The following is a 72,089-nucleotide window of genomic DNA, read 5'->3' on the forward strand; positions in this document are numbered from 1 at the left end:
TCCTGGAGGACAGTCCCAGCACGTAGAGGTTGCTTCCAGTAGTGCGGGATCTTCGAGGTAGCCTGATCAGCCAAGTCAGGGGCGAGGTGTGCAGGGGCGAAGTAATCAAGCTAGCAGAGGTCGTGGAAGTCGACAACAAGCCCAGGGACGTATTCACCACATGATACTGCAGGATGCTTAAAATAATCCTGATTTGATCATGGGTATGTTGAATATTCTTGGTCATTTTGCTAGAGTATTAATTGATTGTGGTGCTACGCATTCTGTTATTTCTCATACGTTGCTCAGTTGACACAACCTCATCCTACACCTCTTGGGAATGATTTAGAGTTTGCGATGCCTAGAGGGGAGATATGTTATGTTAGTTGTGTATATCCAGGATATCTCATGTTAGTGGAGGATGTAGTTATGCCAGCTAATCTCATCCTGTTAGATATTGTGAATTTTAATGTGATTTTGGGCACATATTGGTTGCATTACAATCATGCCAATATAGATTGCTACGGGAAAACAGTTACTTTTCATCATCCTGGATTACCTGAGGTTGCTTTTGCGGGCGAGCGTAGTAGGGTGAGGCATGGTGTTATTTTTGCCATAAGAGCTAAAAAGTTGTTAGAGAAAGGTTGTCAGGGATATTTGGCTTATGTAGTGCTAAATGATAATGTTCCTAGCAGTGTAGAGGATGTTCGAATGGGCAGGCATTTTCCTGATGTGTTCCCTGATGATTTACCTGGATTGCCGCCAGACCGATATGTGGAGTTCACTATTGATTTACTTCCAGGTACAGATCCTATATCTTTAACTCCTTATCGAATGGCTCCTGCTGAATTGAGGGAATTGAAGATTCAATTGCAGGAATTAGTTGATAAGGGTTTTATTCAGCCTAGTACTTCACCCTAGGGAGCTCCGGTGTTATTTGTGAGGAAGAAATACGGGACTTTGAGGCTATGTATTTATTATAGGCAATTGAATCGGGTAATTATTAAAAACCGTTATCCATTGTCGCGTATAGACGATTTATTTGATCAGCTTCAAGATGCCTGTGTGTTTTCTAAGATTGATTTGATGTCTGGTTACTATCAATTGAAGATTAAAAGTGAAGATGTTCCTAAGATAGCTTTTAGGACTCGATATGGTCATTATGAATTTCTTGTGATGCCATTCGGGTTAACTAATGCACCTGCAGCTTTTATGGATTTGATGAATCGAGTATTCCAGCAATATCTAGATAGGTTTGTTATTGTTTTCATTGAAGATATTCTGATATACTCTAAGTCTAAATCAAAGCATGTTCGACATCTTACTTTGGTGTTGAAGAAATTAAAGGAACATCAGTTGTACGCTAAATTTAGCAAATACCAAATTTGGTTGGATCAAGTGGCATTTCTGGGACACGTTATATTTGCTCAAGGTATTCAGGTGGAATTTCAGAAAGTGGCAATTGTTGAGAATTAGGAGCAACCACGAACCGTCACTGAGGTACGAAGTTTTCTTGGTTTAGCAGGTTATTATCGACGGTTTGTTAAAGATTTTTCAGTTATTGCATTACCATTAACGAGGTTAACCAGGAAAGATGTTAAGTTTGAGTGGGATGATAATTGTGAGCAGAGTTTTCAATAGTTGAAATATTATCTCACTCATGCACCTGTTTTGGCGTTTCCGGATGATAGCGATAATTTTGAGATCTACTGTGATGCTTCCTTGAATGGTCTGGGATGTGTGTTGATGCAACATGGTAGGGTGATTGCTTATGCGTTGCGACAGTTGAAACCTCATGAGATGAATTATCCTACAAATGATCTTGAGTTAGCAGCTATCGTCTTTGCTTTGAAGATTTGGAGACATTATCTTGATAGCAAAAAATGTAAGATCTTTACGGATCATAAAAGTCTTCAGTATCTTTTTACTCATAGGGATCTTAATATTCGACAACAAAGGTGGATTGAATTGCCCAGTGATTATGATTGCATGATTGAGTATCATCTTGGTCGTGCAAATGTAGTGGTGGATGCACTTAGTAGGAAGCCTCAAGGGAGAATTAATGCTTTGTACTCTTGTTATGTTCCTCTTCTTGTGGATTTGAGGTCCACTAGAGTGAAGTTAGGAGTGGAAGATCGAGAGAAAGCCTTACTTGCTAATTTTCAAGTTAGGCCAATATTAATTGATCGAGTGCTCGAAGTTCAGATGAATGATGAGGAAACCCAGGAATTAATTTAGGCAAGAAATGATGGGAAAAAGAAAGATCTCAGAATTCGGGAGACTGACGACATGCTTATGCAGGAGAACAGAATGTACGTGCCGAATAATGTGGAATTAAAGAAAGAAATTTTGGATGAAGCGCACTGTTCGGCTTATGCAATGCATCCTGGGGGTACTAAAATGTATCATACCATTCGACCATTTTATATTGGCCAGGTATGAAAAGAGAAATTGATGAGTATGTGAATAGGTGTGCTATTTGTTAATAGGTCAAAGTTGAAAGGAAAAAGCCATTTGGGTTGATGCAACCACTTCCTGTTCCACAGTGGAAATGGGAAAACATTACCATGGACTTTGTGTACAAACTTCCTCATACAAGAAATGGTTATGATGGAATTTGGGTAATAGTTGATCGGCTTACTAAGTCAGCGCATTTTATTCTAGTAAGGGAGAAATTTTCTTTAAGCCGATTAGTTGAATTGTTCATGTCGAAGATTGTGAAGTACCATGGGATTCCAGTTAGTATTATCTCGGACCGGGATCCTAGATTCACTTCTAAGTTCTGGGTAGCATTTCAGGAGACTCTTGGTTCGAAACTACTTTATAGTATGACATATCATCCCTAGACAAACGGACAATCTAAGAGGACTATTCAAACACTGGAGGATATGCTAAGATCTTATGTCTTACAGTTTGGTGATGCCTGGCATCAGCAGTTAGATTTGATGAAGTTTGCATATAATAATAGCTACCATTCGAGCATTGGTATGTCGCCATTTGAGGCACTTTATGGAAAATCTTGTCGTACACCTTTATGTTGGTCAAAGGTTGGTGAAAGAGTTTTGGTGGGCCCTGAGATTGTGGATGAGACTACTCAGAATGTTCAGGTAATTAACTCGAACCTAAAAATGGCCCAGGATCGACAGAAAAGTTTAACAGATAAGCATGCCATTGATCGGGTGTATAAAATTGGTGATTGGGTGTTTTTGAAGCTGTCACCATGAAGAGGTGTTGTACGGTTCGGGAAAAAAGGTAAGTTAAGTCCTAGGTACATCAGACTGTATCAAATCACCGAGAAAGTCGATGAAGTTGCTTGCAAGCTTGAGTTGCCTCCAGAGTTGTCTAAAGTGCACAATATTTTTCATGTTTCCATGCTTCGTCATTATGTTTCTGATTCATCGCATGTGATACCTCCTCAACCATTGAAAATTAATTCAGATTTGACTTATGATGAGGAACCAGTGACGATTTTGGATTGGAAAGATATGGCTTTGAGGAATAAGACCGTGCGATTGGTGAAAGTTTTGTGGAGGAATCACTCGGTGGAGGAGGCTACCTAGGAGACAGATGAGCGTATGAAATAGATGTATCCGCGCTTATTTTATGGTTATTAGTGGCTTGTACATTATTGTATGGAATTTCAAGGATGAAATTTTCTTAAGGGGGTAGGTTGTGACAGCCCGTCCTAAAATATTTTGTCGATGGTGTGAAATGTCCATTTTACCCTTTAGCGTTGTGTGGTGTTGTGTGGTTTAAGTTTTGGACGTGGACAAATATGTTAAGTTCTAATTGTTTGGACCCAATTAGAACTAAGCTTTTCTTTGGTTTTTGGTTGGTAGCACAAGCTGGACCACACACACACACACACACACAAAAAAACCTGTTGACTCTCTCTCTCATCTCTCTCGGTTTTTCTTCACTTTTCGTACAATTGTACGGTCAATTGGTGAACCAACTTCATCTGCACGGATCGAGGCTGTGAAGGTGGTCTTTGTGTTCCCTGTGAGCCCAGGAGCTCATCCATGCCATTGGTTCGATGCGAGAACTCTTAGAACTCGAGAACCAAGAAACCCTCGAAGAGGTGCACTGTTCACTTGACATGATCGCGAGTGTTTCTTGAAGTTTTGAGCTTTTTGGAGGTCCTAAATTGTCTTCACGAAGCTTTTAGAAGAAATATGGAAGGTTTTGGACGTCGGGAAACTCGGGTTTAACGAGTTTCAGAGGTGGCCGAATTATCAAGATTTTGCCGGCGAGATTCCGTTGGTTTTAGGTCCTAAAAGTGGTAAGGTTTTGTTCCTCCAGTCCTAAGCTTCAATTTGGTATAAATTTCGTGAATTTTGGTTGAGAAATGAAGGAGATATTGAAGTTTAAAGTTTTTCCAAAATTCAGCGATCGCAGCGGCACCTGTGCCGGACTCTGGCAAACCAAGGAAGAAGGAGGATAATATTTTGTCAAAGTTGACGAAATATGCTAACGACGTCAGATATCTTTAACGGTATATGCTGATTTTTAATGGAATATTCCCTAACGCTGTTAGGGAATTCGTCAGTGTGCCAGGCACGTGCCTGCGCGTGAGCTGCGCGTCTTGCCGTGCTTGCGCGTGGGACGTTGGAAATTTTTTCTAAAAATATGGGGATGTTCCTGAGGTTGAGTAGGTCATGGTGGTATATTCAAATACCCCAATTGAGCAATGTATGAGAAGTTATTATCTAGTTTTGTTTATGTGCTTTAAAATAACGTTTATATAGTTTATTCGCATATAGGTGAGACCTATCCGGAGGACGAGCGTAATCAAGCAAGACTCGGGGGTTACGATCCTTCCACATATTAGTGAGTGGGCTTTTGGTTTTCAGTATATACTTATATACTTGGTGATTTTCCCAGAAAATATGCTTAAATGAAATTATGTTTTGAAATGCCATGCCTAATAATTAATGCTTAGATTATGAAATAGTATAGTAATTTCATATATCTATGTTCGATGTGGACGCTCAGGTAAGTACCAGGTGAGTTGTAGACTGTTTATATGAATTGATGATTATGTGAGATGTGTTAAGAGCTCATAAACTTGCACCCCCGTGTTAGTGCTCCCGCCAGTAGTTAGGGCACAATCCTTCACGTGATCTTCACCTTCCAAACCATATGCTTACCTTGGATCCAAGTTAGGTGCACAGTCCTGTCGTACAGACCACTTTAGGCGGTTTCGACTCGTAGGTGACCTGCGATTATACTCACAGTCTTCATATGATCGTAGCACTATAGCGTATTTATTTACACTCAGTCCTGTTGTACAGACCACTATAGGTGGTTCCGACTCATGTGCATACATGCTTATTTGAGCTATAGATTCCGCCCTACAGGCCACTTTAGGTGGATTCGGCTGATACATTATTTCACTTGAGTTACTTATTCAGTTATTTTGAGATATTTGGCATGGCATACTTATGAATATCATTCGCTGAGCATGGTTTTGAAATATGTTTATATATTCTATTTTCTGGGGAAATTATATAGGTTTTACGGCGAGGGGTTATAACTTTTGATAAATGAAATGGTTTTGAAAAACTTTATTTTTGCCCACTCACACTTTCTGTTTTGCGCCCCTTCAGGTTTTAGGCAAGAGTGCTCGTTGGTGGCTCACGAGGAACTCCTGGCAGTTCTGATAGATTATCACCAATGTATGATCATCTTTGGGGATTGTATAATTAATATTCGTCCTGTTGGACTGCACTTAGACTACTTATTCTCTAATTGTGATCTCACACTTAATATCGCACTTACATCTTATCTTATCTAGCGCTCTAGTTAGCTTGGTTTTTATTCATTCGCATTTCTCTATATCTATATTGCTTCCGCATTGTGCACATGACTACATCACCCTTACGTGACGGCCAGCAGGACTCGATGTTAGGTCGAGGTGTGTCATTGACAATGTATCAAAATACAGCCAAGAGAGAGCTAACTCTACCCACTACTTGTTGAACTTGCCCCACTTTTTTCCTCCTCTTGTTGAAATTGACAGCAAAATCATGAGCCAATTGCTTTGTAAGGATTCTTTGGAGAGATTCACATATGCTTAAAAAAAGGCTCTGAATCTTTATTGTTTTTACTAATGTAGTCAAGTGGTACCATCGTAGTATGAATAGGGAGGTGTTCACAATATTAAAGTATATATGTTTGTATTATCAAATTACGAGAAATGACCTTTTGCAAGTGAGAATAAGGGATTGAGACATTGTTCAAACAATTATCTCCCTCCCTTTTCGTAAAGGAAAATGAGATATTGGAACTTACATATTTCAATAATGGGAAAGACACCCAACTAGATTTGTGAATTGATCAAATTTGACCAGGATCGAATTGAAAATCCAATTGGCATTCAGTGTAATTAATAGTATTTGAATCGTGACTTCCAATTAGATTATCTGAATAGATCAGAATTTCATAATTCAATTATAAATGGATCCAAATATGGATCGAGGCTAATCCAATTTGATAATAATCCAATCCGACTAAATATAACATATTATTAATTATATATATATATATTTTATACTTTTGTGTAATGGTAGTTTAGGTTTTTATGCAATAAATAATACACTTATATCCTATTTTTTATTATTTAATGCGAAATTTTTAATTAAAAGGAACATATAGTAAAAGAACGAAGTTACTAATGATATTTTAATCTTTTTTAGGTTTTAAATTAAATTCGATAAGGTTCTGATTTGATCCGAATTTGGTGCTAATCAAATATGGATCAACAAGTCAGATCCGATAACCCAAATAAGTATCAAATTCGTTAATTTAATTATGGATGAAGGTTTATCCAATCTGAATCCGACCGTTTCCATGTTTACATCCAACGGGTCAAACTTTACACATTTTGACACACCCCGACCGAGTCAAGGCATGATGGCCGTCACGTGAGTGTGACGTAGCCATGTGCACAGTGCAGAAGCGATAAAGATAGCAACTATACGAATAATTAAAAACCAGATTACTAGAGTGCACTACTAAACGAAAGTGATAGAAGTTAGTTACAACAGTGAACACTCCTAATCAGAGCATAAAGTCTAGGTGCAGTCCAGTAGGACGAGTACTAGTTACACAGTACCAGGAATGTCCTACTATTATTCAAATAGGTCAGAACTGCCGACGATCCCGAGCCACTGACAACAGGCTTGCTTAAAACCTGGAAGGGCGCAAAACAGAAAACGTGAGTGGGCAAAAACAAATGTTTTACAAATTCATTTCATTTATCAATATACTAACCTCTCGCTGTAAAACATGTATAATTTTCCTAGAATCAAGATATAAGCATATATATATATAAAATCATATCAATTCAGTTCATGCTTCACATAATCATATTCATAGGTATATATGCCATGCCAAGATATAAGCATATATATATATATATATGAAATCATATCAATTCAGTTCATGCTTCACATAATCACATTCATAGGTATACATGCCATGCCAAGATATAATAAGTAAACAATTAATGTGAGAATAATTTCATAGAAATGTGATATGTTAGCCGGAACTCCTGTGGTAGTCTGTACGGCTGAATTCATAGCTCAAACTCAATCTAGCCGGAGTCACTACTATGACCTATATGACAATATACTGCACATAAGTCAGAACCACTGAAAAGGGTTTGTACGACAAGATTGGGTGAAATATAATTATGCTCAATTCTATTCTCTCATAATAGCCGGGCGATAAATCGCTAGTCACCTACGAGTCGGAACCATAATAAGGTCTGTACGACAAGATTGTGCACTTAAGTTGGATCCAATATGAGCATATAGTACGGGAGGTGACGTAAATAAACATGCATGTACTTCATATCTCTAACTAATTCACAATCACCCTAGGTGCAGCTTTATGAGCTCAACATTACTTAATCACATATCACATATCACATCATCGATGATTCACACAACCAAACATAACTTACCTGAACTCACCTGTGCCTCCATAGCACCACATATATATATATATATATATATATATATATATATATATATATATATATATATATATATACAACCATGCAATGCATATTCAAAATATAGAAGCATTTGGCATATTATTTCAAAGCACACTTTCCTTAGAAATGCATTTCTGGGAAATATATCAAGTATATAAATATATACTGAAAACAAAAGCCCACTCACTGATATGTCGAAGGGTCGTAGCCCCCGAGTCGCCCATGGATATGCTCGTCCTCGGGATAATTCTCACCTATATGCGAATTAACTATAAAAATGTTATTTTAAAGCACATAAACAAAACTAGCTAATAACTTCTCATACATTGCTCAAAATGGGTATATGAATGTACCACAGTGATCTACACAACCTCAAGATCATCCCCATATTTTTAGAATTATTTTTGGACCTCCCACGTGCCGCCACGCGCCGGTAAGGGCACGGTAAAACGCGCCCCCACGAGCGGCCCAAACCTGACGGATTCCCTAGCCACCGTTAGGGAATATTTCATTAAACCTAACAGATTCCGTTACATTTGACTGACGGCGTCAGCATATTCCGTCCAAACTGACGGAATATGCCGTCATTTTCTACGGCAAGTTGCCGGTCGCCGGAAAACTGGGTAAAACTTTAAAACTCTTGTTCTCACTCATTTCTTCACCAAAACTTATAAAATTTAAACCAAAATGAAGCTAAGGACAAGTAGAAACACAATATAACAATTTGGGTCGTTGAAATTCACAAGAACACGTCGGAAATTACCATAACTTTCCGGCCAAATTTAAACATGTCGATCTCCACTTTCCGACGACCAAAATCCTCAAACGAACTATCCCTAGCCTCCTAGGGACCTCACAAAGCTTCCTATAAGCTTCAAATTCCATAAAAACAAGCCATAAGTTTTTGCATGAATAGTACCTAATTCGGGGTTAGGGTTTTCACGTGAAAACGAAGCTATCCTTACTTGAAAATGGTATGGATGTGTGCGTCTGAGCTTCACAAACACAATGGTGCCATTTTCCACTTCGATCCGTCGCGTTTGCAAATGTTTTGGTGTTGTCCGTACACAATGCCGAGAGAGAGAGTGAGTGAAATTGAGAGAGAGAAGAGAGAGAGAGCACGGGGGAGTGAGAGAGAGAAAGGTATGGATGTGTGTGGTCCAAACATGCACACCAATCACAATTCTTTAATCTTTTAATTCTAATTGGGTCCAATTAGTTAGGAATAGAACCAAATGACCCAATTTCTTAATCCAAAATACCAACACACATCCAACGCTCAAGGGTAAATCCGTCTTTTGACAACCACGATAATTAATCCTCGGGACGGGCTGTGACACATTTTATACGTGTTTGATCTATTCCCATTAGGCTTTTTAGCCAAAATAGTTCATGAGATTTGTATAACTCATCACTTTGATCCCAAATATTTGAAATCAATAAAATTGGCCCCTGAGTTTGTCCATAAATTAAGGGTAAAATGACAAAAATATTCTCAATTTTTGTCAAATCATTTTGGCCTGTTGTTTATTAAATTAAGGGTAATTTTGTTATTTTGATTCTTATTTAACATAATTTTTCACCCAAGGACTAAAATGATTGATGGTAAATAATCTCAGGGGATCACTTATATTGATTTCAAATCTTAGGGACCAAAATGAAGAGTTATGCGAATATCAAAAACTATATTGGCTAAAAAGCCTTCCCATTATATTATAACTGAGGTTATAGCAAAGGTTTTGTTAGGGCAAGCCCTTTATGCAAAGGGATCCTATTTTAAAAAAAAATGGGGATTAGATGTGGGGTCCACTCCACATCGAACTTTAAAGATCCGAATCGTCTATTTTATAAGTCTCGATTTATAAATCATCCTTGCAAAAATTCAATTCAATCCGAAACCATTTGCCTATTTATCTATCAAGATAAAATTTTATTGTTTTTTATATAACAAACTATTCGTTAATTTCTTTGAACTCAATTAGATGTCTTAAACATTTCCGATTTGGCTAATATTTTGTACGGATGATCTATGAGGTGCAACTTGAAAAATAGATAATTCGGATTGTTAAAGTTCGATTTAATGTAGACCCTACATCTAATCTCTATTTTTATAAAAAAAAATGAAGATTCCTTTCCTTAAAGATTTCCTTGTTAGGAAGTCTGTTTCAGTTTGGAGAATCCGGTTCCACTCACGCCACATCCCAATTCAACCAATCCCACAAACGGACCAGATTCATTGCACCAATCCATACACAATCTCCATCTTTCCTTTTCTATTTCCGGCGCATTAAAGTCCACAAATTCTCTCAAACCATCCAAATTCCAAATGACCAATTTTGCTCACTATAATAAACTATAATGTATGTTTACAATTTCATTTATCATTGTTATATAGTTTGAATTTCAAAATTCGTATAATTAATAAGCATAAATTTCTAAATTTAAATTCAGTGATAAATAGAGTTGTAATGAACGAGAAATGTTTAGTTATGATAGAAGTACAAGTGGTATACCACGTGTTTTAATAAGAATGATGAGAAATTTTATTTTTATGTTGTTAACTTTTTAATATATATATATACTTTTTAACACACATATATATATATATATATCTCACCATTTATTTAACGTGCTGTACTATCCGTGTGCCAATTATATCGAAAAATCTCTCTGTGAACTTGCAAAAATGCACTCCAATTCCAACGTTATTCTTCAGACCGCTTTTCAAACCTCTTCACTCTCACTTTCTTATTAAACCCTACAAAAAAAAACTCTCCGCTCAGCTCCATCGCCGCTGCCGCTGCATCATGGCCTTCTCCGAGTTCCGGCCGCTGGACGAGAAGGTCCTCATAGAGTACATAAAGGCCACGCCTTCTCTCGCTTCTAAGCTCGGCAACAAGTTCGACAACTTAACCATCAAAGAAGTTGGCGATGGCAATCTCAACTTCGTCTTCATCGTCGTTGGTTCTTCTGGTTCTTTCGTCATCAAGCAGGTAAAGAAGTTTTGACCATTTGGGTAGTAATTGGTTCTTGGTGTTTGATCAAATTGTACTAATGGGTTTGTGGGATTTGATCAAATTTTGTTGGGTCCTACTCCAAAGTGTTTAATTTGTGTTCTAAGATTTTGACTTTGATAGGGGTAAAATAAAATCAGTGAGCTTTTGATGTCCTTGAAATATGTTAATGGGTTTGTGGTGTTAGATCAAATTTTGTTGGGTTCAACTCCAAAATGTTTTTCTTGGGTTCAGCTCCAATGGGGTCTATGTTTTGTATTTTTTGTTTTTGTTTTAACTTTGATTGGGTGAAAATGTAAAATTAGTGAGCTTTGGATGTCATCTGATGAAATACGTTGATTGGTTTTGCAGGCTCTTCCATATATCCGTTGTATTGGTGAGTCATGGCCAATGACAAAGGAAAGAGCATATTTTGAGGCATTGGCACTTAAAGAGCATGGAAGTTTGAGTCCTGATCATGTTCCCGAAGTGTATCATTTCGATCGGACCATGTCTTTGATCGGCATGCACTATTTGGAGCCTCCGCATATCATACTGAGAAAAGGGTTGATTGCTGGAGTTGAGTACCCCTTGCTGGCCGACCACATGTCCGACTATATTGCAAAGACTCTGTTCTTCACATCCCTCCTGTATCACAATACCACAGACCACAAAAAAGCTGGTATGTAATGTTTTCTTTTAGTTGATTTTGGTTTGCTTTCACATAGTTGTCATGTGCGTTTTTGTCATACACCTATGTCGCATGTGAAAGGATGTTTTTGTCCTGGATCTTGATTGGTTGAACATTTTGGTCCAATTCCAAAGTGGTATTGTTTTGAATCCCGCCAATAGTTTGATTTGGTTGCGAGAGAAGAGAATAATCATGCACCATGTTCTCCGGTTGTGGTTCATAATTGGTTCGCTTATACGTTAGCCAAAATGATTAGGAAAGTCATTGAGTTTATAGAATCATTGTCTTAGATTGATAATCTCTTGTTGAATTCTGTTCAGTTTAACACATGCCGTGAGTAAAGGAACTTGACTTGAACCTTAGTATTCTAAAATTGATTTCAAAGTGTACGGATTCAATTCCATTTCAGTTTTGCCTCATGAACAATCTGCTTTTGTATATCTATCATAACTCATCTTCATGCCCACTTTCTGCAGTTGCCGAATTTTGTGGCAATGTGGAGTTGTGCAGGCTCACTGAGCAGGTTGTTTTTTCTGATCCTTACAAAGTATCTCAATATAACCGATGGACTTCTCCTTATCTTGATTCGGATGCTGAGGCTGTGCAGGGGGATAATGCTTTGAAGCTTGAAGTTGCTGAGTTGAAATCCTTGTAATGAAACTATTGAATCTTTGTAGCAGTATTGCTCTCTATGTCATGTTTTCATTTTAATTGTCATTTGAAAGATCAAATTGCCTCTTCTGTAGGTTCTGTGAGAGAGCACAAGCCCTAGTACATGGAGATCTTCACACTGGTTCTGTAATGGTGACTCATGAGTCAACTCAAGTTATAGATCCAGAGTTTGCATTTTATGGACCAATGGGTTTTGATATTGGAGCTTTTCTGGGCAACTTGATTTTGGCTTTCTATGCACAAGATGGGCATGCTAATGACCAGAATGATCGAAAAGTATGTCCTGGTCCATTTCATCTTAAATCATTATCTTTAACTCGTTGCTTTCTACTATTCTTTTCTTCTTGATGAATTGTTTTCAAGTTTTTCAGTTCTTGTGATGTTATTTTGTTTTTCAGTGTTATTTGTCTTTTGCATATAATTTGTTATGTTGTATTTCAGTGTGATGATTCTAAATTGTTGTCAAGTCATTTAGTTCTGTAAATGTATATTGTTATTGTTCCCCTGTGTCTGTTTACTTTTATGCACAAACGGAAGCGAATTCTAACAAAGAATGTCGTAGGTGAAAGCTAAAACAAACAATCTCAAACTAACACAAGAGATTTATGTGGTTCGGCGTAAAGCCTATGTCCACAAGCGAAGCACGGCAAGGAATTTAACTAAACAAACGGAGATTACTAAAGAGTGTTTAAACTCTCACAACCCAAATCCCACAAATTACAAACCCTAAACCAAACGAGTAGAGAACCCAAACAAACGGATAAGATTCTCCCAAATTGCTCTCTAACTCACAAACTCACAAATTGACTCTCACCAAATTGCCACACGAATGAGCCACACGAAATACACTAACCCTAAGGTCCTATTTATAGTGCATAGGACTTAGGTTACAATAAGAATCCTAATAGGAAGTCAATCCAAATCCTAATCAAATAGGTAATTAACAAAATCTCTCTACCAAGGAAACCAACTAAGAAGTCAAAATCCAAACCCAAATAGGACACCAAAACCAAATAGGTAACACAAACCTAATTTTTTGCATCATCCTAATTTTGAGCCGTAAAACCCAACAGTGTCACCCATCAAGACCTTCCTAATCATCTTAGCTATCACATTAAATTGATCTTCAAGAGTTCTCAAATAATTTCATCACCTTCATGTTTGTGATTTGTTTTTTCGTTTTTGAAATATAACCTGGTGGAGACCGGAAATGTTGTATTCGATAACCATCCATTGGATAGTTGTGGACTGGAAATGTTTGCAACATCTGCTAGATGTTTCAGCGTAAGAAGCCATCTCAGTTTCTGTAGTGAAATCGGTTGTCACCTTGTGAGTGTTCAAGTTGAAGAACACATTAAAAATTAGAGAACGCTACCTCTTCAGTCAGTACTAGTAAAGTTAAAAGCGTGATTCTTCTTTAGAGTTTTTTTAGAAACTTCTTAGGAAAAGGTAAAAATCAGAGAAGAATGTGATCCCAATTCAGTTTTCAAAATCTAAGCTGGATTATAATTTATTTGTAAGATCGAGATTTGAATAGAACGAATAGATGTAGAGTTTGTCCTTCACATTCGACGGTGGATTTGAGATTTGCTTTAGTTTCAATAGTAGAAAGAGCATTGCTGTTTCTGGAATATAACGTGTGGTGTTTTTTTAAAATACATTTTGAGTATTTGGAATTCCGGATGCTGTTTTGGTTGCCAGATAGTTTAGATATAGTTATTGTTACTATTGGTATTTAAAAATGGTTTCCCACCAATGCCTGTGCCTGGCTTATGATGATCCAACAGCAGGGGTGTTTGTGCAACTAAAAGAAAACTTCATGTAGTTTCATTATAATTTCCGACTGTATAAGGTCTGTTCTATAACATGTTAAACCCGAGAGTTATTGAGTAATAGTTCCAAGGGCGGAGCTAGGAAAGTTTATATGGGTGGGCTATCTTTCCTTTTGTGTTCGAGGTAGGCTAATTTTATCATAGAAGGCTGTGCTAATTTCAAAATTAGACAACTTTGGCTTATAAAACTACATGCTGTTTTCTAAAATTCCAAAATTTAGGCTATAGCCCAGCCTAGCCATACTCTACCTCCGCCTAGTTCATAGTTCGACTTGCTATTATTAGTGTTTAGTTGTGGTGCGGTGTGATGGTCTTGTATGAAATTTGTTTTATGATGCAGGCATACAAGGCTTGGATTTTGAGGACAATTGAAAACACTTGGAACCTTTTCGACAGAAAATTCCTTGCACTATGGGATGCGAACAAAGATTCTGGCGACGCATATCTACCTGCAATTTATAACAACCCTGAGCTTGTACAGCTTGTACAAAAGAAATTTATTACAGATCTGCTTCATGACACTCTTGGATTTGGTGCTGCAAAAATGATTAGGTGAGAAGGCAGACCGCATATTTCTTTAGTTCTCGCATTTGATGTTTTTGCACAAAAGAAATTTATTGGAAACTAATAATGAGATCTATTCAGAATCAGGATCATGCATCGTTCATTTACGTTCATTCTTAACTGGAATCTTCTTCTGCGAATCGTTGGAATGGCCCATATGCAGAGACTGCTTTCTTGTTTGTAGTTTTGTGCCATTCTTACATGGTCTCTTAACTTCTTACCCGTTGCGTCTATGAGATTTTAGTTTTAGTAACTCGGTAGTCATTTTAAAACCAAGAGGAAGAGCTTCTAGACCAGAAAACCCCGTGCTTAAAATAAATATTCCACGGTGAAGGATGGCCTACTAGAACAAACACCACAAAAACACACACACAGAGTGCATCAAGAAACTGTTGAATTAATTTCGATAATAATGCTTTTATTTTTGTTTTTGACAGGCGAATTGTTGGAGTTGCACATGTTGAAGATTTTGAGTCAATAGCGGATGCCAGCAAGCGGGCGGGTTGTGAGCGTCGAGCTCTTGAGTTAGCAAAGCTACTTCTCAAGGAGAGGAAAAAATTTCAGGACATTAATGAAGTTATTTCAGCAATTCTTCAACACCAGTAACGTTACGACTTCTGAGACGGTTCTACTACAAATTGGCAGTATGTTTGATAATTTGAAACAGTGATTTCTGGGAAGAAATATACAAATTTGGTGTGGCTGCTTGTAATTCGATTTCGTAGGGCCATGAACATACCGAATAAAAAATGGCTTTTTTTGGCTTCTTTTATGTCATATATATCACTTCTATGCTTTGATTATGTCGCCTGTGAATTCTTAATGTCCTACTTGATCATCCCTCATCTGTTTTCCAAGCCTGTGAATACTTACACGAAGCCGATTACAACCGTGACATCACAATTTAACAAGGCCATAACACGTGAAGATAAACTTACCCATCACACGGTACAGTGGAATCGGAATGCTACAGTGATAATAAACTCGTTTTATGAAAGAAGTTTCGGAAAGTTTTTGGCCAAGTTCCGGAGTCTGTATTGCTGTCCTTGCGATAATCCATTACAGTTCTACAGTTTATTTTGCCTATATTTTCATAATTCTGACCCTTAATTCTCCTTTACTTAAATCAAACGACTTGAAAAAGTTATATCTAAAAAGTGAAAAGAAGTATGTAGAAATCGTTTATCATTTTTTTTTTCATTCTTTTCTTGTGAAAGAAAAGGAGGTACTAAAAATTCCACGTCATCTTAGTAATATCGTTCCATTACTCGAACTTTAATGGAAAAAGCCTATTCTCCAATGACTTTTTGGCCAAAATAGTTCCTGAGATTTGTCTAACTCTTCACTATAATCTATGAGATTTGAAATCAATAGAAGTTTAATGGAAAAAACCTATTCTCCAATGACTTTTTGGCCAAAATGGTTCCTGAGATTTGTCTAACTCTTCACTATAGTCCTTGAGATTGCCCATCATCTATCATTTTGGTCATTTGGTGAAAAATTATGTTAAATAAGGATCAAAATGACAAAATTTCCCTCAATATAATAAACAATAGGCTAAAATTATTTAACAAAAATTTAGGGTTTTTTTTTGTCATTTTATCCTTATTTTATGGAGATTTTTCACGGAATGACCAAAATGATTGATTGTGGACAAACTCAAGAACTAATTCTATCGATTTCAAATCTTAGGGACCAAACTGAGGAGTTATGCAAATCTCAGGGAGTATTTTGGTTAAAAAGCCTTCTCCAATGTTAAGTGTATATTGCAACTTGATTGGAATTTAACCATCAGTTTGTGGAAAGTTGGAAACCTATCCAATTGCAGTAGATTGATACTGTGCCCTCTTGCTTAAGTAACCATTTTGTTGCTCTTACTTTATATATATAGATAGATAGATTAGCATCACAAATTCCTCAAGCCTTGTGGTTAACTGGAGGATCAATTAAAGCTACTAGAAACCCCTAAATTAGCTAAAACCCAGATAAGTGTCAATATCCTACATATACAACACAAAACAACAATTGGTAAGTACCTGGGTATTCATAACATTGTGTTCTGGAAAGATCCAATTAATGAACAAGAATTATTAAGTAGAGTGAAACAAAAGTTAGCGGGGTGGAAGACGAATACTCTTTCTAAGCAGGTAGATTAACTCTTATTAAGTCTAATCTAACTGGTATGCCTAACCATATCATGTCTTACTTTAAGTGTCCTCGTGTAACAAAGAATTTAAACAAGGAATGTAGGGATTTCTTCTGGGGAAGAGATAGGAAATTTTATCCTTTAGCTTGAGATAAAGTTTGCATGGCTACTGACCAAGGGGGATTAGGAATTAGAAGAGTGGATCATTTTAATAATGTTTGTCTGGCTAAGCTAGGTTGGAAAGTTCTGAAAAATGAGAACAATTGGTGGACGTAAGTGGTTAGAAGGAAATACTTAAGGAATAATGATTTTTTAAGTTGTAAGGTTAGACAAAACTATTCTATAGCCTAGAAAGGAATTTTAAATAGTAGACATGTTATCCACATGGGAATGAGATGGGTTGTGGTTAATGGTAGGGACATCCTTTTTTGGATCCATCGTTGGGTTTTTCCTTATCCGCCTGCCCACCTCATTCTAGTTAATCAGTGTCAGAATATTAATTGGGAAGCTAAAGTTTGTGACTTTATTGATAATGGGAACTGGGACAAAGTTCGACTTTCTCAAGTATTAGATTCAGATGTTGTGAAAAAAATCTGTTTGGTAACTATTCCCTTGCAGAATAAGGAAGATTACTTCATTTGGGATCATTCATCAACTGGTGAGTTCTCAATTAAATTAGCTACTTGGATTCATAGTAATCAAAGCCATGAAGTGAAGAGACAAAATGTGACATCCCACATTGCTCAGGGGAATGATCCTTAAATGTATATTCTCATCCCTACCTATCACAAGGCCTTTTGGGAGCTCACTGTCTTCGGATTCCGTAGGAACTCCGAAGTTAAGTGAGAAGGAGGCCAGAGCACCCCCAGGATGGGTGACCCACTGGGAAGTTGCTCGTGAGTTCCCAAAAACAAAACCATGAGGGAATGGTAAGCCCAAAGCGGACAATATCGTGCTACGGTGGTAGAGCGGGCCCGGGATGTGGTGGACTCGGGCCAGGATGTGACATAAAAGCTCCTTAAGAGGATGTGGAGGTTAATCATTCCCCCTAAGGTAAATTTTTTTGCATGGTTGCTTATTCAAGGAAAATTGCATACTAAGGTAAGATTGAGTAAATTCATTCAAAATGCTAACAAAGATTGCCCGTTATGTGGCAAGGAGGAAGAAACACAAAATCATCATTTTCGGAATTGTAATTTTGCAAAAGAAGTCTGGAAACAATCTGCCTTAAATACACGATGGAGTAATGTTGGTCATACAAATGATTTTTTAGATTGGTTAGAATTAATTAACAATGATAAATGCAGTGGTCTGAGTGAACTTAATAAGGCTCTTCTGAAATGTTGGCAAATTTGGAATGATAGGAATAATAAAATTTTCAGAAGTATAAGTCCTCATCCTGCTATAAGTATTGCCATTGCTGCTAGAGTGGGTTTATATTATTTTGAGGCCAATTGTAAAAGGACAACAAAAGCAACCTATGTAATCAAACAAACATTCATTGGAAGTCTCCACCCCAAGGTTTTGTGAAGTTAAATTTTGATGGCTCGGTTTGTTTAAATAAAGCGGCTACTGAATTTGTTTTAAGGAACGAGGCTGGACAACTTGTTGGAGCTGGTACTTTCAATCTCGATAGGGCCACCATCTCGCTCACGGAAGCCACTGCTTTAAAGGAGGGCATTTCTTTTGCCAGGTACAAAGGTGTGAGAAAGCTTGTGGTGGAGAGGGATTCCAAGCTCATCTTATATCGATCATTGAGGACATCAAGTGGCTAGTGTTGGGATTTCTATGCATTAGATGGCATCATATTTTAGGGAGGCAAATTTTGTCGCGGACAAATTAGCTCACATGGGCCTATCAGTGACGAATCCATATTTTTGGGATTATTGCCTTCCTGCTTCGACCTTGGATGCTTTTAGATTTAATTGTTTGGGAATTGGTTGTACTAGAGGCTTTTTCTGTTTAATTAAATCTTTTTTCCTATAAAAAAAAGGCTTCAAATAAGTGTCATATCATAGAATATTATGTTTTCTTTATTAAAATTTTGGCTCGATGTGTTGTCCGACTATAAACTATTGATTATATCAAAATTTTTATTTAGTTTAATAGTAATGTAGAATACAAATTGACAGTCTGATAATATATACAAATAATACTATCGTACAAATGAATTGGAACCATTTATTTATGATCAATAGATTAATACAACATTTTATTTACTTAAATCAGTCCTTGCGCTGCATGACAGCTTTAAATTATGGGAAGAGATTCTTTCCGCATCTATATCTCCAGAGTTCAGGGACTAAATGATCATGACCTTTAAAATTTGATCGTACGGCCAAAAGCAGAGAAGTTAGTGAAAACTTTTGAAAGTTACAATAGTTTTGGCAGTAGGATAAAATTTTAAAAGCCAAGATCATTTGATCCATGGGCTGCCGATGTATAGATCTGGAGAGGATCTCTTTCTTTAAATTATTGGGAGCATTTTTACTCACTACTATTTAGTGTGGTGTATGCTCACTACCATATTTATCACAGTTAGATGATTTTTGAATTTCGAGATTCGTGTAATGGATAGACACAAATCTCAAAATTCAAACTCATCTAACGGTGATAAATAGGGCACTAAATGATGCTGAGCAAAAATGCACTCTAAATTATTGGCTACAGAAGCACTACAATTTAGTTTCCTGCATACTTGGCCTTGTACTCTCTCCAAAGCTGATCAACATTCTTCCCCAGCAAATCAACAAAATAATCAGCACTATAACCACTCCTCAATTTCTTATTCATTTCAGCAACAAACCCATTTTTCAAACTATTCAAATAGTCCAGAAACCTAGCAGTGACATCGTACCCCTGGTCCCATCTATCCCCCTGCCCGGGCTTAACCCAGTGACCTGGCGCGTACCCAGCCTTCAACCTCACGTAATCAGCTATACCCTCAATCAGCCCCCCCGGGGCTCTACCGTTCCCATTCCATTGCCAGACGTGCGTTGACTCATGGTAAAGCACACCGGTGATCTCACTCTTCACATTGCCGGAGTAACCAGCTATGTAGCTGGCGCTGACGTGGATCTCGTTGTTGATGGTGTACGCAACCCCGGTGATGTTTTCAACGATTAGGGTGACCTTGGAGACACTCTTTCTGTCATCGGTTGTTTTTTGCTGGAACAAGCTCCATATGAAGTCCGTCGCGGAGATTAGGGTTTGCCTGCCGTAGTCTGCACCGATTTCATTGTTGAAGCGGATTCCGCCGGGGGTTCCTCTGGCGGTATTTGTGACGCTGTAGTCGACTGCATGGGTGCCAGGAAGGAAGCCTGCTGCTAGTGTTATGAGCAAGGAGAGGAAACAAATATGGTGAAATTGAACCATGGTTTGTGACTAGTGAATTAAGTTAACCTAGTGCCTTTGGTTTTTTTACTTCTGGGTTCTGTGCAAATGTGCCATTCTTTGGATGGTTTATATAGAGAGCTATGTGTACCACCATATTCAACGTCAACGTTTTAAATTTATTTTAAAAGATATTAATTAACTTTTGAGTTTTTTTTTTTTTTTCATTCAACATTTCTTTGTAGATGCTAGAGAGATTATCTACTTAAACCATATTTTGTAGTCAACATGATGTGACAATTGATAATTGGATTACTTATTTAAATCATTAAAAGAGGTATTTAATCATCAATTGCCACATCATATAGTTTACAAAATATGATCTAAAAACATGATCTTACCTATCACCACCAAATTGCTTCCTAGTAAGGGTGGATCTGGAAAATTGAAAAAAACCAAACTAAAACGAAAAACAGAAAAAAAAAAAAAAAACCAAAACGAAATTGTAAAACCGAACTGAAATTGGTTAGTTCGGTTTTGATAGTTTAGAAACCGAAGCGAATCGAACCAAACCAAAGATTTAAATCGGCGTCCTTTTGCGATTTTACTCAACCCCTGGACCTTTGGCTTGTATGCACTTTGCTTCCACAGAAAGAAAGGAATTTCAAAACTTGGCTTGTAAGACTCAACCCCTGGACCTTTGGCTTATAAGACTTGGCTGCTGAAGGTTTCAATGAGCTCCTGTTGAAACCTTCAGCAGCGAAGCAGTGTCTTCAATTTAAATAGTTCAAATTTCTTGATCCTTGAATTCCGAACAATGAGATCTGGAAAAGATCTCAACTCATAATAAGGGAACTTGCTATGTACCATTGACCTTGACTTGGACTCGGGCTTTTTTGCCGTCTTGAAACCAGCTGGTTATAGATAGACCTGGTCGTAGAATCAACCACCCCTTTTCCTTGTTCCCGCCATATATTTTATATCTAGGTTGGAAAATTGCCCATTTTATTTTATATTTTACTATGATTGCTTTATATTTGAAGAAAACTATGAAAACAAGAAAACAAAAGCCTGATACAAAACAAACATAAAAACCAACAACAAAAAGACAAGAAAATGTGTAAGCACTACCAAAAAAACACCTTGCTAGACAGAAAACATTTGTCAGATAAAAGTGGATTCCCTCCTCCAAAACCTTAGACGATGGAAGTTTGTTGGAAAAGGTTGGTCGCACAAAACCTGTCTCTCGAAGCCTTATCCGACGAAAATAGAAATTTGTCGGGCAAAATTAAGTTTGCTCGATGACTTTTATGTCGAGTAAAAGTGTGTAGACCGTATTTATCCAACGAAAGTATCTTGACTGAGCGTGATTTTGTCGCTCCGTACCAAATTTAACACCATTAAAAACTTGACCTGACGGTATCTTCATTGGGCAACTGTTTAAATTTAAACAAAAAAAAAAATAAATAAATAAAACAAAAGTTTGCTTGACAAATATATTCGTCGAGCAAACCTTTTTAATTTTGTTTTTAAATTCGGTTTTAAAGCAACATTTATAGTAAATAATTTATTTAATTCTAAATATATTAATTTAAAAAGCTAAAATTTATTTAATTGCGTTCAAAATAAAATTGTTCGTACAATTTTGTAAAACAAACTAAACTAATTAACCTAAACTACTCGGGTGGGTGAATGGCGCCTGAAGTTCGCTGAAGGGCTTAGGAATGCGAATGCTAGAAGTTGACTTGCTTGGGATATCCCAGCAATGTACATGTGTATTGCTTCTTGGTCGTACGTAGCAGCTTCTCGCTTGCAAGCAACTTCTTCTCTTAGGAGCGCTGCTTCTTCTCTTTGGTGCTCAACTTCTTCTCTTTGGCGTGCTAGCTCCATCTCCACCTACTGAAGTTTGGAAGACATCTCGATCGAAGGATGCGAGCTCGCTAAAGAAGAAGACACCTCTGGGTCTTGAATCGACCTGCTCATAGGCCGCGGAGTTTCTTGCCTTTTAGTTGCCTAACCTCATCCATCAGCAACTGCAGAGACACCTTTAGATCAGGTGTCATCTCCTCCATAGGCACGTTCGGTTGCTGCTTAGAGAGGTTGGCGAGGTACTCATCCTTCTTTTGAGTTGTAGAAGTCTTAAAAAAAAAAAAGACAAGAGAAATCATTTAAGATTACTGATCATAATTTAAACCTTTTTTTTAATTGTAATGAAGTTTAAATTTAAAACGTAGAACATAATACTTACATAAATGTCGTCCCCAACTTGGTTGCCATAATTGACATGCATCTCACCCTAAACCTCCAATTCCGGGGAATATGAACCACTCACCCGCTGTTACTAGTGCTTTGCGCGACAATGACATTTTTTCAAGTTTTTAAATTTTCTTCCATTTTAAAATTTTCATCGCGCAACGGTGGTGCCAAAACCTAGTTTACTAGGAATTTTAATGGTTTTGCAAATAACAATTCATCACGCAAAGATATAATGTTGTGGCTCAATTTTGTTTTCAATTTTTTGTAAAGGTTTCTTAGCAACAAAATTAGTTTTTCGTCATGCAAAGCCGCCTTACACAACAAATATTTTTTGGCACTAAGTATATTGTCGTCGCACAAATGGTGGAGCCAAACCCTAGTTTACGGCAAAATATTTGGGGTTTTGCGCGATTGAAAGGACAATCACGCAAATAGTTCTTGAGCGACTAAGGGTTCCTCGCACAAAGATAAATGTCATCGTGCAAGAGTTTTATTTTTTAAAATTTGAGCATGACAAAGTTCATTTTCTCATCATGCAAAAACACCTCACGTGACAAAATACATTTCGATGCTCAAGGATTCTTCGCACAAGTAGGTTTTTTTACTAGTGAATGAAAAGAAAAATGGATCTTTTATAGTGATAATGTGAAAAGAATTACCTCTTCTATTACCTATAGAAGCATTTACTTGTGTGTATAGATTTTTCTTTTTCCAGCTTCGATAGCGTTCGACGGGTTTAGACATATATTTATAAAACAGTAATCTGACGTATGGTAAATTTGTGAGCCGAATTTGGTTTTACATGTATGTATGTTGTTCTACTAGTACTGACCTTCTTTTCTTCTTATTAATACAATCATCATTATCTTCCATCTAGATGATTAATGAATGTTATGTAGTTGTTCTACTAGCATTTACCTATGTATATGCGTGTTCTACAAGCCAACTCGTCATGATAAAAAAAGGTTACCTAACAGGAACAGAAAATAATTCTTGATTCATATTGTAATAAAGAAATGCAGGCTCCAATATAGATATTGGGCAGTAAGCTTGAGATAAACTATGAACAGAAAAGTCATTGGCATGAGGCAAAGCGGCTTTGACAAATTCTATCGATCTTTTACCCTTGAAAGTTCAAATCATATTCTGAAGACAGATCAAGAACCAAATCTGAATACTTACATGCTAGTTTAGTTGTTAGTCTTGTGGCATGTGTACAATTAATTTTCTATCTTGCACAATGATGGTAAAAAAAGACTGAAATGTCTCCGTAAGTCTTCTTGATTTCCAAAAGAACGGACTATCGTGGCAAGCCATGGGCTGGTCCGCTTTTAAATACAGAAAGAGATATATTAACATATTAACTCATTTTCTTCCCAAATATAAATAAGGGCAGCTTACTATATAATAGCATTGACCTTGACTTGGACTTGAGCTTTTCTGCCGACTTGAAAACCCAGCTGTTCTTAGATAATGTTTCAAATTTGCGTAGTCCATTTTATTTTATATTATGCCAAGAAAAAGTCATAATATATGTTGGTATAGGACGTCTGTCACTTTTTATATTTGAATCACGCAACGAAAACAATGAAACAGAACTAAGGCTTGCCTAACTGCCTAGATTAATTAGTAATCACAAACGACCGTAGCTCCTAATTAAGTTTCTCGATAGAACTGCACCATGTGGAGATAAATAAGCCAAGCTTTATCCTCAGTATAATATCTTTTGTGTAGTTACAACTTTATGAAAACAGTGGTTTTTACAAAACTTTTCTTTTCGGCCCACTCATTTTTGTTTTTTTGTTCCTCTAGGATTTAGTGGTAGAGTTCTTGTGACGACGATGATTTCTAGCAAAAGTTGACTTGTAAGAGGTTTCTCCTTATGGTATATACGTTCTCTACTTTTATTGCAATTTTATTATGCTCTAACATCACGTGTGAAATGAGTTTAATCCCGCTCACATATGTACTCTTATATTAGTCGCCCTATTAAAAACTTGACCCGACGACATTGTCGTCGGGCAACTGTTTAAAACCAAAACTAAAAAAAATAAAACAAAAGTTTGCTCGACGAATATATTTGTCAAGCAAACCATTTTAATTTTTTTCTTTAAATTCGGTTTTAAAGCAATATTTATAGTAAATAATTTATTTAATTTTAATTATATTAATTTAAAAAGCTAAAATGTATCTAATTGCGTTCAAAATAAAATTGTTCGTATACTTTTGTAAAACAAACTAAACTAATTAACCTAAATTACTCGGGTGGGTGTTGAGGTGGATGGGGGAATGGCACCTAAAGGTCGCTCGAGGGCTAGGGAATGCGAATGTTAGAAGCTGACATTGCTTGGGCTATCAAAGCAATGTACATGTGTACTGCTTCTTGATCGCACGTAGTAGCTTCTCTCTCACGAGCAACTTCTTCTCTCAGGTGCGCTTCTTCTCTTTGGTGTGCTAGCTCCATCTCCACCTACTAAAGTTTGGAAGACGTCTTGGTCGAAGGATGTGAGCTCGCTAAGGAAGAATACACCTCCAGGTCTTGAACTGACCTACTCATAGGCCGTGGGGTTTCTTGCCTTTCAGTTGCCTAAGCTCGTCCATCAACAATTGTAGAGACACCTTTAGATTAGGTGTCATCTCCTCTATTGGCACATACGGTTATTGCTAGGAAAGGTTGGCAAGATACTCGTTCTTCTTCTGCATCGTAGAAGTCTAAAAAAATAAAACTAGAGAAACCATTTAAGACTACCGATCATAGTTTAAACCTTATTTATTTATTGTAATGAAATTTAAATTTGAAACGTAGAATGGAATACTTACATAAATGCTGTCACTAACTTGGTTGCTGTAATTGGCATGCATCTCACCCTAAACCTTAGTTCCAGGGAATACGAACCACTCACTTGCTGTTGCTCAAGCTTTGGGCAACAAGGGAATTTTTTCAAGTTTTTCAGTTTTCTTCCATTTTAAAATTTTTGTTGCACAACGATGGCACCAAAACCTAGTTTACCGTGAATTTTAAGGGTTTTGCAAATAATTATGCCTACAACACGTTATCAGCATGCTCTTGACGCTGCGCTAAAGATAGTTTTGATCTTCAATCAGGGGAGTATTACGTTTTAATCATTCTTTTTATGATTAAATTATTATTTTATTAAATTGATGTACATGTTATTGATTCAATTTAATTTTTCTGTGTTGAACGTGATACAACGCATTGGAGATGCAATTTCGACATTCCGAAAGGATCCTTTACAAATTCAAAAGCTTTTGTTGTTTTCTGCCAATCAGGTATGCTTAAAATAAAGGAAGATATTTGAAACGACCATGAAGCATGAAAACATTCCCCATGATGCATGAACCCCCTACATTTATATTTACCTTCCGATATATATATTGTATATGTTTCATATATTTGTCAATATATATATATATATATATATATATATATATATACTTGTTCATGAAATACACAATTATACTATGTGGAATTTATGAGTCAAAGAATCGAAAAAAAATTAGAAGCAATTAAGGTTTTTCAAACCCTAGACATCGAAAAAAAAAATTAAAAATCTGAAAAAAGGGAAAACTCGGCTGGTTTGCGCTGCCAAGCCGAGCCGGTCACTTGAGCTGTGTTGGAGCCATGCGCTCGCGCTAAGCTCAATCCAAGCCTGAAGCTTGGGTCAGCAATTGGGCTGCCTTCTGGGTTCATTGCTTGAATTAGAACCAGGCATACCCCTTGGATCCCTAGTGCATAGGCTTCAGCCCTCAATCCATTCCTTAAGCCAGCAACCCTTGATGGGATTCTCGCGACTTGGTCTGCCCTCAGAAGCTAATGGGCTTCCTTCGCACCTCTGCTAGCAAGCCTAGCGCTGCTGGGCTCTGCCTCCTTTCCCTGGCTTGCTGACCTGCAGCTAAATTGGGCTACTGTGCAGCCATTTCATGTAACATAAGGCCTGCTGCAGAGTTGTACCTCACCAGCCAGCCCAAACGTGCTGCACTGTGGTTATTTTTTTTTAATTTTTTCGACCCGATGACATATTTTGGCATCCCTTGCTTCTTAACCATACCCAAATATTTTTGGGACGTTTTTGGTTAATGCTAATGAAGCTATAATTCACTTGTCACTTGTCCCATTGCCATTTGAAGCTAATAAGGCCAGCATGTCATTATTTTGCTTCTGAGATCAACCTCGTATGGTCTCGATCTATTGAATTAATTAATCTGACAAGAAATCCAAAATTATCGACCTGAAGATCACTTTTGGACATTAACGATTCAATAATTTAATTTTCTTCTTTGAACCGTTGACATCCTTTAGTAGTCCCGAAGCGCTCACACTTGAGTTCCTGAAGCAACTCAAATCCATTTCACTTAAATCAACATATTGCATTCTGTGTTCTTCCAAGAAACTCTCTTTTATGAACTAACTGTTCATGAACTAAATTGAACTTGTAGTTTCAAATTTAATGTCTTTGATGTGATGACCTGTCCTTAATTTTCCATGTAATTTTCTCCCTGAGTGTGTAAAATGACGTTTATGCCCTTTTTTGGCAAAAGTGGAACCTGATGTGGACGTAGTTATTCAGATTTTAAATTATTTTTCTCGATATCGTAATTAATTAGTACTTGTTGTTACGAATGCGTGAGCGCGAGTTAGACCTGAATTGGAGTTGTAACGAAAACGTTATGTTTAGTTAAAGTGCATTAACAATGGGTAGATTTGTACACGTGCGTGCTAATTATTCAGTATTGGAAACTACTGTTTTCGATAAGGTGTGTTAGATTTCTTATGATTTCAAATTTGTACAAATCTTATCCCCTTCTCTCTTTAAATCTGTCATGTGCCCTATTCTCCCTCACTAACCAATCAATCACTTTCCCACATTTCTCACCCAATCAAACAGCTCATCTTTTTTTTTTTTTGACAATTGGAAGACTCTCTCTCTCTCTCTCTCTCTCTCTCTCTTTCTCCTCTTCTTCTTCCCTCTCTTCTTTGCAACAACCAAGACTCACCATCAAACTACACAGATTGAACCTAAAATCACCACCATCGTGCTCCTCTCATCCTCACGAGTCCATCCGTACGAACCGATCTTAAAGTAATCGAGTTTTGAGTGTCCAACTTGGAGCAACTCCGAGCTCCGACTCGGGTGTACGTTCCTCCATGACTTTTCCGTTTGAGTTGCAAGGTTTTAGAAGGTTTGGAGACATCTAGGCAACTCCTCGTGGCCACTAGCCTAGGTTTGAAGTTGAGCCAACATGAGAACATGCGGGTTTGAGATGACGAAAATAGGGCCTAGAGTTTTGAGGCTTTTTCAATCCATTTCTGTCCACTCTTTGGACTTTCGAAAGGTACAAACTTGTTCTCCTCTTCATGAGCTTCATTTCCATATAAAGTACGTTGAAAATGGTTGAGAAATGAAGAAGTTATGAAGTTTTAATTTTTTTTCCAGAAACCAGCGAACCAGATGGCGGTGCTGGCAGTGGAGGACAGCGAAGGACAATCGAAGAAGAAGGAGAATATTCCATTAAAGTTAAAATAATATTTTGACGCTGTTAGGTAACACCATTAAATTTAATAGAATATTCCGTCAGCTCTGACGGAATATTCCCTAGGGTTTCTGTCAGTTTGTCAGGTACGTGGCCTGCGCATGTGGCTGCAACTTGGCGGCGCATGAAGGCGTGTCCGGCCTCCGGACGGCGCGTGCTTGACATGCACGGGTCCGTGACATCGAGTAGAATGTTTTCGTATACTTAAACCCTCCGTTTGAGCAAACTATGAGGGATTTTCCTAGCCTTTTAGTGTATGTCCTAATTAATTAATTAGTAAAGTTATTTCACATATAGGTGAGACTTACCCTGAGGAGGTATGAGGACAAACAAGGCTAGGAGGCTACGATCCATCGACGTATCAGTGAGTGGGCATTTGTTTTTATATATAGAAAACTGCCTTGTACTTGAAGACGAAATTTGAGATGAAGGATCTTAGGAAAACTCGTTTTTGCCTTGCATTGAAGTTCAAGTGTTGTTCTGATAGTACTTTAGTCTACCAGTCGAACTACACCCTGAAGGTGTTACCTTTGAGTATACCTGTGATCATCCATACATTATATGCAAATGAGACCCTTGAAGAGGTTATGGAATCCGAAGTTCCATATCTAAGTTCAACTTTGCACTTCAACAAAATTTAGTTTTTCATTGCACAAAGCCACCTTACGTGACAAATATTCAGTGTTCTAAAAAAATCGGTCTAGTGGCGCCTGGCGCTGAACGGTCAGTAATCGTCGTGATTAAGACTTAATCAGTCACAAAATTGGAAAGCATAATAAGCCGAAGCCTGGGCGAGACTAGGCAGGCCTAGGCTAGTCTAGGCGAGGCTGGAGAGGAGCTAGGCGGGCGTATATGGAGAACACTGAAATCAAGAATTTTTTTTTGTTGCAGAGCCCCACGTCATGCGCGAGGGAGGAGATGAAGCCCTTTTGTCTGTTTAATTGCATGGTTTTACCTTTAAGATGGTCCCCACCATTTTCCCATTTACTTATTTTTAAATTCTTTTGTCGTGTTTCACTGTTGCTGTTAGGTGCAGGCCTAGGACTTTGTGGAGGACTTGCATGAAAAGAAAAATTAATGAAAAGGCTTCAAAACTTTGCATTTTAATAAAAAAAACCATCTAATAACTTTATTTAATGAAAAGGATAAAAAAAAAAACATAAAATATAAACGTGTGCCCAACACTCGTTAAGTTTCATAAACAGTGTAGTAAGTTATATAAACAGTGTGGTACCATTAAATTTCATAAACATTATAGTACCATTAAGTTTCATAAATAGTGTAATAAGTTTCATAAACAGTGTGGTACCATTAAATAAACAGTGTAGTAAATTTCATAAACAGTAATACTGTTAAATTTCATAAATAGTATAGTACCGTTAAGTTTCATAAGCAGTGTAGTAAGTTTCATAAACATTGTAATACCGTTAAGTTTCATATAGTATTTGTGACGACAAGTGGGACATGAGTGCCAATTTTTTTTTTAATATTAAAATTATGTCTTTTTCATTAAAATTTAAGTTCTTTTGTCCTTTTATTAAAGTTTAAGGGGTTTTCATTAAAATTTAAGTCTTTTTAATTAAATAAAGTTATAGCATGATTTTTGGTTAAAATAAATTTAATCCAAACTCTTTTCACGAAAGTTCACTTAATTTAATTGGATATAAAAATAATTTGCAATTTGCATGCCTTTTTTTACAGTTGGTAGGCCTTTTTTGGGGTAGTACTGTGGGCTTTTTGGTTTCTTAATGCAATTTGCAAGGGTCTTTTTACCGATGTGTACCAAAGCAATTTGCAATGTTACAAAACTAATTTATATTTTTGTAGGTCACTGAAGCTCAAGGGAAAATTTTATAGGACGGCAATAAGGCCAGCGATGTTGTATGGCACAGAATGTTGGGCGGTGAAGCATCAACACGTACACAAAATGGGTGTAGCGGAGATAAGGATGCTTCGTGGGATGTGTGGGCACACGAGAAATGATAAGATTGTGAATGAGGATATCCGAGGTAAAGTAGGAGTAGTCGAAGTTGAAGGAAAGATGAGAGAAAATCGGTTATGGTGGTTTGGACATGTGCAAAGAAGGCCTACTGACGCTCCGGTTCGAAGATGTGACTACGGAACAGAGGTTCGGGGCCGAAGGGGTAGAGGAAGACCTAGGAAAACTTTGGAAGAGACCCTAAGAAAAGACTTAGAGTACTTGGATCTAACGGAGGACATGACACAAAACCGAGCGCAATGGTGTTCTAGGATTCATATAGCCGACCCCACTTAGTGGGAAAAGGCTTTGTTGTTGTTGTTGTTGTTGTTGTAATACAATTGTATGTTTTTGTATAAGTAGATACTTATTCATATAACATATATATATTTAAATCCACCTAGACCGCCTAAGCTCCCGCTTTGCCGTCTAGGCGCTAACCTCAACTCGCCGCCCGATTAGCGTTTAACGTTTTTTAGAACCTTACAAATATTTTCTCGCACTACGTACATTATCGTCGCACAAATGGTGGAGCCAAACCCTAGTTTACCACAAAACATTTGGGGTTTTGTGTGACAGAAAGGACAGTTGGGCAACTAGCCCTTGAGCGACTAAGGGTTCCTTGCGCAAAGATACAATGTCATCGCGCAAGAGTTTTATTTTTTGAAGTTTGAGCATAGCGAAGTTCATTTTTTCATCACACAAAAACGCATCGTGTGACAAAATACATTTCTTCGCTCAAGAATTCTTTTGCACAAGTAGTTTTTTTTTATTAGTTAATGAAAAGAAAAATTGATCGTTTAGTGATAATATGAAAGAAATTACCTCTTTTATTACCCATAGAAGCATTTACTTGTGTGTATATTTATTTTTTTCCAACTTCGATAGCGTTCGATGGGTTTGAACAAGTATTTATAAAACAGTAATATTACGTATGGTAATTTTGTGAGCCGAATTTGTATTTACATATATGTATGTTTTCTACTAGCACTTACCTTTTTTTTCTTATTAATACAATCATCATTATCTTCCATCTAGATTATTAATGAATCTTATATAGCTGTTCTACTAGCATTTACCCATGTATATGCGTGTTCTACAAGCCAATTCGTCATGATCAGCCTCATTGAAGACTTGCAACCCATGGATAATTTGAACTTTAGCCCGAGCAACATTTCTTCTAAACCCTAGCAGCACTAAAAAAATAAAATATATATAAAAAAAACGCTACCTAACAGGAACAAAAAATAATTGTTGTTCATATTGTAAAGAAATGCATGCTCCAATAAAGATATTGGGCGGTAAGATTGAGATAAGATATGACCAGAAAAGTCATTGGCCTGAGACAATTACAAAGTGGCATTGACGAATTCTATCAATCTTTTTTTTTTGGAAATTCTATCAATCTTTTACCCTTGAAAGTTCAAACCATATTCTGAAGAGAGATCAAGAACCAAATCTGAATACTTACATGCTAGTTTAGTTAGTCTTGTGGCAAGTGTACAATTAAGTTTCTATCTTGCATGATTGTAGTCAAGGAAGGTTAAAATGCCTTTATAAGTTTTTTTTCTTGAAAAAATAAATTACCATGATGAAGTCATCAACTGATTCATTTTTAAATACAAAAAGAGATATAGTAACATGTTATTTCATTTTCTTACCGAATATAAATCAGAACAGCTTACTGTATATACCGTTGACCTTGACTTGGACTTGAGCTTTTCTGCCGACTTGAACCCCAGCCGTTATTTTTTTTTTGGTAAACAACCCCAGCCGTTCTTGGACAATGTATCTACTCCACCATATAAGTCGGAAATTTGCCTAGTCCATTTTATTTTATACTATGCCAAGAAAAAGTCAAAATATACGTTGGTTGGTATAGGACGTGTCACTTTTTATTTGAATCACGCAATGAAACAGAAATAAGGCTTTGCCTAACTGCCTAGATTAGTAAGTAATCACAAACGACCGTAGCTCCTAATTAAGCTTCTCGATATAACTGCACTATGCGGAGAGTTTTACCCCCAGTATAATATCTTTGTGTAGTTACAACTTTAAAACATCGGTTTTTACAAGCTTTGTTTTTCTGCCCACCCACCTTTGTTTTTTGTTCTTCCAGAATTTAGTGGCAGAGCTCTTGTGACGACGATGATTTTTTAGCAAAAATTGACTTGTAAGAGGTTTCTCCTTACGGTATATACGTTCTCTACTTTTACTGCAATTTTACTTAGGTTTTTTTAGCCAAAATAGTCCCTGAGATTTGCATAACACATCACTTTGGTCTCTGAGATTGAAAATCAATAGAAATGGTCCCTGAGATTGTCCACCATCCATTATTTTGGTTCTTCTGTTAAAAACTCCGTTAAGCTCTTGGCAGGAAGTTTGGACAATTTTCAAAGCTTCGTAACTCAATCGTTTCTTAACCAAATTCGACTCATAATATATCAACATGAAGATAGGAAAGTGTAGAACAAGATTATACATATTTGGAAGCCCAACGGTTGCCAGAGATGATCGGAAAATAGCCTGAAAGGTGACTGGTCCACGAGAAAACTGGAAAACTCGCTGGAAACTGGGTAAACTTTAAACATTCATAACTTCTTCAGTACTCAACGAAAGTGAGTGATTCAAAAATGAAAATTATACTTCTCAATGAGATGAAGAGAAGGACATTCTTGACAGCTAATTCGCCATGGTTTAGCAGGAAAATGGCTCAAAAGTGGTTACCTTGAGACCAAAACAACCAGTTTTGAGCTGTTTTTCGGTCAAACCACGGTCATTTATCCATCAAGAAAGGTACCATTCTCTTCGTATCATCAAGAAGTATACTTTTCATTTTTGAATCACTCGATTTCGTTGAGTATTAAAGAAGTTATGAACTTTTAAACTTTACTCAGTTTTCGACGAGTTTTCCAGTTTTCCAGCGGACTAGTCACCTTTCAGGCTATTTTTCGGCCATCTCTGGCAACCATTAGGCTTCCAAATAGGTATAAATCTTGTTCTACACTTTCTTATTTTCATTTTGATATATTATGGGTCGAATTTGGTTAAGAAATGATTGAGTTACGAAGCTTTGAAAATTGCGCAAACTTTCGGCCAAAAGCTTCGGGACACTTAACAGAGTTTTTAACAGAAGGATCAAAATAATGGATGGTGGACAATATCAGGGACCATTTCTATTGATTTTCAATCTTAGGGACCAAAGTGATGTGTTATGAAAATTTCAGGGACCATTTTGGCTAAAAAAAACCTTTTACTTATACTCTAACATTACGTGTGAAATGTGATCAATTCTGCTCACATGCGCACTCTTATGTTAGTCACCTTTAGGTTTTAATTTACGAGTACTTTTCCACATCACTGAAATTTATGACTTCGTCACCTTCCAAGTGTTGGTCATCACAACTCGATGAGGGGGTGTCCAGGTGGACACTCTAGGTCGGTGTGTGTTACATTTTATTTTTTTGTTTCAAAATTTGCTTTGTAGGTTTACCTTTTAGATTTTATATAGAGGGCTTAGTGTGAAACCCCGCTCCTGGACTTCACTATTGTAAACTACGTTATATGTACTACCGAGATTTTATATTATTTTTGGGAATTTATATGAGTTTTATTAAATTTAGATTTTTATTAAATTAATTAAAAAGTTTGAATTTTGGTCAGTAATCGTTAAAAATCCGTAGACCTTACGAGGTCACACTAAGTAAAATTGGACAGAGCTCAATCCTATGAGCGCGTAGGCGAAAACTATTCACAAATCGAAGTTGAAACGAAGAAATTAGAGACGTTTTAGTTGTTAAAATAAATAAATAAATAAAAGAAGACTGGAAGCTGCCAGATGGTAGTGGGAGAGACGGAGAAAATGAGAGAAATGAGGGAAGGATAGGGACCAATAAGGAGGAGGAGAAATGAGGGAAAGGAGAGGGGGGAGAAGCAGCTAACTCGGATCCACCCTTGACCCGTTTCCTCTACATGGCTTGACCCGGATTCCATGCTAGTTTCCAACGGATATCCGTCCATCTCTCCAACGTTTCACAATCTTCCACCACTCCTAAACAATTTTTCGACATTCCTTTTTCAAATTTCCACCTTAATTTACGTCCTCTCAATGAAATTCCATCATTTGAACCTAGTTTCGTTAATGTCCGCCACTTGAATATTATTATAGTAAATAACGGTCCGACTGTTGGAATGTCACCAAAATTTAGTAAATTGTATGTAATATTTAAGAACTTTAGGAACTACGGATCGGAAATCCGTGGATGAATCTTCTTGATTGGATTACTAGGGTTGACTTTGTTCAAAATGTTCTAAAGTGTTCTTCAGTACTAAAAATTAGCATTACTAGAGACTAAATGGGGCTTAGCGGGCCATTTTAATTAGCGAGTTATCCCAAGTGATATGCACCTCGCTTTATGTGCAAGTGGCACCTTATTGTGTTATACATGTTTATTGAACTTCTAGATGATACGAATGAAATGCATGATTGCTAGTATAGAAATGCATGCCTAGAATCATATTAGAAGTATTATATAGAACTTATATGTTGGTATAACAAAATAGTTTGTGCTCGTGAGAAGTTGATAGTGCAGGTGCTTACGTTGTAAATCATAGGGGTTGAGATAGGGGTAAGCATGTTGTGCGTTAAACTAATTGCACCATATAGCAGTGGTACATGGATGGTCCTGCTTGGTATATCTGCGATAAGAGACCATACATATTTCAGGGGTGATCATGCTTGGTATATCAGCGAGGGGTGATCACTGCATGCACGATTAGACTATGCATATGGTTCTGCTTGGTATATTCGCAATGGGGGACCATACCCATTCTAGGAGTGATCATGCTTGGTATATCCACGATAGGCGATCACTACCTAGAGCTATAGGATATAGTCCTACTTGGTATATCCGTGATGGGGGAATGTACATATGTTAGGGGTGATCATGCTTGATATCTTTGCGAAGAGTGATCACTGCCTATGTTATTAGACTATGCATATGGTTCTGGTTTATCCGTAATGGGGAACTATACGCATTCTAGGAGTGATCATGTTTGGTATATCCGCGATGGGTGATCACAACCTAGAGTTAGGATGTGGTCCTGCTTGGTATATCCGCAATGAGGACCATACATATTTCAGGGGTGATCATGCTTGGTATATCTGTGATGGGTGATCACTGCCTAAACGCTAGATTATGCCTATGGTTATACTTGGTATATCCACAATGGGGGACCATACATTGTTGTGTTCCTTTCAAGTGCAAATATAAGGATAGTATAATGGCACAAGTAAGGGTGTCGAACTGCATGGACTAATTAGACCTCTACAATTACTAGCTTTATGAGAACTTTAACTACACAATGAAAATGCAAACTGAATTTAGATTTTTCAATTTAAAACTAAAATAACTTAAAAATACAAGAAAGATAAAGATAAATTATAGGTTGATTAAGAAACAAGGGGAATGGAACTAGGGATACCGATTTCACCATTACAAGTCAATTCCATGAAAATTAAGTCAAAACACATTCAACTCTCAAATTTGCAAATAGGGTTCGTTTTACTTATTTATGATCATCCATTTGATGTGTGGTTGTGATCAATACTCCTAATCTTCAACCTAGTTGTGATGTTCAACTTAGATTAGCAAGTAAGAATCCATTAAGAACAAGAAAACTTCAAAGAACCAAAGAAATCACATGGCAGGATGTATGCATAGCAGTTTTTTCATTCATTCACATGTCCACCAAGATTAAGTATGATGTGTACTATAACCTAGATCAAATAATTCATAAGCAGCCCTAATGGTGATCAAACATTAAGATTAACAAACAAATTATACTATAAAATCAATGAATGAAACAAGAATACAGATTGGTAGTTTGAATACTTTAACTTAATAACATAGAGTAGTTTTGCAAGGCTACATCGAAATCCCCAACTATGAACTTAATTACACAACATGATTACAGAATATATAAATATCAAGAACAACATGAGTGAAATTAAAGTTCATAGAAGAAACCCCCTTGAAGCAATTCTGATGTTGAACTTCTCTAAGTACAGTGCGGTTGCGTGGTTTCTAGGCTAAAGAAAGAGAAGAAAGAGAGCTCTGGACGACCCCTAAGGGGGGCTTGTGTAAAAGTGGTTGAAACTCTCTGTTTTATAAGGTTAAAGAGGCTGTTACAGATTGCCAATACATCCCAGCAATTGGACATTTAATTCCCACATTTTTTGTTGTTCTTGGTTTTATAAAGAGCCATATTCATCACCATATTCAATTGTACACTTTGAATCTGTCTCTACATCAGAATCCTTATTCAATTCTCCACTTTCAGCACCATTTTGCTTTATTTACCCTCAAATGGATCTAAAATACAATTAACTGCACATTAACACAAAGGAGAGTAAAACGCAACTAGTTTAACTAAAAAAATATCACAAAGAGACTAAGAATGGATGGTATAAATGTATGAAATATATGAGTTATCATACGCATTCTAGGGGTGATGAGGATTAGTTGTACTTGGTACATTTCGATAGGCGACCATATTTTAGTTGGATTCTGTTGAGTGGTCCGGAATCCTTACCTTAGAGTAGGAAATGCTTTTGGGCAATGTAATGAGTAACTTTGACGGGACGCTATTTAAGCATTTGACTTTGTTTGTTTGAAGCCTTGTGTTGCTTATGTGACATTGCTCTTGATTGGTATTCGTGTTGAACTCATGTATTGTGCTAATTTACTTTGAAGCAGAGGTATTGTTATGAATGTTGATCATGCGTTGATTAAGTGGTTCATTTTTTTTTTTCAATCTTAGAAAATGTGCTATGAAATTCACACATATCATTATTACTTTGAATGGTAGTTAGAACGCTTTTCATTTAAATCATGGATATAGATGATTGAGAACTAATTTGTGTTCGTATAATTGAATTATTGTTAGAAGTGTCATTCCGCTTGTACAATGATTAGTGATGTTGTCGTGTTAGGATGACGATGTTGTGTTTGTAACAGATTAGTATTGTTGCCGCCTTGATTACGGTGATTGTACTTGAGAAATAGAACTCGGAATCGTTGAACTTGTTGGTAACTAATTGTGTGAATAGTTGAAAGGAACGGTATGATCGGATCATATTTATATATATTTTTACTTCGAATTCACTCGTCTTTTCTTAGTTAGTTCCTTATATTTTTGAGCTATTTACGTTATTTTTGTGTTTATAGGATTTGTTATGCAAAGAAAATAAAAATAGAACAAGTGAAATTTTATGTAATAAATTCGTCAAAACTGTCTGTGTAGATCAGCTTTTAAATTAAATTAAAAAAAAAATAATAATGATAAGTCATGATGATGTTTGAAACATCATCATGATTCATGTTGTGAAGGCAGAAGATGGGAGGAACAAAAAGAAAGAATAAAATAGGCAAAAAGAGAGGATAACAGATGAGGAGAAAGAGGAGAAGTGGATGGACAGCGCAGAGAAGAATAAAAAAAAGAAATATAAAGGAAGCAGAGGGCAGCAGAGAAAGGGGGGAGACGTGAGAAGAATAGGGACACAAAGAAATAAAAGAAAAGAGCACAGAAGCAGAGCGACTGACAGTGCAGAGAAGCAAACAGACGTGAGGACAGTCGGAGAGTAGTGAAGGACGGAGAGAGGGCTAGGAGGGAAGCAGCGAAGCAGCGCTTGCGGGGAGAAAAACAGAAGGAGCAAGCTGCCTTCTCTCTCGGTTAAATCTTTCCAAACTTATATTTTATTTCTGTTTTAATAATCTGTAACTAAATTTATTTTGGCTAGAGGTTAATTCAAAGCCATGAATATATTTGTAATATGAATTGATTACCTTCAGTTGTGATTTAATTTGCTTAACTGCTTGATTGATAGCTTAGTTTTGTATGTCGATTAAGAATGCATACTTAATTTACATGCATGAATTTGACGCTAGAATATAAGGGAGTTTCACCTAATCGTTATGAACTTATATTCACAAGTAGTGAAGGTTGCTAGTCACAATCACGTTAAGTAAATTCTTGGCATAAGTTTCATGCAAATCATAGTAACGAGTGCCTCGTCAATGCTTATGTTTTTCATAGAACTTAATGATTCTTGCTTGTATCTCTATTATGCAATTCATGTAGGGAACTTGTAGGGAATGTTTTGGGTTGTCGTATGCAATCATCCAACCCAATAACTTGTGGAAAAACTGAGGGTTAATTAGTGCAATTCACGGTTAATTTGGGGCGTTGAGATTTACAATTTATTGAAAGAACAACTGAAAATCAATTTAGGTTGCATATGTGTCATGTGTGGAGAAGAACCATCTAGCTAGTCCGTCACCTATCCTTTCACCTTAATTTCATGCTTTTGTCAATTCTGTAATTTATTTAAGTTTAATTTACTTCTCGTCAAAACCAAACCCCCCCCCCAATTATTAAATTATATTATTTAGTTAGTTTTCATTGTTGTTAGTCTTTTAATTCAATTTCCGTCCATTTCAATTCCTAGTGTCTAATGTGATTGTTTTCATTATTTTGAGTCATTCTAAGTGTGTTTCGAGTTATTAGAGTTTTTAGCCTAGTTTTGTGTCCTTGAGTCTTGTTTAATATTTTTAAATTAATTTAGAATAGATTAGCAATCCCTCCTAATCCCCGGCCTAGAACGATACCCTACTTACATCTATACTACAATTGTCAAAAAGAAGGTTAAATTTTGTGTGCTTATATTATTCGCATCAAATTTTGGCGCCGTTGCTGGGGATTAGCAACTTTGCTAATCCCTTTATTTTTGTTTTTGTTTATGTTTATATTGGTGTTTGTGTATTTTACTTTTGATATTTGATTTATTTTTCTTTCTTTGATTTTAGGTACAAATGGAGCAAGACATGGCACTTGCGACCATTCAAGCTCAATTGGCACAGCTCACTCCTCAATTGACTCATAATGCCGAACGGACCACAATGCCAAGTGTCCCTACACTTGATGTGCCCTATGGGCAAGGATATCAAAATCCTCAATTTTCTGCAAATGAAGATGTTTGGGGATATCAAGGCCATAACCAATCAAGGGGCAACATGTTTTCCAACGCTTGCAATTCAGATTGGAGAGGTAATTCAGATTATATGTGGGATGAACCTCAACAATTTCAACAAGGTGGATATTGGCAGCAAGACGAGTTCTATTCAAGACCTATGCAGCCACCACATCATCCCCCACAACAATTCCAATCAAATCAAAGTATGCCCGTGAATTATAATGAAATTCTTGAAGGAATAATTTCTTTGACGCAGGGTTCACAAAAAGAAGAACAATTGCCACCATCAGAAGAGTTCTATCAGTGGCCATATGAACCGTCACAGCCACCACAACAATCAACCCAATTCAATTCAGGTACGTCCTTGGATAATGATACACTTAATAAGTTACTCACCTCTTTGAATCAGGGAGTAGAAAATCAAACCCAGGAGATGCAAGACCGAGTCAAAAGAGTGGATGAATTGGATATGCAAGTTGGGCAAATTGTGGAATTCATGGCACAGATTCGAGATCAAAGTGAACTTTCCAACTCAAACATTGCAAATTCAAAGGCAGAAAGTGAAATCGATTAAGCCATCACTTTGGAAGGTGACATGAAGGATGAAGCTGTCCCAGAACCATCCAAACACAGCCCGAACATGGATGAATTGCTGCTGCAAGCAGAAGAGGAGGAGGACGACCTGGGCAGTTTAGAAGAATTCTTGCTGCAAGCTCCTCAAATCCCTATGTCATCCAACTCAGGTGAGGAAGTTCTAAATTCACTTCATTCTAACATTATTCCACCGAATGTCCCTTGTCCTTGCAGGTTTTTGATTCCAAATATCAAAGAGAGTGAAAAAGACATTGTGGAAGCTCTTCCAAAGGTGCAAAGTGATATCCCAATTCTTGGTGCACCAAAACAAGTTCCCGATGGTATTGAAACGTTCAAAGAACCTTGCACACCAAGAAAAGGGATTCAAGAAAATGAAGTGGTTGAAGCATATCAAGAATACATCCAAGAGGCTGTGCATGAGACAATCAAGCCCAAAGCAGTTGAGTTTGATGACACGGGACAAGCCACAACCATCATAGTAAACCTGGCCAAGTTCAAAGTCCCAGAAATGTTCAAAGATGTGGTGTTTGTCATTGAGTTTGTGTCGGAAAAAGAAAGTAAGCCATCTTCTCCAATTTTAATTTTAATTTATACTAACATGTTTCTGATTTTGATGATTCAGGCACCCACTCTTGAATTTAAACCATTGCCGAATCATTTCAAGTATCACCTCCCATTAAAAGATAAATTCCATGCTTTGGAGCCGAGGGGAGTTTAAAGGAAAGATTCGTCCGACTGCGGACGTTAAAGCAAGCGCTTCTTGGGAGGCAACCCAAGCATTCAACTTACACCCTTATCTTTACTGCTTTCATTTTGTTTTGTTTAGTTAGTTGTGTTATTTGGTTGATTTCTGTGAGTTTGTGTTATTTAGTTTAAGTGTGGGGGAAGGTTAAAGAAAGTCTTTTTACATTAATTTACATATTTAAAAAAAAAAAAAACACTTAAAAAAAAAAAAAAAAAACATAAAAGTAAAAATATTTTACAATGATGTGTAAACTAATAGCATTCATTGGTCAGGTGGTGCTTCAGTAGTCGGCGGAGCTTCAGCAGTTGGCGGGGCCACGGAAGGAGGAGGTATCAGAGGTTGATCAGTTGGAGCTTCACTACGCGGTGCCGCCCCAGAAGACGAAGGCAGATGCGGTTGGAACAAACCCACAAACCTTCGGTGATCAAGTAGAATCTGACCATCATTTTCCTGCAGCTGGTCAATTTTCCTCTTCATGTTTGTGGCATAATTGTGTGCAAGCTTGTGCAATTGTTTATTTTCATGCTTGAGTCCTCTAATCTCCTCTTTGAGACTCTGTATTTCAGCCACCAACGATTCAACGTGACGGGTTCGAGCAAATAGGCGTTGGGCCATGTTGGACACAGAACCCGCACACTGCACGCTAAGAGCCAGAGACTCCTTAACCGCCAATTCATCAGACCGTCTAGCGAGCAGTCTGTTATCTCTGGGGGTGACAAGGTTCAGGGCCACCACCACAGCGGTCATGTCATTTTTCATCACCGAATCCCCAACGGTAAGAGGACCAGTAGGGGATATGAAAGATGGGCGCCATATGTTGTCTGGTGAAGGCGGAGCTGCCTCTTCACCAATGTTCAAGTCAAAACGACGATCGGAAGGGCCAGACATTTTTCAGAATGGTAAAGAAAAAAAAGATCGGACAGATTAAGATTTTGGAAGTGCAAGAAGGGAGTGTTTACAGGAGGGAGCTCAAGTGTGTTGTGGAACAAAATTAACGCCTCTATAAAAAGAAGAAATCAAAGAGGCGCTCATCAGAGAAGCGTCCTCTCGCAAATCGAAGAGTCGGGGCTTCTTTCTCAAAAATCAGATTCTTTTCTCAAAAGAGGCGTTTCATTTCTTAAAAGTTGGGCTTACTCAGAAACCACGAGCCGAACCCCGGATTTCAAAAGATCAATTTGTCCAGACGTGTCGTCACTCGTCACATGCAACTGGCAGCTTTGCGGAAATTACGGGCAGCTTTGTCAGAAAGCGCGTAATTTATACTATTCATCCATCCACCGGCTGCCGACAATGAGTGAGGGAATAGTTCCGGTTGTGAAGAAAAGTCCTATAAGTATCTACCTTCGCCTTTCACAGCAAAGGCACACCCTCTCAGCACTTCTTCATCTCCGAGAATGTATTCCCAAAGAAACCTTTCGAGTTACTCTGTATTCCTTATTCCTTGGGGTACCTCTGCAAACAACCCATCCAAAGCAAAAGTATTTCATATCATGAAGGTTGAAAGCAAGAGTATCTCATATCATGCTTTCTCCCTGTCCTTTTCCTTGTCTTTGTTTTACGACAAGGAGAAAGAGAGCAATCAGCCAGCATTTGGTATCAATCTTCCGATCTGGAGCCAACTGCCTGGAACCCCTTCCTGATTGCTTACCTAGCCTTGCTCTGGAGTACTCATCTTCATCATCTTATGCTTCTGTTTTTTCTACCACATCTACTTAGGGGACAAGTAAGGGAAGTGAAAATGATACCTCGAAGCATGTGGAGACAATTTGCCAATTCATCTTCAGCTAGGGACAAGGAGAAAGAAAGCAAGAGGTGGGCACTTGGAAAGATTGAAGAAAGAATCAGACCAACACAGCTACCTTGTGCCTGCCTGCCATATAGAAGAATCAAGCAGAGAAGAACTCAGCAAAAGGAGTGCGAGTTAAATCCAAGAACTCGAGAAGCTTCAACAACATTTGGAGGGCACCTTCGCTAAAGAGCAAAGCCTCGCCGTACAATATCATCAAATCATCACTTGCAAGTAAAAAGCTAAGTGTCACCCCGTTCAAAAGGAAAGCTGTGGAAAGTCAACAAGCACGACCAATGATCACTTATTAGTTCTATTCATTGTCTTTTATCGTGATTTTCAATTTTTCGCTTGCAAGAACTTTTCTTTGCGTTACTTAACTGAATTATTTCTTTTCTTTGCAGGAACTTTTGGTTATTTCCACCCTTGAAGTTGATTGCAGAATTTTAGCTTGGGGGGTCATCGCTTGGTTTTACTGCAAACTAGGGAAGTTTTCAGTCCAATTGCTTTATTTTGTTTCTTATTATTTATTTATTTTATTTTTATTTGCATTATAGTGTTTTCTGACATTGGGGACAATGTCCAGTTTAAGTTTGGGGGTAAAGAGTATAAAAATGACCAAATTGAAATTTTTTTTGTACCTTCAACTACGAACGAGTTTCATGTGTTTCCATGTTGTTGCTTTTTGTTTTCTTAATTAGTTTTGTCTTCTTTTTTTTTTTTTTTAAAAAAAAAATTTTAAAAATCGGAAAATTTAAAAATCCAAAAATATTGTCTTGTTTCCCTTATTGTTTTGAATTAGATTTTTGTTAGTTTCCCGACCCAATGATATAATTGGATCAAATTTGAACCATGATCATCAAGAACTTAGTTAACATGTGTTTTGTGAAATTCCTAATTCTCTTGTTAGTTTTGTACATGTTTGACCATCTTTGAAAAACCAAATGCACATAGCCTTGTTAATGTGAAACTAAGGTATGACTTAAAGCTTCATATGTGAATTTAGTGACCATATACATCCTATGTGAGTTTTTGAGCCTATTGAAAGTGTGTGCATTTTTCATACACTCCTATTTTTTTTCATGTGTGATGAACTTATGTGAGATACATCTCTAGAACTTGCGTAACGATTTTTCGAAATGTTTGTCATTGATTGCATGAATTTGGAAATGATAGAGGCATTAGGTTTACCACTATGGCCCAAATAACCATGTTTCCCAAAGAAAAATGATATCATTAGATTGCCAATTTGAGCCGTGTATGTTGAGCCTTTTATTTCTTATCACCAGATATGTCTACCCTTATTCCTGAAACATTTTTCCTTACCCTTTCCAAGCGAGCAATGCGAGGTTGTCTTATGAGAAACGTTTGTGAAGTACTTTGAAGGTGTTTGGCAAAAGAATAAGTGTGGGGGTATTTCATGTTTGTATTTAAAAAAAAAAAAAGAGAAAAGAGAAGAAAAGAAAAAGAAAAAGAAAGATTGTATACAAATGAAATAAAAAGTTTTTAAAGTTTCAGTTTAAGGGTGTGGTTGGAGGTGCTAGAAGAATTGCTGGAGAGCTTGAGTTCTTATAAATCTAAAGAAAAGAATTGCTTGCAATGTAGCTTGGAACTTGTGTTTTCCTATTCTATCGTTTCAATAACCCTATCCCTAAACCTCATTACATCCAATAAAAGTCCTCTTGATTTAAGTTTTGCAATTATGACTGTGGAGAAGTGATCTTTATGCAGGCTTATGGTAGAAATTTCACATTTGATTCTTTGAGCGAAACACATTTAAACTAAACACATGTGTGATTGAGTGTATATCCCGTGAGAAGGTTGCTAGTTTGCATATGATGATTTTAAAAATATAAAAATTTTGAAATTGCATTAGCATGGCTATCTCACACACTACACTTCAAGGATGATTCAAAGATTACTGCTAATATTTGAATAAGGAAGATGAACTTGGATTAGTTCCTTGATGCTAGCTATGGTTCTTGTTGATTTGTGTTCTCGAATGAAATTCTATGAGGGTCACATAGGGGGAAGCTAATGTTTTTCTTGTTACTTCTTGTTCTTGTTTTCTTTGTTTTGCTCGAGGACTAGCAAAAGTTAAGTGTGGGGGTATTTGATCGGATCATATTTATATATATTTTTACTTCGAATTCACTCGTCTTTTCTTAGTTAGTTCCTTATATTTTTGAGCTATTTACGTTATTTTTGTGTTTATAGGATTTGTTATGCAAAGAAAATAAAAATAGAACAAGTGAAATTTTATGTAATAAATTCGTCAAAACTGTCTGTGTAGATCAGCTTTTAAATTAAATTAAAAAAAAAATAATAATGATAAGTCATGATGATGTTTGAAACATCATCATGATTCATGTTGTGAAGGCAGAAGATGGGAGGAACAAAAAGAAAGAATAAAATAGGCAAAAAGAGAGGATAACAGATGAGGAGAAAGAGGAGAAGTGGATGGACAACGCGGAGAAGAATAAAAAAAAGAAATATAAAGGAAGCAGAGGGCAGCAGAGAAAGGGGGGAGACGTGAGAAGAATAGGGACACAAAGAAATAAAAGAAAAGAGCACAGAAGCAGAGCGACTGACAGTGCAGAGAAGCAAACAGACGTGAGGACAGTCGGAGAGTAGTGAAGGATGGAGAGAGGGCTAGGAGGGAAGCAGCGAAGCAGCGCTTGAGGGGAGAAAAACAGAAGGAGCAAGCTGCCTTCTCTCTCGGTTAAATCTTTCCAAACTTATATTTTATTTCTGTTTTAATAATGTGTAACTAAATTTATTTTGGCTAGAGGTTAATTCAAAGCCATGAATATATTTGTAATATGAATTGATTACCTTCAGTTGTGATTTAATTTGCTTAACTGCTTGATTGATAGCTTATTTTTGTATGTCGATTAAGAATGCATACTTAATTTACATGCATGAATTTGACGCTAGAATATAAGGGAGTTTCACCTAATCGTTATGAACTTATATTCACAAGTAGTGAAGGTTGCTAGTCACAATCACGTTAAGTAAATTCTTGGCATAAGTTTCATGCAAATCATAGTAACGAGTGCCTCGTCAATGCTTATGTTTTTCATAGAACTTAATGATTCTTGCTTGTATCTCTATTATGCAATTCATGTAGGGAACTTGTAGGGAATGTTTTGGGTTGTCGTATGCAATCATCCAACCCAATAACTTGTGGAAAAACTGAGGGTTAATTAGTGCAATTCACGGTTAATTTGGGGCGTTGAGATTTACAATTTATTGAAAGAACAACTGAAAATCAATTTAGGTTGCATATGTGTCATGTGTGGAGAAGAACCCTCTAGCTAGTCCGTCATCTATCCTTTCACCTTAATTTCATGCTTTTGTCAATTCTGTAATTTATTTAAGTTTAATTTACTTCTCGTCAAAACCAAACCCCCCCCCCATTATTAAATTATATTATTTAGTTAGTTTTCATTGTTGTTAGTCTTTTAATTCAATTTCCGTCCATTTCAATTCCTAGTGTCTAATGTGATTGTTTTCATTATTTTGAGTCATTCTAAGTGTGTTTCGAGTTATTAGAGTTTTTAGCCTAGTTTTGTGTCCTTGAGTCTTGTTTAATATTTTAAAATTAATTTAGAATAGATTAGCAATCCCTCCTAATCCCCGGCCTAGAACGATACCCTACTTACATCTATACTACAATTGTCAAAAAGAGGGTTAAATTTTGTGTGCTTATATTATTCGCATCACGGTACTAAAAATTTTGAGGACAAAATTTTTATAAGGGGGAAGAATGTGAAACCCCGCTCCTGGATTTCACTATTGTAAACTACGTATTATGTATTAGCAAGATTTTATATTATTTTTGGGAATTTATATGAGTTTTATTAAATTAATTACGAAGTTTGAATTTTGGTTAATAATTGTTAAAAATCCATAGACCTTACCAGGTCACACTAAGTAAATTTGGAAAGAGCTCGATCCTATGAGTGTGTAGGCGAAAAGTGTTCGCAAATCAGAGTTGAAACAAATAAATTAGAAACGTTTTAGTTGTTAAAATAAAATAACAAATAAATAAAAGAAGACTGGAAGCTGCCAGATGGTAGTGGGAGAGACAGAGAAAATGAGAAAAATGAGGGAGGGAGAGGGACCAATCAAGAGGAGAAGAAATGAGAGAAAGAAGAGCAGCCAACCTGGATCCACCTTTGACCCGTTTCCCTTATGTAACCTGACCCGGATTCCATGCTAGTTTCTGACGGAATTCCATCCATCTTGCCGATGTTTCATGATCGTCCACAACTCCCAAAATAATTTTTGCCTTCCTTCTTCAAATTTCCACCTTAGTTTGACGGGATTTAATCCCGATTTTGTGAAGGACACACCCACGGGTCCGAGAACCCTACACCGGCAATCCACCATTTTTGAAATGTTTTCCTTCAATCATTAGCACCAAAATACTCTTCTTGAGCCCAGGAATATAACCCAAACAAGTTTGGGGGCGGCGGTGCAGTAGGGAAGTCGAATTGAAAAACACCCATTTTTGGGTCCGACAGATCGATGGAGATTTCAAGTATTTCGCAGTAGAATTAGACTTCGGCACAGGTATGAAATTCTTCCCCTTGTTGTGTTCTATAATCCTATAAAATTTGATGAATTTTGGAGTTGGTTGAAATTCATGGTTTCCATTCGTCAAAAACTGCCGCATGCAGCGGCACGTCCGCGGTAAATGGCCAGTGGGCCGACTTTGTCTTTTTAGGTTAAATTTGATACTCTGATTACATATTTGATGCCTTCTCAATGAAATTCCATCATTCGAACCTAGTTTCATTAATGTCCGCCACTTGAATATTATAGTAAATAACGATTTGATCATTGGAACGTCACTAAAACTTAGTATGTTATTGTATGTAATATTTAAGAACATTAGGAACTACGGATCGAAAATCCGGTGGACGTATCTTCCTTATTGGATTACTAGGGTTAACGTTGTTTAAAATGTTCTGAAGTGTTCTTCAGTACTAAAAATTAACATTCCTAGAGACTCAGTGGGGCCTAGCGGGCCATCTTAATTAGCGAGTTATCCCAAGTGGTGTGTACCTCGATTTATGTGCAAGTGGCACCTTATTGTGTTATACATGTTTATTGAACTTCTAGATGATACAAATGAAATGCATGATTACTAGTATAGAAATGCGAGCCTAGAATCTTATTAGAAGTATTATTATATAGAACTTATATGCTGGTATAACAAGATAGTTAGTGGTCGTGAGAAGTTGATGGTGTAGGTGCTTACGCTGTAAATCATAAGGGTTGAGATAGGAGTAAGTATGTTGTGTGTTGATCTAATTGCACCATATAGCAATGGTACATGGATGGTCTTACTTGGCATATCCGCGATAGGGGACCATACATATTTTAGAGGTGATCATGCTTAGTATATCCACGATAGGGGACCATACATATTTCAGGGGTGATCATGCTTGGTATATCCACGATGGGTGATCACTGCCTGCACGATTAGACTATGCATATGGTTCCACTTGGTATATCCGTAATGGGGGACTATACGCATTCTATGAGTGATGATGCTTGGTATATCCGCGATAGGTGATCACTACCTAGAGCTATAGGATACAATCCTGCTTGGTATATTCGTGATTGGGGACTGTACATATGTTAGGGGTGATCATGCTTGGTATATCCGCGATGGGTGATTACTGCCTACGTTATTGGACTATGCCTATGGTTCTGCTTGGTTTATCCATAATGGGGAACCATACACATTCTAGGAGTGATCATGTTTGGTATATTTGCGCTGGGCGATCACTACCTAGAGTTAAGATGTGGTCCTGCTTCGTATATCTGCAATGGGGACCATACATATTTCAGGGCTGATCATGCTTGGTATATCCGCGAAAGGTGATCATTGCCTGAACGCTTAAATTATGCCTATGGTTCTGCTTGGTATATTTGCAATGTGGGACCTTACGCATTCTAGGGGTGATGAAGATTAGTTGTACTTGGTACATTTTGGTAAGCGAGCATATTTTAGTTGGATTCCTTTGAGTGGTCCAAAATCCTTACTCGTGCTCATTTCCATAAAGTTAGTCTGGAAACCTAGATTCAAATGAATGAGAATTACCCACAGTAGATCTTGTGAGTATAAATTAGATTTACCTTGTTATTACTTATAATCCAAGTAGGGAACTATGTAGAGTTCTTTAATTAAATTTGTGAAATGATATGTTATCTCATTGATTGATTAACGTAGTTAAATGATAATATCGTGCATCTTTGACTTGTGAATTTATTAATGGACATGTTTGTGGAATGGTGTTGGAAAGCATGTGATATATGTGAATGACGAAATGACAAATCTCGGGTTATATATATTTGATATATAGAGAAAGGTTCAGAGTTTAATAATTGGTGAACTACGAATGGTTTGATCCTTATTTAGGGTATGTAGGCAGTCTAACGCAAGGGTTAGATGCAGCCATGAAATGGAACCAAGTTACCACGTGGTTGAATTAGTGTTTATTTTTGGTCTTGTCTCGGGGCGAGACATGATAGATAAACAGGAATTGGTGACGTCACATGTTGGGATCGGCGTGTGACAGTTAGACTTTTGCAGGTTTATACCTTTACATTTTGTTTAATGGGGGTTAGACTTAGACCTAGCATTTCTGTCGTATTTTCTGTGTTCATGTCATTTTTGTGTTATACATGATATCTTATTGGGTTGTATCGTGTAACACCTATTAAAATGAACTGGTAATATGACCCGACCCGAACTCGATCCATTAATATTAATGGGTAATATGACGCGAACTGTTACCTGTCGAAGAAAATATATTTTAAACCAATAAATAATCAAATGAAAAAACATAATACTAAATTAGTAAACACATACCACATTGTCACATAAATATTACTTCAAAACACAAAAGCACATTTGTCTTTCAAGTATTACATAAATATTAATTAATGTAGAAGTGTGGAAAATATAAAAGAAAATAAATAAAAACTCGTAATGACAAGCTTTACAACTTTTGTGAAGGGTTCAACTTCAAAACTCACCACTATAATCTTATTAACTATTGTGGATGCAAATTTTCTCCTCTTCGATCTTGGACGATTTTGCACCTACAAAACAACTAGCACCTTAGGTTAAGGCCAAAAGTCTCATGCGCCCACGATGAATGGGGAGGGCTTTGGCCGAAGAACCTCCGATGCCAAAGTTAGAATTTTTAGAGAGAAAAAGTGTTTAGAGTGTTTAGCATTTTTTGCAAGAGGATTGGAATGAATTTTTGGTGAGAATAGGTGCCTATTTATAGAGTTAGGGCTTGACCAATTTTGAATAAAAGTAACCAGCCACTAAAGGTTTTTTGTGGGGTTCAATTTCATGTTTAATTAGCCAATTTATTGGCTAATTAAATATGAAAAGAATAAATGGGTGGTTATAAAAATGAATGACTAATTTAATAAGGAAAATGGGAAAGGTGAGGATGGGAATGGTGGTGGCCGGTTTTGACTATCAATTTGGGTGATTTTATTGACTATTAAGGATGATTTTAGGAGATATGGTAGGTATATATTATTTAGCTAATTGATTAGCTAAATAATGAAATAGAAAATACTAGGTTTTGGGAAATACCTTATAGAAAGGATTTGATGAAAGAGGTTTTTAATTGTTACCTTTTTTGGGCACTTTTGACTTGATTGAAAGATGATTGCCTGCTGCTCACGCGTAGGAATCCTGGTATGCCTCAAGGGTATTTTTGTTCTCTTTTGTCCAAAAGTCCACGTGTCGCCTAGTGAATATTTTTGGCTCCACAAATGCCCCCACACCTGTTGGGCTGCTTGTAGGAAAGAGCAACAGGTGTAGAGATTTTCTTGCTTTAGGAAACTTAAGACTGCTTCCTATTTTGATGTTGATTATCTCTTTAATAGGAAATTAGATCCTTCTAGGAAAAGGAAATAAATTTCTCTCAAAGCCTATTTAAGTCCACCTTAAGTGGGTTATTAAATCAACTTTGGAGAGCGATTTATTCTACCCTACAAGAGAGAGATGGCTTAGAGGATATTTGTTCCCCCTCCTCTAGCAATCTTCTACATCTTGCCCGTGCAAAGGACCGTCTTTCATTGCTTTCTTCGTCTTCTTCGTGCCACACCGATGTAAGAAAAATTTAATTTTTCTTGCCTTATTCTTGGATAGTGCTATTGCGGGGTAGCAGTCGGGGTGGTGCGGTACGTCGGCTGGCAGGGGCCAGGAGCTGGCTCGGCATGGGCTGAGGAGATGTCGTGGCAGGGACCACTGCTTAGGCAGCTTGGCTTGGCTTGAGCCAAGGGCAGCTTGTGCAGTTGGGGTCGAGGATTGTGGCGCTGGGGCGCAGTGCTAGGCGAGCCGCATGGCTCATGTCCTTTGGGCTCTTGGACCTGACTCGGGCCAGGCTGGCGATTGAGAGAAATGAGGAGATTGCGGGTCTCATGGGCTGCTGGAATGTTGGGCATGCAGGCCTCCTGCCTGCTGGAATGCTGGGTTGAGCTCCCCTGCTGAGTACCATGAACGTCGTTGGCTGTTTAGTCCTCTTTGCTGAAAGAAAAGTGGGCTGCTCCAGAAAGATGAGGTAAAGAGGATCAAGGCGGATGCATTGGCTCGTCTGATCGCTGTCGTGGAGCTTACTATGAATGAAGATGGAAAGAAGAAATCTTCCCCGCCTGCTCATGAGATGCCAGTTAAGAAAAAACTGAAGACTTCTTATACTGCTCATAAGGGTCCACTTCCTACCGAGAGGTATGTGATTGTCATGACTTCTTCCAATGGGAAGAAAAATAAGGCTGCTAGATCTGAGCATGTGGCGTCTTCCATGTTGAGAATGGCTAGTACAATTGTGGATAAGATTGCTCAGCGTAAAGGTTTTATCATGCCCCCAGTGCCGAAGTCTGTACCAGGATGTTTTTTGGGAGCCAAGTCCGGTTCACCTTTATAGAGACTTGCTATTATGAAGAGCGGTAAGGTGGACTCTGCTGCTAAAGTGGCGCCAAAGCCTGCTCCCTTTGCTGCTGAGATTGATTCGCCTCAGATTCAAGATCTTAAGCTTGCAATTTCTGAGCTTCGTTTCGCTGCTTATGCTAAGAAAGGAGTGGATGAGCTTCTCTATTTCTCCGAAAGACTTGCTTGCTTTTACTTTTAAGGCTTCCATTGGTGAAGTAGTTGGAGAAGTTAGTGCCCAGACTGGGGCAGCCGGGGGTGAAGCGCCGGATGATGCTGCTGCTAAGAGCGTTACGGCTGTTGAAGGTGTGGCGACCGAGTAGTCGTGGGATGTCCAAGCTGCTGTAGTGTAGTATTTTAGGTAGCCTTTAGGATTTTCTTTATTTTTCCTTGTAGCTCTTGTTTTGCTTGAACTCCTTCAGCCTTTGCTAGTTGTTTATAAACATGTTTTCCTTCGTTTTTCTTCATATTCACTTCTTTTGTTCATGCCCTAACCTTTAGACTTGATAGACCAGTGGCAGGCATGCTACTTTTTTTATAAGCAGACAAGCTCGCGTAGCCTATGCAGCCGTAGGTGTTGGTGTAGAACTTTGCAAAGTTGTTAGCCATAGGATTGGCAGCCGGATGCCTTACTTACAGAAGCAGACAAGTCCGCGTAACCACTAGGCTGTTAACCTTGACTTTCTTCAATTCCGTAGGTTGCGTAGCAAGTATCACAACACTCTAGGACTTGGTGTAGGTTGTTCTGCGCTTGGCAGAGGTGAAGCTTATCGACTACGTAGCATGTCAACAGTGGATAAAACTTCGTATATGCGCGCTAGCTTGTTTAACCTTTCATAAGAATGTGCGGTTGTATAAGTCTAGCACGGCTTTACTGCTTGAAGGGCAAGCCGTAGGCAGTCTTCCGGAATCCGTAGGCTACCTTAGTGCACTCGGTAGCAGCTTTAGGATTCCAGGGCAGCCGTCCATCGGATGTACTGCGTAATGTGCCCTCTCCGTCTCTAGGGCCCGGTTCCCCACGAATTAGGCCAAGAAACCCAAAATCCTTCAGTTAGCTAAGCCTTGAAAAAGACCATTGCGGCTACTTCTAGGAATCCCGGCGCAAGCCATCGTGCATCTAGTTATACTAGGGCAGCCAGGCTCATCCACGTCTGGATATTCGGAGTGTAAAGTTTATCCTCCCGTCTTGGAGAGCTGACCCATATGGGTGTCGGGGAATTAGTTTACCCTCTCGCACTGGAGAGCAATTAGTTTACCCTCTCGCATGGAGAGCATGGTTGGTCCCTCGGGGGGCGCAATTCCTGCGATGGGTCCCTAAGAAGGGCGCAGTCTTCTTTTGAAGTGCCGGAGTGATCAGTTGTTGTAAGCATGCAGCCGAACCAAGTTGTGATTACTTCTGAATTCCTCATTGAAAAACGAGTGAAACGAACGAGAACTTAGCTGTAAGGTAGGAACTGCATAACAACTGGATAGTCCTCGACTTGTGAGGTGGTGCCCGTCGAACTTCTTGAGTCTTCGGGCTTTGATGTAGTGGGAGGTCACACATGGTACTTCTTCAGATTGTAGGCGCTCCACTACTTTTCAATGTTTTTATCGTTTCATGGTAGCGGGGGTATAATTACTCTTGCCGCCTATTCTGCTGAGCTTGTACGGACCTTCCCAGATGAGATCCATCTTTTTGGATGTTTCGGCCTGCCTATTGCCTTGAGGATATCTCGACATGGACATATGCTGCTTGATGCCATATTTTTGGAAGAACTTCGCCAAATCTTTGTCCACGAATTGCAGGCCGTTGTTGGTGACGATGGATTAAGGGATGCCAAATCGGTAAATGATGTTCCTCCATATGAAGCGCTCTATGTCCGTCTGAATCGTGGTCGTCATGGGCTCTGCTTCCATCTATTTGGTGAAGTAGTCGGTTGCCACGAACCACGGCTGCTCGCGAGCCTTTGTAGTTGGATGCGTCGTTGACATGCGAATGCCAGAAATCTCCATTGAGGGAATATGTGCGGCTAAAGTGTGCTCGACTGCCTTCGGGGCATCATTGGGCCGAGTTGTTGCTTTCGTCAGAAAACTTTGCATCTGCCAGGGTCTACGCCTTTATCGTCGTCGGTTTGGATTCGGCGGAATAGTGCGTCATGATGATGACTGCAGGTAACTATAGAATACAGGTAGTCGGGCCCCCAGCTCTTCTCGCATGATGGTAGAGCTTATTGCTACTTTAGATACCGTCAAACATGTGAATAAGTCCTCCGCTGCTTCTAGGGAGGTGATGTCGGGTACTTTTTCAAGTCCTTAAATGTGCATTGGCGAGCCTCATCCCAAAGTGCATGCTTCTCTGCTAAAGCAAAAGAGTCTGCCAGAGTTAGATATTCTTTCATGATCAATTTTCCGAATAGCGGGTGGTCTGCTGGAAGTCCTTTTTGGAAGGCTGCTCTAGCTATCGAGTCGTTGCATCCGACTATTTTTGCCTTCTCTATTTTGAACCTCCTCACATAGTCGCGAAACGACTCCTTTGGGTTCTTCTTGAAGTCGAACAAATGGTCAGACTTCTTTTTGATCGAGCGATAGGATGAATATTCTTTGATGAAAACCAAAGAAAGTTCGTAGAAATTCCGGATGGATTATGGCGGCAGGGTGTAGAACCAATCTTGCGCCTCGCCTTGTAGAGTGGTGGCGAATATCTTGCACATGAGATCATCGTTGTTTCGATAAAGGATAATTGCGCTTTGGTAACGTTTTAAGTGTCTTTCCGGGTCTTCATCCCCTTTGAAATATGTGAAATGTGGCATGCTGAACTCGCGTGGAGGCTGTGCCTCCTCGATCTCCTCCGTGAAGGGTGACCTGCTTATGTTGATTATGTTCCGTCGTAGTGCCTCGTCGGTGACCTCGTTGCGTTGGAAATCATGCAATCGCTTGGTCAAGAGTCTCTCTACTTCTTCCTGAATTTGCCTTTGTTGGGGTAGCGGAGCTCTCGGCTGCCCCCAGTCATGACTTGCTGGTCTAGGCTGCTCTTCCATGTGTTTGGCTCGTCTATGCCGCGGATGCAGTGCATGTGGTGCGTTCCTAGTAGGCGAGCGAGTTCTTCGCAGGCTGCTGGTTGAACTTGAGCTGGATTGAGTGACTGCTTCTCTCCGTCCGTCGTGCTGCCTACTCTGATGTGAGGTGGAGGACGCTCATTGTGGGCTTAGCTGCGAATAGACACTTTGCCCGGAAGGTTGCTCATGTTGACTATCGGAGTATGACCCCAACCGTGAATGTATGCTCATCCGTGGGCCTAGTCGAGAGTGCATGCTCCCTCGCGCTCTAAGACCGGAATGTACACTGCCCAAACGTTCGGCTCGTGGCTGGTCGAGTGGCTGCTTACCGGGACGCTGCTGGAAATGTTCGTCTGCCCTTGTCCTACTTCGGGATACCTCGTCCGGGGCACGTTGGATCCCGATACGTTGCAAAAGTTGATTCACCAAGGTTTTCTGTTGTGCAAGGGCGCTCGTCAACTCTATGACTTGTCGAGACAAGTGTTGTTCGCCATTTGGATTGGAAGAGCTTGGAAGGAATGCGCCTCCTTGGGCAGTGGAAAGGTGGTAGACTTCGGGCGCGAGATTTGAGTTGGGAAATGTCAAATCCGTGAAAAAATGTGGTGAGAATGCCCCCTGCTCGATGGTAGGTCCGGATGGTTGAGATAGTCTTGGGCCGACTTGGGCTGCTTGGAAAGCCACGGGAGCAGGCTGGGCCGTGAGAGTGGGCTGCTCGAAAGAAGCAGGCTAGACCACGGGAGTGGGTTGCTCGTCGGGAACAAGCTGGGTCACGAGAGCAGGCTGCTTGGCAGGAGCAGGCTGGGCCACGAGAGTGGGCTGTTTGGCAGGAGCAGGCTGGGCCACCGGAGTGGGCTGCTCGACGAAAGCAGGCTGGGCCACGGGAGTGGGTTGCTCGTCGGGAGCAGGCTGGGTCACGAGAGCAGGCTGCTTGGCAGGAGCAGGCTGGGCCACAGGAGTGGGCTGCTTGGCAAGAGCAGGTTGGGCCACCGGAGTGGGCTGCTCGTCGGGAGCAGGCTGGGTCACGAGAGCAGGCTGCTCGGCAGGAGCAAGTTGGGCCGTGAGAGTGGGTTGCTTGACGGGAGCAGGCTGGATCACGGAAGCAGGCTGCTCAATGCGCGGTGCATGTGCATGCGAGGCTTGGGCTTGGGTCCACGTAAACTTGGATGGCACGGCTTGGATTGTGGCCTTGGTACCGTGAGCCTTGGATGGCACGGCTCGGGCCGTGGTGAAGGCTCCATGGACCTCGCCACGAGTGGCTACCTCGGTAGCCACCGCGGTGGTTCCCATGGTGGCCGTGGTGGAGGCACCATAGACCTCGCCGCGGGTGGCTACCGAGGTAGCCACCACGGTGGTTCCCATGGTAGAAGCTTGTGGTGATGATGCCGCTCCCCTTATTGTCGCATTTTGCCTCACGGATCTCCGGGCCGTGGTGAAGGCTCCATGGACCTCGCCACGAGTGGCTACCGAAGTAGCCACCGCGGTGGTTCCCATGGTGGCCGTGGTGAAGGCACCATGGACCTCGCCGTGGGTGGCTACCGAGGTAGCCACCACGGTGGTTACCATGGTGGAAGCTCGTGATGATGATGCCGCTCCCCTTATTGTCGCATTTAGCCTCACGGATCTCCGTAATCCCATTTCTTGAACATTAGAATTTTCACTTGTGGAATTTTCTAAATTTCTAGCCATTATATTTTGCTTATACGTTTTATCAAAGAACCTTTGCAAGTAAAAAATTCTAATAATAAGAATGTATGAAAAATATTCAAATGGACTAGAAAATAAAGAAAAAACCTTTTTGTGCGAGAGTCTTCTACGAGTATGGATTTCAACTCTCAATGAAAGCACCAATTTGTGGATGCAAATTTTCTCCTCTTCGATCTTGGACGATTTTGCACCTACAAAACAACTAGCACCTTAGGTTAAGGCCAAAAGTCTCACGCGCCCACGATGAATGGGGGGGGCTTTGGCCGAAGAACCTCCGATGCCAAAGTTAGAATTTTTAGAGAGAAAAAGTGTTTAGAGTGTTTAGCATTTTTTGCAAGAGGATTGGAATGAATTTTTGGTGAGAATAGGTGCCTATTTATAGAGTTAGGGCTTGACCAATTTTGAATAAAAGTAACCAGCCACTAAAGGTTTTTTGTGGGGTTCAATTTCATGTTTAATTAGCCAATTTATTGGCTAATTAAATATGAAAAGAATAAATGGGTGGTTATAAAAATGAATGACTATTTTAATAAGGAAAATGGGAAAGGTGAGGATGGGAATGGTGGTGGCCGGTTTTGACTATCAATTTGGGTGATTTTATTGACTATTAAGGATGATTTTAGGAGATATGTTAGGTATATATTATTTAGCTAATTGATTAGCTAAATAATGAAATAGAAAATACTAGGTTTTGGGAAATACCTTATAGAAAGGATTTGATGAAAGAGGTTTTTAATTGTTACCTTTTTTGGGCACTTTTGACTTGATTGAAAGATGATTGCCCGCTACTCGCGCGTAGGAATCCTGGTATGCCTCAAGAGTATTTTTGTTCTCTTTTGTCCAAAAGTCCACGTGTCGCCTAGTGAATATTTTTGGCTCCACAACTATGATCAAAATTTAACCGTTGATTGTTGTTTACATTTACGCTCCATTCTTTTCACCAAATTTTGTTTTTTGAATAATATGATCTTTTAGAGGATGGAGGAAGATGAACGGTTTGATCGTTCGGAGTTTTACTATTAATGAAAATATTGCTTTGAGTTTACAAAGGCTCTAGAAACTATCTAATAACAGTTGACTTGAATTTCAGACAACAAGTCAAGTAAAATTTATCACAGTAATGATAATAAGAAACTCTCATAACAAAAACAAATAAATAACTAAAACTTAATTTTTATTAACTTATATAGTATAATAATACAATAATACATATTTAATAAACAATATATAACTATAGCTATAGTATTTTATAGTAAGTTTTAACTGTTTAACTTTAAAATCATCAAAATAATTTTTTCTTAACAGGTCAAAACGCGTTACCCGTGTGTAAATTGATTAAGGACCCGTTATTAACAGGTTTTTAACTGGAGGCCCAATAACGACCCGATTAATTATTGTATTAAACCGAAACTTGTTACTTTCGTGCCGTGTTAATGAATCATGTAAGAAATTGCCAAGTTTAGTTAAACTTCATGTCTCACCCCACCACAACCAGTTATATATTAATTTTTTTTTTGGGTAAAAGACTGTTTACTACCCTCATGTTTCGTGGTTTTCAACATTTAGTACATCAAATTTTTTTCGTTTCAGTCTCAGATTCATACCTAAAGTGTAAATTTTGGGACAGTCTCATACATCCGTTAGTCAAACTGTTAAGTCTCCCATTAACTGTGACGTGGCGCACTGACTGGGCGCCACATGTCATCCACGTTTTTTTTTCTTTTCTTTTCTTCCTTCTTCTTCCTCCGACTGCAACTTTTTTTTTGCTTCCTTCCTCCTTCCTTCTTCTTCTTCTTCCTCCGAATCTGGGGAAGCTTTATTTTATTTTTTTCTTCTTCTTCTTCCTCTTGCTCTTCCTCTTCTTCTTCTTCTTCTTCTTCTTCCTCCGAATCTGGGGGAAGATGAAGGTTATTTTTTATTTATTTATTTTTTTTTTTGAGGAAGAAGAAGGAAGAAGAAGAAGAAGGAGAAGGAAGAAGGAGGAAGGAAGAAGGAGGAATGAAGAAGGAGAAGAAGGGGAAGGAAGAAGGAGGAAGAAAAAAAAAAGTTGCAGTCGGAGGAAGAAGAAGAAGAAAGAAGGAGGAAGAAGAAAGAAAAAAAAAAACTGAATCTGGGCAGATTCGGAGGAAGAAGAAGAAGAAGAACAGGAAGGAAGAAGGAGGAAGAATGAGGAAGAAGGAGGAAGAAGAAGAAAAAATAAAAAATAAAAAACTTCCCTAGATTTCGAGGAAGAAGACGAAGGAGAAGGAGAAGGAAAAAGAAGGAAGAAGGGAAGGAAGAAGGAGGAAGGAAGAAGGAGGAGGAAGAAAAAAAAAGTTGCAGTCGGAGGAAGAAGAAGAAAGAAGAAGAAAAGAAAAGAAAAGAAAAAAAAAACGAAAAACGTGGATGACACGTGGCGCCCAGTCAGTGCGCCACATCACAGTTAACGGGAGATTTAACAGTTTGACTACGGATGTATGAGACTGTCCCAAAATTTACACTTTAGGAATGAATCTGAGACGAAAAAAAACTTGATGTACTAAATGTTGAAAACCATAAAACATGAGGGTAGTAAACAGTCTTTTACCCTTATTTTTTTATCATTTTTTTTGTCCTTTACTTAGTTATGAAGCATTACAATTATGTAAATACATTTTAGTCGTCCAATACACATAAGAAAATTAATAATTAAGTATTCTCCATATTAGTGGAATATGAGACATCCCACTTGTATGAGTACTGCTATACAAATTTATTATATTATGTATTCATTTAATATTAATTACATATCAATTTCATGTTGTGTCAATTTTGTTTTACCTTTAAATACGAACATGAGATTAAAAAAAATCATAAACACAAACATGACGTCCTGCATACTTTTTATTTGAGCAATATTCTAATATGTAGTTCTATCCAACCTGGCAATACCCAAAGACTGCATGAACTGTTGTATTAATATAGTTTCTGATTGTCAGTTCATATACCAAAATACTACCATAATCACTAACTATTATACTGATGTGTATCAAAGATTCAAAATTAAACCTATACAATATAATCAACGGAAAATGTTTCTTGTGGCTCGACAATAGTCATTTCCACAGGCCAAAAAACAATAAAATAAAATTTACTGTGTACTGTGTGCAATATTTTGTTTGTGTTGGTTTATACGAGGAACCAAGGCTATATGACTACGTCTATTCTAAATTTCTGATGACTTCTCTCAAACAAAATTCTCAGCTTGGCTTCTTCAACAAAGTCTCCAAGTTATATAAGAATATGTGTTGAGCAGAAGCAGTTTCCATCGATCGATCAGTGACCAGGTCCCCTGCGGCTTGGCCCGGAGTAAGCTTGTGCTACAAGGAAACTCTTTATGGACTTAAAAGTACGTTTATCTTGAGCACCTATAAGAGGTCTCGAGGCCTCAACATGCGCAGGGTAAAAGAGTGGGAGGAAGAAGATGATGAACATGGAAATGGCATTGAAAGCCAACAGAAGAGAATTTTGAGATTTCATTTTAATGAGTTCAGGGGTTTGTGTGAGGCTCAAAGGATGTTGGGTTGAATTGGAGGCACAAATATAATATGAGAGGTAGCTGGTTAGTTTGCTTATATAGAGACTTGCTACTAGCTAGGGTAGCTTGGTTTGCTATTTATTCATTGACTTTTTGGTATTGCGGGCTGCCGCTGGATTGTGTTTTCTGTGCTGACTTTAGAGTTTGAAAATGTTAACCTCAGCCTTTGACAATTAATCTGAAGCAACGTCAAACGTATAACTAATTAAGTTAGTACTATCCGACTGATATATTTATCATATCTGATTGAAATAGTTAATACAATCCGAACTGTCAAATGAGGCCTCAATGTTTTTAAAATACAAAAATAGGAATAGGTCAATTGTCGGATAATATTTAGTTAAGTTGGTAGGTTTTATTTTTTTATTTTAAGAAGCGATGGATATATTTGATTGATCAACAAAAATGATCACAATCGGTGTCACATGTGTACAATTTTTTCAGTGACAATACATTGGTCTGTAGGTAATTTGCACAGAAAATATAATGAGTAAACTCCTATTTAGCTGCCACATAAGAATATTTGTAATTGTATTGTATGGCAATGAAGAATACATATCAATCACTTGTATTAAGGGATTCTTCAAATAGTCTATGGTGCTCATTACGTAACATTTTATAATAAATTTTATAGATCATTTTTACAAAAAAAGAAAAAAAAACCAAGTCGAATACGATTCTTCAAAAAGACACTAAAATGACTACCATTTAATTCAACGTTCATATATATGTTTCGGATTAAGATAGTTTTTTTTTGTAGATATAACATTTGAAAGAAGACCTAACAAATAGAAAAATAGATCGATAAAGTACTCTGTAGAGTGAGCTATACAAATAAGGGTGATTTTGTATATAGTCAATTAAAAGTTATGATATTAACAAATAGGTCAATCAAATTTATTGGAATTATAAATAGGTCAATGAGACTTTAAGATACATTAAAACACCTCAATCAAATTAAAATTACAAACGATGCCATTACCATTTAAAACACCAAACCTTTCCATCTCCTTCATTGTAAATCGCACCTCCCATCACCTTCAGACTTCAACCTCCCCGCCTTCTACCACCTTCAACCTCCCCTGCCTCCCACCACTTTTAACCTCCATTTTTCGGATTGCAACGTAGTGTCTGTTTCCTGTTCTGTGATTGTGCATTCAGATTCAAATAGGTTTGTGGTTTCAGACACTTGTTGTAGTGCTGTTTCTTGTTCTGTGATTGTGCATTGGGATTCAAATAGGTTTGTGGATTTAGACACTTTGTTGCAGTGTTTGTTTCATGTTCTGGGATTGTGCATTGAGATTCAAATAGGTTTGTGGATTCAGACACTGCGTTGCAGTGTCTGTTTCTTGTTCTGTGAATTCAAACACTTCCACACTCCGCCATCGAGATCCTCGACACCTGACTCAACACCCCCTTCAAATCCCCTTGCCCCGCCTTCGATTCCAAACCCTGATCGACCAAAATCGAGTCCTTCCTCGACAATTCAATCTAAGAAATTCGAAATTCGACGCCCAATTCATTTTTTTGCAATTTTTCCAAAAAAAAAAGAAGAAGAAAACTTAAGAAAGAGAGAGGGGGGACCTGTGGGCAAAGAAGACGCCACGGCAAAGGAAGACGTGAGGAGGATGGTCGGTGAGGCGGTGGATGTGGCCACCAAGGATTAGCGTCTTCTTCTTCCTTTCTTTTTCTTCGGAGGGTATTTTTGGAGTTCTCATGAATTTTATAATGACTTAAAGCTTATGTGGCATTCATCATTGACCTATACCTAATTAATAAAAATACATCATTGATTAAGTTGTTATAAATAGGCAAAAGTTAGAGAAATAACATTTGCTAAGAGCGAGAGCGAAGCGGATGTTATATATCACACTGTTTTGTTTATTAACTATAATAGAAAGATTGCAGGAAAAAGAGAAATAGGAGAATGCAGAAAATATTCTAACTTATCTTTTTTTCTTATTGCTTTTGTATCGTATGTTTTGAACACTCGTAATGCTCTATTTATAGAGCAACTACCATGAAAACTTACAAAAACTTCACTATTTACCATATGAATCTTTACTGTATACATGTGGGCAAACATACCCACTGTTTACAACACTTCCCCTTGGATGCCCACATATCAACATCAGTTGCCTCGTTAAAACCTTGCTTGGAAAAACCTAGTGGGAAAAAATCGTAGCTAAGGAAAAAGAGTACAACTTTACCAAGTTTGTTGAGATGGTTTTAAGCAAGCTTATGTTGCCTTGTTAAAACCTTGATAGGAAAAACCCAGTGGGAAAAATCCTAATCGAAGGAAAAAGAGTACAACATGCATGTACCATGGATGCTCCCCCTAAATTGTATCTCCCCCTGATTCTGCATTCTTCAAATTTATAAGCCGACGTAATCTGATTCCCTGCACTAGCTTCTGAAATGTGCACTTTGGTACAGATTTGGTGAATAAGTCTGCTAAATTTTCATTGGAACGGATTTGTCTAACTTCAATAACTTTAGCCTTCTGAAGCTCATGTGCACTGAAAAACCTTGGAGATATGTGTTTAGTCTTATCACCCTTGATGAATCCTTCATTTATCTGGGCAACACAGGCTACATTATCTTCATGGATGACAGTTGGAGTGTCTGTCTTTGAAGGTAGACCACATGAATTCCGGATATGATGGATCATTGATCTTAACCAAGAACAATCACGACTTGCTTCATGTAAAGCAATTATTTCGGAGTGATTGGAAGATGTAGCAACTAACGTTTGCTTTGTTGATCGCCATAAAATTGCAGTATCTCCATTAGTGAACACATATCCATTTTGTGAGTGGGCTTTATGTGGATCGGAGAGAAAACCAACATATGAGTATCCAATAAGGATATGGTCATTTGTGGGCTTGTCTGAGTAGAAGAGACCCATATATGTTGTCCACGAAGGTATCGTAGAACATCTTTCACTCCCTTCCAATGACGAATTGTTGGAGCATAGCTATATCTTGCTAACAAGTTGATTGAAAAAACTATATTGGTCTAGTACATTGTGCTAAATACAATAAAACACCTATTGCATTCAAATATGGTACTTCTGGACCAAGGACCAGTTCATCATCTTCTTTCGGACGGAATTGATCTTTCTTAATATCCAAAGAACAAACGATCATTAGGGTGCTAAGTTAATAAGCCTTGTCCATGCCAAATCGCTTCAATATTTTTTCAATGTAAACTGATTGATGGACCAAAATTCCATTAGCACAATGCTCGATTTGCAGGTCGAAACAATATCTTGTTTTCCCAAGGTCGTTCATTTCAATTTTGCTTTTCAGATATTTAGCAGTTTTATTGAGCTCTTCAGGGGTTCCAACTAGGTTCATATCATCGACATATACTGCCACTATAGCAAATCCAGTATTTGATTTCTTAATGAACACACAAGGGAATATGACATTGTTGGCATATCCTTCTTTAATCAAATACTCACTGAGACGATGATACCACATTCACCCAAATTATTTCAGCCTATATAGTGATCGCCTTAATTTGATTGAGAACATACCTCGTGGTTTGTTAGTTGCTTTAGGCAACTTAAGTCCTTCTAGGACTTTCATATATATGTCAATATCTAATTCTCCATATAGATATGCGGTGATGACATCCACATGTCACATGTCAAGTTTTTTTGAAATCAGCAAACTTATTAAGTAACGGAATGTAATTGCGTCCATTATAGAAGAGTATGTCTCTTCATAATCAATTCCAGGTCTTTGTGAAAAACCTTGTGCAACGAGTCATGCTTTATATCTTGCAATCTGGTTTTTTTCGTTGCGTTTCCTTATGAATACCCATTTGTAACCCACAGGGTTTACACCAAGCGGGGTTTGGACTACCAGTTCAAAACACTTCGCCTTTCCAAGGAATTTAATTCTGCCTGGATTGCATCTTTCCACTTAGGCCAATCTTGTCTCTGTTTGCATTCTTCAATAGAGCGGGGCCCAATGTCATCGCTTAATATAATTTAAGTGGCTATTGCAAATGCAAACATGTCGTCAATGATTATTTCATTTCGATCCCACAATTCATTAGTACATACATAATTTATGGATATTTCTTTGCTTTCATGTACTTCTATCTCTTCAGGGACATGTGTCTCATCTAGGACATTTTCTTTTTCTGGAAGTACAGAATCATGAATTGTGGATTTATCATTCATTTTCTTTTGCTGAATGATTTCATTTGGGTTCAACTGTGCCCTCATCTTTCTCTTTCGATGGGCTGAATCGTTTGAACCTGGGGGTCTACCATGCTTCAGGCGTGCACTAGATGAATCATTCGTTGCCACTTTATTTTGTCCAACAGGGACATCAATTCTTGCAGGTGCATTTGCAGCTGGTATATGTGACTTTGTCACTTTTGAAGCATCATTAATTGCATCTGGCATTTGATTAGTAATACTTTGAAGATGAACGATCCTTTTCACTTTGAAGATGAACAATCCTTTTCTCCCCCTAACGATGGGAAGACTGTCTCATCAAAATGACAATCAGAAAAACGAGTTGTAAACATATCACATGTCAAAGGTTCCAAATATCTAATGATAGATAGTGAATCAAAACCCACATAAATTCCCAGTCTGCACTGAGGTCCCATTTTAGTGCATTGTGCCAGTACAATAGGCACATAAACAGCACAACCAAAAACTCATAAATGTGAAATGTTTGGCTGATGTCCAAACACGAGTTGTATTGATGAGTATTAGTGGTTGGCTATGGGTCTCAGTCGAACCAATGATGCAGCATGTAAGATGGCATGTCCCTATGTAGAGACTAGCAATTTCATTTTCATAAGATGAGTGCAGGCTATCAATTGAAGCCGTTTGATAAATGCCTCTGCTAAACCATTTTGAGTATGGACATGAGGAACATGATGTTCAACATCAATGCCCAGTGCCATGCAGTAATCATCAAAGGTTTGAGACGTAAATTCACCAGCGTTATCAAGTCAAATTGACTTAATGGGATGATCTGGGAACTATGCTCGTAACTTAATTATCTGAGCAAGAAGTCTCGTAAAAGCTACATTTCGAGTAGACAATTGGCAAACATGTGACCATTGGGTAGATGTATCAACCAAAACCATAAAATATCGAAATGGTCCACAAGGTGGTTAAATAGGTTCACAAATATCCCCTTGAATTCTTTGCAAAAATGATGGGGATTCATCATCAACTTTTAGTTGTGATGGTCTAGTTACCAACTTCCCTTGGGAACAAGCTTTGCAAAGGTTATCATTTGAGGTAGTAATGTGTCTGCTCAATAATGGATGTCCCTTAGAGTTGGTAATGATCTTACGCATCATGGTGGATCCTGGATGACCCAGACGGTTATGCCAAAGCATGTAAACTTTTGAATCCATGAACTTCTGGTTCATGACAACATGTGCCTCAATTGTCTTTATGTATGTATAATACAATCCACTCGAAAAACCATGCAACTTCTCCAATATACGCTTCTGGGTATCATTTGAGGTAATACATAAATATTCTACATTTTCTACATTTTTCGTTTCAATGTGGTATCCATTTAGACGTATGTCTTTAAAACTCAACAAATTTCGAATGGATCGAGTTGCGTATAATGCATTATGTATGGACAATATTATTCCATTTGGTAACATAATCTGGGCTTTTCTTGAGCCTTCAATTACATCTGATTGCCCTGATATTGTTGTTACCTTTACTTTTGCAAGTACCAAGTTCGAGAAATACTTTCAATCTTGAAGTATTGAATGCGTGGTTGCGTTGTCTGCAAGACAAAAGTCTCCGCCATTGCTCTTGTTTTGAGAATAACCATAATTTTTATCCATGTTCTCTGAGTAAAGAAATTACAGTTAAAAAACAGTTTATTCATACTGGAATACTACTTTTATTGAATTGAAAAAGTGAGCATTAAATCACAAGTACAAATAACAAGAGTACATTAAACATAAATGATTCAATCAGACCTATAAACTTCATTCCTTCTTTCAATAATAAAGTCTGAAACATCCGGGTGGGTTGTGTTCAACTATCCTGATAAATTGGACACTGGATCAGGTATTTCCATTGGTTGAGCCTGGTTGAGGAAATTGGTCTCGACACCCTTCTCCTTGAGGGAGGCTTGATACAGATCCACCAGATGCTTTGGGGTGCAACAAGTACACTCCTAATGTCCATTGCCACCACACATATGGCAAACTCCCTTAGGATTTCTAAGAGTGTTCATATGAGCTTTGCCTTTATGGTGATTTGCATTCTTAAAGCTCGAGCCTGGATTATGCCTTGGAACCTGGCTGTGAAACTGGACACCATGGTTCTTGCCTTTCCCATTCCACCGGCCTTGCTTATGGCCATTTCCTCGTTTGTAATTATTTCCACGAGAGGATGTGGTATTTCCTTCAAGGGAAGCAGCATTCACTTCTGGGAATGGTGCTGATCCAGTAGGTTGGGACTAATGATTCTTCATCAGAAGCTCATTGTTTTGCTCAGCTACAAGGAGTATAGATATCAGCTGGTTGTACTTAGTAAAGCCTCTTTCTCTATACTGCTGCTGCAGGAGCACGTTGGAGGCATGAAAGGAGCTGAAAGTCTTTTCCAGCATATCTTCCTCAGTTATTGTTTCTCCATAGAGCTTCAACTGGGAACTAATTCTGAACATTGTAGAATTGTATTTAGCCACTGTCTTGAAATCTTGGATCCTTAGGTGAGCCCACTCATAACGAGCCCTTGGAAGAATCACCGTTTTCTGGTGATTATATCTATTTTTCAGTGCCTTCCAGAGGGTTAATGGATCTTCAACTGTGAGGTACTCGCTCTTCAGTCCCTCATCAAGGTGCCAACGGATAAAGATCATGGCCTTCGCCAGATCTTGAGAGGATGCACTGTTATCCTCCTTGATGGTTTCCCCAAGATTTCCTGCCTCCAGATGGATCTTGGCATCCATTACCTAGGTAAGGTAGTTCTTTCCAGTAATATCTAGGGCAACAAAATCAAGCTTTGCCAAATTCGCCATTTTCTTTTTTGAAAGAAAAATGAGGTGTGTAAGAACTTGCAATAATATGTATTATGGAGGAATATATTGTTAGAACTTCCGGTTCTTACAAATTTTGATCTTCAGGCCAAAATGATAAGTACTCGAAACTTTAGGCTTGAGATTTACATGATTAATGAGAAGGGCGATTGTACCGCACCATTCTCATCGAAACAAGTATAGGGTGGGCGATTATTCCGCACCACTTCAAGCACCATGAAAATTTAAATATGTAGAGCAGGGTGGATGATTATACCCCACCACCTAAAATTGCAATAAAATTTAAATATGCAGAGTAGGGTGGGTGATTATTCCACACCACCTAAAATTGCAATAAAATTAAATAGCAGGCAAATTTAAATATGCTACTGCTCCACCTAAAATTTGCAGTGAAATTAGATCTGCAGTCCAAGATAGGTGATGATACCGCACCATCTTGGATTGCATAAATAACACTGGGTTAGTAGTCAAGAGTTACACCAAACAAGAAATCAAAGATATAGGTAACTGTTAGGTTGAGAACTAGAAGTAAACATGGTGCAAACAATTCTTCGCGAGGGTATATCCAGCAATTGAGGCAGAGGAAGAAGAAGAACAGTAAAAACCTTAGAGGAGACTTTTTTTTTTCTTCTTTCGGTGAAGGGAAATGAGAAATGATTACAGAGTCGTTCTGATAACGTGTTATAAATAGGCAAAAGTTAGAGATAAAACCTTTGCTAAGAGCGAGAGTGAAGCAGATGTAATATATCACACTATTTTGTTTATTAACTATAACAGAAAGATTGCAGGAAAAAGAGAAATAGGAGAATGCAGAAAATATTCTAACGTATCTTTCTTTTCTTATTGCTTTTGTATCGTATGTTTTGAACACTCGTAGTGCTCTATTTATAGAGCAACTACCATGAAACCTTACAAAAACTTCACTATTTAGCATATGAATCTTTATTGTATACATGTGGGCAAACATACCCACTGTTTACAACATAAGTCCAAAATAAAAATATGTCACTAATATATGGCTTAATAGTAAAGTTTTTATTGACCTTTGGCTAAATTACCTTACAAATAATCCCTCAAATAAGCTTATTTAATATATAGTCCCTCTTTCTCTCTTTTTCTTCATATAATATTTTAGTTAACTTTTAATTTTATTTTATGGTTTATAGTTGATTTTATGACTCAAGCAACGCATCCCAGAATCCCCTTCCCGACCAAAAACCTACTCCACAATTACATCCAACTTATCTTTTTTGCATCATCAAGTTTTTTTTCTTCTCTTGAGCTATATATGGTCAAATGGAGATTCAAATTCGTATGCAACTTATAAGTGGAACTACGCAACGACTCACGGCGGATTTCGTTGAGGACATTGGAGAGGAAGGCGGATTTGCCGATGAGCTGGAGACGGAGGCCTTTGATTAGGTCCTCCAGCGTACCTAGGTAAGGGTTATGAGTTTGGAACAATGGAACATCGCAAATCTCATCCACGGGTGTGTATTAGGGTTAAGATCTAAACATGTAAAATGACATCACTTAAAGAGATTTCGGTTTGATTTTTCTTCAGTTTGGTTTTTTCCAACTTTAGTTCGGCTAGCTTTTATTGTTTTGGTTTTTCGAATCCACCCTTACATGACAACATAAATCATCTTTTTAACTATTGCTAAAACTTTTAGGTGAGATGATTACAGCATCCTTTATAAATGTCGTTTGCTCCAAAATTGCATATTTTAAAAGCCAAATTCTTTTATACATTGTTTAAAAAAGTCTACGAATGAATATGTTATTAGTGCTCTAAAAATAAAAAGTTATTTTGCAGTCTTCAACGCATAATTTTCTCTTTGTAATTTTATACATTACATAATACTTATTTTCAAAGTGCCAAAATAATTCTTTTTGAAAGTAAGGTTTGAGCAAAATTTTCAAAGCAAAAATTGGTAATTCCTTGGACCATGTGAATTCAACTATATACACTTATTTAGCAATTGGTACAATATTGAAATCATTCAAAGAAGTAGCCGACCACAAACTTTTCAAGAACATGTGCCATGCCAACACATACAATGGGAGTAAAAAGTTGACATGATCTCCATCCTCAAACTTTTCAAGTCGTTGGAAGTCGGCCACTTTCTGCGGACTGTTGCGGTTTTAGATCGAAGAAAGTTGAGGCTGCACTATAAAATCAATTGGTGATATGGGGAATAACTCAACTACCTATAAACACATAGAAGGTCTCTCATTTCATCAATGTTGGGTTCATTCTCAACACACCCCCTTACATGTGGAGAATTTCAAGTCTAACGCGTGAACAACACAACTCAAGTGAAGTGGACACGTGTGGCCGTTGAGCTTCACACGTGGGACAACTTGCTCTGATATCATGAAGAAAGTTGAGGTTCCACTGTAAAATCAATTAGCAATATAAGAAATAGCGTAACTACTTATAAGTGCATGCAATGTCCCTTTTCTCATTAATGTCGGATTCATTCTCAAAATAGACTCTCACTTCACTGACTGCTCAATCAGCTCATTACAATATTCTCCAGGAAAGGCACAAGAAGGGTTTGAATTTGCAACACAGTAAATTCAAGAGGAATGACCTGACGACAAAGGTAATCTACCAATTGCAACTGTCCATAATCTTAAAAAAGCTTGAGTTTGTTCAAAAAAAAAAAAAAAAAAAAGCTTGAGTTGGTGGAAAATGGAAATCAAATTAATCTTTTGAATGATGCACAGGTCAAAGGCAGGTGTTAATTAGTAGCACCCCATGTTTGACTAGATACGGAGGTAGATAGCAGAAAAGATTTTCACACTTCCTTTTCCTCTTCATGCACACTTTTATATGCTTTTGATCATTATATCAAATAAAGTTTAAGGAAAAAAAAATTAATGAAAAGAGTTTGAAAATTTTGAGTTTTAAATATAAATATAAAGTTAAAGGTAAAATGAATAGTAATATAATTGACTTTTTAGTGTAAAAATATATTTTTTCGTTAAAATAAATAGTATCGGAAACTTTTCATTAGAGTTCTCAAAAATAAATGAACCGTTTTAAGCAAGTGTGTGCAGAAGAACAAACATGGTGTGTACAAATCATTTTCCACTGAAGCTTGCTCTATTCATGATAGAACATTTACCTTTATATCTATGGTCAAAATTCAACTCTTGTTTTTCCCTATCCTCGTATCGCTCTAGATATCAATGGTTCTGTCATTACTACCGCTTTTTTTATGTGTCAGCTGGAACATCGGTGCAGAAGAAGAGAAAAAAAGAGATTATTTTAATTAAACAAATATTGTTGTCCCTGCAAAGTGAGCAAACAGCTTACCAGGCAGGCAATGCATGAACATGTCTCGGCGTTGAAAGGTGATTCCTTTTGGGGGACAGAGATCCTAGCTTGATCTTCCCCACCAAGTTTTAAAGAGTCAGAGATTTGGATTCTTAAAATTTATCTAACGGCTGCAATTATTATCATTTTTAGAAGAACATTCTTGTTTGTAGCCATTTGATCAAATTTTAATGATCTGAATTTTCGGATCCTTAGGATTGGTGGGATGAGATCCGGCTGGGATCTCTGTCCCCTTTTGGGTGTCACCAAACGTGTCATTGGAGGCCAACAGAATTGTAACGCACTTCATCTCCGCTTGGCTGACATTTGGATTTGACCAATTGCATTTTTCAAACTCAAAATGTTATAAAGCTATATACTGTTCGAAGAAGCATATATGAGTTTAGCTAAGTTATAAATTATTTAATGTATCCCAATTTGGATCGTCACCTCCCAAATTTAAATAAATTTAGTGCAATTGTCTAATTATTTGTTAACAAAAAAATTAAAATTACAGGGAGAAGTTGTAATGCACTTTAAATGCTTTTAAAACTTAAAAATATTTTCTCTAAAAACGTTTTCGGTCATTTTAAAAAACACTTCTAAATGAGTCATTTATCGACAAAACAAAGATAACCAAAACATATTGCAAGCATACATCATTCTATAAAATAGGTAAGAATATTTATACATACATGCATTCGAAATGTGATGTTTGATTCACCCAATCCCATAAATAGGAATTTTAATTATTTTGATTTCTTGACATGCGTTTGCTAAAATATAGATAAGAAAATCATCTCAGTCCTTAAGTTTTCCTTGCATTTCATTACGCATAATGTGACAACCCGTCCCTAAAATTTTGTTTTTATTTATTTTTAATCGAGGGAATTGACAAAAATGTCTAGAGGCAAGGATTTTGATTTCTGTTGACCATCGTCTAGAAGAACGTATGATTTATTCTTTTGGCGTATTTGTGTCGTACTCGATGGTACCAACGCATAGGCGAAAGACGTTTACGAGTCTGAATTATAACGGTATAGTTACGGACGTTTGAAATTGGTTACTTACATTTTAGATTACTAAATTATTGAACTCCCACCTTGTGGGAAAAAAGCCAATCAGCTTCAAAGATAGAAAATAGGGACCAATTAGATGAGAAAAAAATAAAAAATAAAAAAAACCTTTCCACCAATTAGGAGAAGAGAGAGGGAAGCTCTCAGCCTTCCCTTCCCTTCCTCTTCCTGCAGCCATGTATATGCAGAAAACCTAGCTTCGACGGGGTGGATTTCCGGCGGTCCTCCACCATTTTTCAAGCAGGTTTCACCCATTCATCACCTGCAACCTCTTCCACACCATTCCCTCTACCATCTCCATCTATATTTAAGGGCTTTTAGGTCCTAACCAGCGAGGAACTTCACCGGAGCACCGGAGGTGCTCAACGGCGATTCCTCATTTCCGGCGAGTTTCACCACCCATTACCACCCTTAATCAACTCCCCTTGGACCCAGGAACAAGACCCAAACAGTTGTAGAGACGTTGGAACGCCAAGAAAGGAGAATCGAATAGCAACCATTCTAGGATTTCCGGCGGATTTGAGTGAAATTGGAGCTCTTCACGGCCAAATTGGCCTTAGTCACATGTATAAAAGTTGTTCCACTTAATGAGATCTTCATTTCTGTGAAGTTTGAGAATTTTTAGAAATAGTTGATTTCTCTGGCGAGTCAGGGTGGCCGACCACCACCCATGGCGGCGCATGCGGCGGTGCGTGGCTAGAGGGTCGTCGATACTATTTTTAGGCTAAATTAGATGTCTTGAGTTCAGTTTTGATGTTAGTATGACATTGGTTGATCATTTGAGCTTAAATTCTTTATGATATGTTACTTGGTAAAAACATGAATCGACGATCCGACCGTTGGATTGTTACCAAACTTTAATATGTTATAATACATAATATTTGAAGATCATAGGAACTTACGGATCAAGAATCCTATATACGGATCTTCTTGAATTGGAATTGTAAGTTCATAAAATATGTTGACCGCCACTTGGTTTTGGCAATTGGTGAAGATCCGACTGTTGGATCATAATGAAACCTTATGACGTTGTTCTAGAAACATAATGTGGGTCCTTAGAAGTAACGGATCAGAAATCCATGATGCAGATCTTCCGAATTGAATTACGTCGAGACGTGTTTTATGTAAATTATGTATTCTATCAGTAAGAACGCTGAGATGTGATTTGATAATTGTTCTAGGCGACGATGGTTCGTGATGTCTCGATATGCA

General features: G+C 37.9%; 3 protein-coding genes and 1 long non-coding RNA gene across 4 annotated transcripts; 2 read left to right on the top strand and 2 right to left on the bottom strand.

Annotated features, from left to right (window-relative positions):
• Positions 1 to 10,309: 10,309 nt before the first annotated feature.
• LOC103401300 (methylthioribose kinase-like) lies at positions 10,310 to 15,536 on the top strand. Its single transcript, XM_029109663.2, has 6 exons — positions 10,310 to 10,974; positions 11,347 to 11,656; positions 12,142 to 12,316; positions 12,412 to 12,613; positions 14,510 to 14,721; positions 15,171 to 15,536. The coding sequence occupies exons 1-6, from the start codon at positions 10,789 to 10,791 to the stop codon at positions 15,337 to 15,339; spliced, it is 1,254 nt and encodes a 417-aa protein (XP_028965496.1). The 5' UTR covers positions 10,310 to 10,788; the 3' UTR covers positions 15,340 to 15,536.
• Positions 15,537 to 19,035: 3,499 nt separating this feature from the next.
• On the bottom strand, positions 19,036 to 20,328 carry LOC103401302 (uncharacterized). The gene has a single exon (XM_008340014.4). It carries the CDS (start codon positions 20,252 to 20,254, stop codon positions 19,562 to 19,564), a length of 693 nt encoding a protein of 230 aa, XP_008338236.2. The 5' UTR covers positions 20,255 to 20,328; the 3' UTR covers positions 19,036 to 19,561.
• Positions 20,329 to 46,339: 26,011 nt separating this feature from the next.
• Positions 46,340 to 59,526, top strand: LOC139188840 (uncharacterized). The gene is made up of 2 exons (XR_011572185.1): positions 46,340 to 46,736; positions 59,094 to 59,526. It is a non-coding gene; the product is annotated as an uncharacterized lncRNA (long non-coding RNA).
• Positions 59,527 to 65,897: 6,371 nt separating this feature from the next.
• On the bottom strand, positions 65,898 to 66,389 carry LOC139188583 (uncharacterized). The gene has a single exon (XM_070806194.1). The coding sequence runs from the start codon at positions 66,387 to 66,389 to the stop codon at positions 65,898 to 65,900; it is 492 nt and encodes a 163-aa protein (XP_070662295.1).
• Between the last annotated feature and the right edge of the window lie 5,700 nt (positions 66,390 to 72,089).

Source organism: Malus domestica, chromosome 10 (assembly GCF_042453785.1).
Source record: "Malus domestica chromosome 10, GDT2T_hap1".
Classification (NCBI taxonomy): domain Eukaryota; kingdom Viridiplantae; phylum Streptophyta; class Magnoliopsida; order Rosales; family Rosaceae; genus Malus; species Malus domestica.

What these genes read in the sequence shown, in the direction of transcription:
- LOC103401300 (XM_029109663.2), top strand. Translation starts at nt 10,789, where the DNA reads ATGGCCTTCTCCGAGTTCCGGCCGCTGGACGAGAAGGTCCTCATAGAG. An exon ending in GTTGCTGAGTTGAAATCCTT is followed by an intron (nt 12,317 to 12,411) that starts GTAATGAAACTA and finishes CCTCTTCTGTAG; the next exon opens with GTTCTGTGAGAGAGCACAAG. An exon ending in ATGACCAGAATGATCGAAAA is followed by an intron (nt 12,614 to 14,509) that starts GTATGTCCTGGT and finishes TTTATGATGCAG; the next exon opens with GCATACAAGGCTTGGATTTT.
- LOC103401302 (XM_008340014.4), bottom strand. Translation starts at nt 20,254, where the DNA reads ATGGTTCAATTTCACCATATTTGTTTCCTCTCCTTGCTCATAACACTA.
- LOC139188583 (XM_070806194.1), bottom strand. Translation starts at nt 66,389, where the DNA reads ATGGATGCCAAGATCCATCTGGAGGCAGGAAATCTTGGGGAAACCATC.